This window comes from Scardinius erythrophthalmus, assembly GCF_964197995.2.
Source record: "Scardinius erythrophthalmus genome assembly, chromosome: 24".
NCBI classification, from domain to species: Eukaryota; Metazoa; Chordata; class Actinopteri; order Cypriniformes; family Leuciscidae; genus Scardinius; species Scardinius erythrophthalmus.
In genome coordinates, this window is record NC_138244.1 from 13,970,741 (window position 1) to 14,042,829 (window position 72,089).

General features: G+C 38.3%; 1 protein-coding gene across 1 annotated transcript; it reads right to left on the reverse strand.

The window, feature by feature from the left end:
- Positions 1–6,965: 6,965 nt before the first annotated feature.
- LOC308684686 (solute carrier family 23 member 2) lies at positions 6,966–36,298 on the reverse strand (the record flags this gene model as incomplete). Its single annotated transcript, XM_081355936.1, has 12 exons — positions 6,966–7,150; positions 7,883–7,978; positions 10,698–10,806; positions 10,933–11,097; positions 12,449–12,702; positions 17,169–17,325; positions 18,844–18,961; positions 20,013–20,194; positions 22,697–22,868; positions 24,467–24,624; positions 28,337–28,492; positions 36,224–36,298. The coding sequence occupies 12 exons, from the start codon at positions 36,296–36,298 to the stop codon at positions 6,966–6,968; spliced, it is 1,827 nt and encodes a 608-aa protein (XP_081212062.1).
- Positions 36,299–72,089: the final 35,791 nt, after the last annotated feature.

The following is a 72,089-nucleotide window of genomic DNA, read 5'->3' on the forward strand; positions in this document are numbered from 1 at the left end:
GATTAAGACCGCATAAGAGTTATTAACTTCCTGGTAAGGCAAAAAAAAAAAAAAAATTTTTTAAAGAAAAGCGAAATTTGTTTTTTTGGGACCTTTTTATATTTTCCGCAATTAAGTTTCTTTTCCTTTTTTAAAAAAATTGGACTATTAGTCAAAAAATTAATAATGACATTTTTTTTTTTTTTAAATTGACATCCCTGATAAAATTGCTGCTTCAAAACAGGATCACTTTTAAGAACAAAAGAGCATGTGACGAAAGTGAGTACACCCCTCACATTTCAGCAAACATTTTAGTATATCTTCTCAAGGGACAATACTATAGAAATAAAACTTGGATATATTTTAGAGTAGTCAATGTGCTGCTTGTATAGCAGTATATACACTCACCTAAAGGATTATTAGGAACACCTGTTCAATTTCTCATTAATGCAATTATCTAATCAACCAATCACATGGCAGTTGCTTCAATGCATTTAGGGGTGTGGTCCTGGTCAAGACAATCTCCTGAACTCCAAACTGAATGTTAGAATGGGAAAGAAAGTTGATTTAAGCAATTTTGAGCGTGGCATGGTTGTTGGTGCCAGACGGGCCGGTCTGAGTATTTCACAATCTGCTCAGTTACTGGGATTTTCACGCACAACCATTTCTAGGGTTTACAAAGAATGGTGTGAAAAGGGAAAAACATCCAGTATGCGGAAGTCCTGTGGGCGAAAATGCCTTGTTGATGCTAGAGGTCAGAGGAGAATGGGCCGACTGATTCAAGCTGATAGAAGAGCAACTTTGACTGAAATAACCACTCGTTACAACCGAGGTATGCAGCAAAGCATTTGTGAAGCCACAACACGCACAACCTTGAGGTGGATGGGCTACAACAGCAGAAGACCCCACCAGGTACCACTCATCTCCACTACAAATAGGAAAAAGAAGCTACAATTTGCACAAGCTCACCAAAATTGGACAGTTGAAGACTGGAAAAATGTTGCCTGGTCTGATGAGTCTCGATTTCTGTTGAGACATTCAGATGGTAGTGTCAGAATTTGGCGTAAACAGAATGAGAACATGGATCCATCATGCCTTGTTACCACTGTGCAGGCTGGTGGTGGTGGTGTAATGGTGTGGGGGATGTTTTCTTGGCACACTTTAGGCCCTTTAATGCCAATTGGGCATCGTTTAAATGCCACGGCCTACCTGAGCATTGTTTCTGACCATGTCCATCCCTTTATGACCACCATGTACCCATCCTCTGATGGCTACTTCCAGCAGGATAATGCACCATGTCACAAAGCTCGAATCATTTCAAATTGGTTTCTTGAACATGACAATGAGTTCACTGTACTAAAATGGCCCCCACAGTCACCAGATCTCAACCCAATAGAGCATCTTTGGGATGTGGTGGAACGGGAACTTCGTGCCCTGGATGTGCATCCCACAAATCTCCATCAACTGCAAGATGCTATCCTATCAATATGGGCCAACATTTCTAAAGAATGCTTTCAGCACCGTGTTGAATCAATGCCACGTAGAATTTAGGCAGTTCTGAAGGCGAAAGGGGGTCAAACACAGTATTAGTATGGTGTTCCTAATAATCCTTTAGGTGAGTGTATTTACTGTCCTCTGAAAATAACTCATCACACAGCCATTATTGTCAAAATAGCTGGCAACAAAAGTGAACATGTCAGAACTGTGTCCAAAGTGTCAATATTTTGTGTGAGCACCAGTTTCTGAAGGGAGCGCATCATGTTCTGCTTCAGAATGTCACAGTACATATTGGAATTCATGTTTCCCTCAATGAAGCGCAGCTCCCCAGTACCAGCAGCACTCATGCAGCCCCAGACCATGATGCTACCACCACCATGCTTGACTGTAGGTAAGACACAATCTTCTTGGTAGTCCTTACCAGGGCGTCGCCACACATGCTGGACACCATCTGAACCAAACAAGTTTATCTTAGTCTCATCAGACCACAGGACATGGTTCCAGTAATTCATGCTCTTGGACAGGTTGCTTTCAGCAAACTGTTTGTTGGCTTTCTTGTGAGCCAGCTTCAGAAGAGGCTTCCTTCTGGGACGACAGCCATGCACAAGGACTCAACTTCTGTTCCGAGTGGAACCCGTCTTGGAAAACTTCTGTATGACCCTGGCCAATACTGTAACTCAGTTAAACGGCGTACAGCTATTATCACTTAAGGTGTAATCACTTTTGTTGCGAGCTATTTTGACAATAATGGCTGTATATTGAGTTATTTTCATAGGACAGTAAATATATACTGCTATACAAGCAGCACATTGACTACTCTAAAATATATCCAAGTTTCATTTCTATAGTATTGTCCCTTGAGAAGATATACTAAAATGTTTGCTGAAATGTGAGGGGTGTACTAACTTTCGTGAAATACTGTATATATATAATATATATCACTAATAATCTATATAAGCATTCTATTTTTTTTTTCATTTTACTTAAGAATTCAACTGAATGTGTCAAGTGTTAATAACAGGGTTTGCCAACTCAAAATATTTCCATGTATCACCTGGCTCTTGCTTATATTGCCATTGTTGGGAATCACTGCATAGGTGTTAACATCTTGGAGCTCTACTAGAGTGGGCCAGCTGTAGTGTTCCACCCTAATTGGATATCTTTACTGACGAAATGAGAGCTAAATGTACTGCCCCATTTCAGGGCACAAGTACCAGCTGGTGGCCATTTGGTCTGCTGGTGATAATTCAATATGATGTACCTTTGGGTAAAGCTGGATCAAGGGACTTATTGGAACAGGTACAGAGCAAAAGTCACAACAATGTAGCTCAGTGTTCTCTGCTCTAGGACTGGGACGATAGCTTCAAAAATCACGTATATGAACCCTTATAAGGAAAAGAGCAGGTCACAAACCCTTCAGGCGCATGTGTCAGACAAGACATCATACTCATTATTTTAATTAAAGTGGTTTGGATACTGATGTTTCTCAGGTGTAAGACATTAGACAGATTATAAGTCTGGCACGGTTTGAACAACATGATGCATTATTACACAGTAAGCGGCATAAAAGGGAAATTAGTGAACAAAATATTATTTTGAGTGGAATCTTTTTTTGTTGTTGATGCAGTTCACAATGATTGAGGGATTGGTTCAACTCAATGATCAGTGCAAAAAGACACTGATCATTGCGAATGAGACGTTTTATGGTGTTTTGTGTCTTTTCTGGAGCTTAATAGCTCTAGTCCCCATTCATATTAACAGCATGGAAAAAAGCAACCAGGACATTCTTCACAATTTCTCCTTTCATTTTTCTAAAATGAAAATCATAGAGTTTTGGAATGACTTGAAGATAAGTAAATAGTGGCAGTTTTCAGTTTGGGGGAACTATTCCTCAATGAGTCATATTTGCTCCAGTGAAGAAGAGAAATGGCGTCAACCGCACCTGGATTGGACCTATAAATCTCTTGGCAGGTGGGGACAGACTTTCACTAATACACAATGTTCAAGGCCTATCAGAAGATTTGTTGCTTAGTCAGCCTATACATCTGTTAATGTAATCCAATCCTAGCAATCCAACTCAGACTAGGAGGCCGAGTTGTAATGCTGCTAGATTTACGCCAGTACTTCTGAGTCAAGTTACCACACTGGCTTCACTGTAAGTGTGAACACAACAGTTGTTACCTAATAGTTACTGTAGTTAAACTGCTTCCAAGCCTTGTTGCATTACAACTAGGGCCGTCATTTGAATAAAACATTTTATTGAATTAATAACATTACATGGAGATTAACGACTCAATTAATGAACATCTCAAACATGAAGTCAAAGTGAAGTCAAGAGTAGCTGAACTTTTTCAAAAGCCCTGTCTTTAGAATGATATTTAGAGAGAGAGAGAGAGAGAGAGAGAGAGAGAGAGAGAGAGAGAGAGAGAGAGAGAGAGAGAATGTTTTACATCTCGATCAAACCTCATTCATGACAGGGTTCGTTGTCTACAAATTTGGGAAGGTTTTATTAATAGAAAAGCATTCCATTGCTAATATAATATTTTAATTTAAGCATTTTCTCTGCATCTATTCCAAAATGTCCCATATCTTGATCAAGCCCACGATTGAATAATGCCAAAGATGTCGCCAGTACGTCCAATTGATATCAGCTGACTGAGCTGAGAAGCCACATGAGTGATTGAAATGAAAGAGCAGAAACCAGATGTTTAGTAAAGTCCCATATCATCTGTTTTTATAGGTTGTATGCTTTATTTGTCTGAAGGCGATTCCTCAGAACTTCACTGGATTATGTGTTTACGTGCATGAAAAGGGAAGTTGAATGGCACGCCACACACACACACACACACACACACACACACACACACACACACTCACGTCGATTAGTCGTTGGCTCCGCATGTGATCTGCCTTGCATGTATTGATATTTCAGAGTCTAGAAGGAGTTTCTTGAAAAATATTTTTGGTGAAAGTTATTTCCTCATGACATAATGCCTGTGAAATGAAAGGTTATTCAAAATTGTGTAATAAAGAAACATCAAAAGTGCCGCAAAAAACTGAACTCATTCCATGGAATTCTACAGATGCAAATAAGAGATTTGTGATTGATTGAGGGTGACTTTGAAAATTGGTTACTTGTGTTTTACTCGTTTAGTCAAGCGTGGCCTCAGACAGGACTGCAGTCATCACAGGGATTCCCATAGGCATTAAAAACAAATGTTGTTGCATGAATTTCTCTGAAAGGGAATGAGAACTGGCAGAGCTGTAATTTCATTTGGCACAACTAAAATGTCATGGCAAAGTTGGTCTTTCTATTTACTGATACTTTGACGCAACTGTCCTACGTCAAAGAAAAAAAGGAGGCTCTTAGGTAAGTGAGCTAAATATTGTGGTGCCGAGGAGTCCACATGCTCTAGTGACCAGTGTCTAAACTCTTTTAGGTCACAGTTTGTTTTCAATGTTTTTCCCTACTAGTTCTCATTTCTAGACTTTTCTCCATGCTTAGTGTCTAAAAGGAATAATTCACCCATTTATTTTAAAATTCTATCATTATTTACTCACCCTCATGTCATAAGAAACTTGTGACTTATAGAAGAACATAAAAGAAGATACTTATGGAGAACTTTGGGGCCCAAACAATATTAGACCTCAGTCACTTTTAATGTATGCAACAACAACAAAAAAAGAAGCAATGAAAAGTATTACAGGTTTGGAACAATATGATGCTGAGTAAATAATGACATAATTACCCATGTTGTATTTATTTTTTATTAAATATATATATTATCTATAATAATATGACATATATACGTGTGTATATGTATATATATATATATATATATATATATATATATATAATCATTTCGCTTTATATAAGGCCATGTTGAAGCAAATTAGAAACATTTTCATATTTTCTCAGTGTCTTAGTTTCCAACATAAATACATTTAAACAAATACAAAATAAAATATAATGAATAGGAATACAACTCAACAAGATATTTATTTTAAAGGAAGACGAACACAAATTAGTATATTTATTCACAGACCTGCTTGTCTTTGATCTAAAGATTCAGTTTTCAGCTTGAAAGCACTTATTGCTTTTGTCTATTTTTGTCATTAACATGCACAAGTGTGCAAAACACAGTACTGAAGATAGCATTTGCATTTGAGGACAGCATAATAGTTCTTTTAAAAAATATAAAATTTTCTGTAGAGGTAGCATAATAGAATCTTGCTGAAATTATATTGTCACATGATATTCATACGTGAAAATAGACTGTGTATATATATATATATATATATATATATATATATATATAGGATACAACAATGTCCTAAAGTCTAATATAAAATAAATCTAAGAATAGATTTGAATGGCTATAATTCAAAAGCTACAGTATAAGGCAAAGCGCATTGTGGATTTCGAATATCTGAAGTGCAGTTCTCACAGAACTGACATGACATTTATTCTTTAGTAAAACATTTCTGTATTCAGGTTACAGAATTCAGGTAATGTCACAAAGCAGAACTGAAATGGCACCAGTTCAAGAACAAGAATGATGCAGAGCGGAAGGAAGGCTGGCATGCGATGACAAATGTGTTATACCATGAAAGGAGTGCAATTATTGTCATGACAACGGCAGCGTTTATGGCAACGGTACCTGTGAGCTCCAGGGTACAGCAAATCCACCACAGGCATGAGGTTAAGTTATTTTATCCACTACAAACAGCGAGTGCAACCAGATTCCACTGACGCAAATGGGTTTTATTTGATTTATTATGAGTATTATGAACTTTTTGAAACCTAAATCTTAGTACGTCACAGGAAAATGATTTACAGCCATCATGCTCACAAGCTCAAGAACTCGAAACCGAAGGGTTTTCAATTGTAAATGTGAGTTACTTATTTGAAAATGTAACTTCTATATTAGGATTTAAATGGTACCAATGTGTTATTATACTGTATGTACATATACGTATATCGTTGCTGTCAGGCAGAAACCATTTGATTTTTTTTCTTATTAATCATTACTATTGGTTAACCTTTACTCTACATCTGTCTGTGGGTTTTGCAAATATTTATCCAATGAAAAGTATTAAAAAGAACTTGAACTTGAAACTGTCGGTTAAACTGCATAACTCCTCCCTGCCTCAATGTTGAATGAAGTGGCGTTCACATTTTGAACCATCTCTGCTTGTTTGCAATGTAAGGGTAAATAAAGAACTGTTTTTTTTGTTGTTGTTTTTTACTCAAGAAATACCATATATATTTAAGGAACTTTTGAGGAACTTTCATGTAATTTAAAAATCCAAAAATAGCTGAAAATGTCCAAGGTTGTATGAGTCCCATGAAAAATGGGAGCAATTCTGTGGTAAGGGTGAACTCTTGTTCTAATGAGCTTAACGTTGGAGCCGGGCTTGAATGTTGCTCACCTCTTGCCTGGAATGTGCCATTCATAAACCAAGCCTCACCACAGAAAGCTATGGTGCTACAGATGCGTTCCCAGTTCCTGTGACTCAAGTGATGGGAGAAATGGGAGGTAGTGGAGCAATTTGAACCTCTGAATAAAGTTCGTGCAGAAAGGCAGATTGTAACAGGAATGATCGGTCATGTGTATTGAAGATCCTACATCAACCTTCCTCCAGCTCTTTATTCCTCTTTCTTCTTCTGTTCCTAAGGAAAAAGACATGATTTGTATTAATTATATTAACAACACTTTGACACAACTAGAAGAAAAATCAGATATGTAAATCTTTTCATAATGCAAACATTCATTTAGATTTCAGTCATGTTATATGCCAATTAGATCTGGACTCTTGTTTTTATTGGCATCTGGTTCCGTGAAGAACCTTTAAAGGCCTGTTCACACCAAGGACGATAACTATAAGGTTAACAATAAAGATATAGTTTTAAAAATCATTCTAATGTAAAATAAGAGTCCACACCACAACTATAACGACAATGTCACAGAGGAACAATATTGTTGGATACACAGAGCTTGAGCATTTAAAGTGTGCAAAAGAATGCTATCGGTGTGGACGCTAATATATTTATCATTATAGTTATCGTTCTTGGTGTGAACGGGCTTTAACATCCAGTTCTTTACAGTGGAAAAAGATTCTGTAGATTACTTAAATGTTCTTTACACTAAAAAAAATGGTTCTATTAAGAACTGTGGGGAACCAAAAATGGTTCTCCCATGACATCACTGCAAAAATGACCTTTTGGAGTATTCCTTAGCATTTCCTGTTATGTTCACAGATGTCATTTTTATTGAATAGTGACTTTCATATGGCTTCCGAAGAGTTGAAACAAGCCTGTACAAAGGCGTAACAGGCACGCTAGCTAAACCTTTTGACCCTGCAGATTTACATGCCCAACAGTCATGCTTTTTTTACGACTTACCTGGTATTGTGTTGTCCAATACAAATCCAAAGAATCCACCAATGAACATGTGGGTGGTGAAGAGAATCATAATGAGCTGATCCAACTCTTTTATGCCTGTTGACAGATACAAACCATTCAAGACACAAAGAGCTGGGTGGACAGTGACAGATGCCCAATGCATGTATGCAAGTCAACGGGTAGGCGTAAAAACTCTTGGTATAAGATATCTTGTTATTATGTCTTAATTGGCTAAATATTCTAGGACCAATTAACATCCATCTGACGAGACCAACAAGCGTTGGTCAGGAGTTCAATGTGTCAGCTTAGATCACTAATTCCTGAAAGCCTATCATTAAACTGCTTAAAAGAGGCCCTGATGAAGCACTATGAGACTTATGTTGAACACCCCCACCACCCCTCCCCTCCCCAAATTTTAAGCAGTGTTAACCCAACACGAAGTTTAGGACAAAGTTCATCGAAAGGGTGCACTGGCCCGAATGTCGAAGGGGGAACGCTGGTTTTCACGTGAAAGGTTTGCGCTGAAGTGAAGGGAGGAGATTACAGCAGAGTCAAACGGAGACTTGTAAAGAGGATTGGCAGATAAGTCGCCCTAACCTCAGGAGTCCAGACAATGCTTCTCACCACTGCGGATAAGCTAGTGATGTGCCACTTGCACCGAGTGACCCGCCACATAGCTGTAGTTATGACTCTCAAATGAGATCTCAAAGAAATGAAAGCTTTAGCACAAGTTCTGCCAGGAAGACTCAATCGTAACGTCACTTATTACCTTCACATCTAACCAATCATGTTCTAATACTTGCAGTGTAAATGATTGGTACTTAAACATGTCTGAGTTCGCAGATGCTGACGCAAACAATTAACTCCATGCTCCCCGCCACCACCAGGATGGTGCCTTCCCATAACTCCCGGGGGATCGGCTCGCCCCTGCCTTCGTCTTCAGGCAGGAAATGCAGATTCCGCTACCCTCGGATTGCGCGCTACGGACGGGGTCTACGCCAAATAACTTTATAAATATTTGCTTGCAGGGCTGTTAATAAATATATGCTTTTGTTACATCATTTTATCTCCCGAGTCTTTCTGGTAGAACTACTGTTTCTTGCTCTGTTCAGTTGCTGAAGCAATATTTGAGTCTAATGCGCAGCAAAGGAGTTCAGACTGGAATTGTTCTTTTAATGTATTAGTTATTTTTTTATTAGTTTTATTAACTTTTTAGTTAAGGTCAGATGTGTGTGTCAGACCATGCAATGCTACACAAGAAACTACAAAAAAAAATAGCTACATCTCAGACTGCTCAGTTAACATGTTAAATGTTAAAGTTCATGACAGTACAATAAGAAAAAGACTGAACAAGTATGGCTTGTTTGGAAGGGTTGGCCTCTTCTCTCTAAAAAGAACATGGCAGCATGGCTTAAGTTTGCAAAGCTGCATCTGAACAAACCCCAAGACTTCTGGAACAATGTCCTTTGGACAGACGAGACCAAAGTGGAGATGTTTGGCCATAATGCACAGCGCCACATTTGGCAAAAACCAAACACAGCATATCAGCACAAACACCTCATGTCAACCACAGTGGTGGAGGGGTGATGATTTGGGCTTGTTTTGCAGCCACAGGATCTGGGCACCTTGTAGTCATTGAGTCGACCATAAACTCATTTTTGCTTTATTTTTGTTAAATAAATAATGACATTGATTTGACAATTGATTTTTTGTTATGCCCTGACGCGCAAAACCATATAATGCAAAAGGGTGTACTTTCTTTTTCACATGACTGAATGCATACATAAACACATACATGCTGTAACAGTCATGTTCTTTTAGTTTTGTTTTCATGGAATTTTAGATTGTATTTAGTTCCTGTTTTCCCATGTCTGAGTTTCCCACCGTCAATTACCATGGACAACCCTCTCACCAGCTGTCATTCATCATGTTCGTAAGCTCTGTGTATTTAGTTCCTCGTTGTTCTCTGTTTCCTGTCGGTTCTCGTTAACGCACTAGCTAAGTTTGGTTATGCATGCAGTCTGCTATTAAAGCCTGTTTATTCTTATTTCGTCTTCATCGTGTTCCTGTTGAAGCCACGCTGAGCCAGATCGTGACACATGCATTATATATATATATACATATATATCATTTACAATTAAGTTTATATCTTGGCAAAATGCAGTAGGTATGGCTCAACTATACTCAGTTTCAGAGAAAACTTATTGAACATTTGTCAAAGCCATCAAGATTAAACAAAACAAAATTAAACTTAATTTTGTGAGAATGCTTCTTGAAACCATAACAGAAGTCATCAGGTTATGTGATTACGCTCAAAACGTTATTGACATTTATTGTGTTTTTCATGCTACCAACACACTACACAGAGTACAGTTTCAGGAGTGACAATCCGAGGGTGAATCTGCTAAATTATTGTTTTGTTAAGTCACCCGGAAATTTTAATGATTGACAGATAATTATAGCAATAGACGGATGGAAAAAATTATGATATGTAATGTGTTTTTTTAACTGAATTTTCACTTGGTCTTTTTAAAGGAATGATGGCTTAATTGAAAACATTCGAAGGGTACATTATAATGTTTTAATCCAAATAAATACCATTTAAAATAAAAGCTGTGAATCATAGTGAAAAAGAAGCAGTATTGGGTTTTTGTTGTGGTGAGAGGCCTGACCCTTTGGTTCTGTGACGGGCCCCAATAATTGGTGCTATGCCCCTGAGTAGAAATATTATACTCCTGTCCTGTAAAATATGTTTGCTGATGGGTTAAATGCTGCATACGTTAGGTGATGCTGATGTTAATTTGTTTATATTCACCTGTGTTGATCATGCCTGGATTCGAATGAAACCAGGTTGGGAGCACAAGACCACTGAAGGTCGAGAAGCCAAGAATTAGGAGATTCCTGGAGGAGTTCAAGTCCACATACTGCAAGAAAAGAAATGAAATACAAAAGAAGCAAACTCTTAGTATGTATTTTAGTAGATGAAGTTGCCCTGACATACAATTTTATAACAATGAAATGAAAATGTTTGAGAACTCTATCAAGTATACCTGCAGATTGGAAATACCGACTGCTGCTACCATGCCAAACATGATGAGGAACATTCCACCAATGACCGGGTCTGGAATAGTTATAAAGACCGCACTGAATTTACCAAAGAGTCCCAAGATGATCATAAGAAGCCCAGCGGTTTGAAGTACCAATCTGCTGCCGACCTGGCACACAATGTATCAGCCATCAAAAATATAAATCATCCAAAATACTGTCATGAAACCCAAACCAAACAAACCAAAAAAACATTTATGAACATGCAGGAATGCAAAAGTTGTCATTCCCATGAAACGGAGATACATTATAAAGAAAAATGGCCTGATAACATTTAAACACCACTTGGCAAAAATCTAAATAAAATCTTCAAAATAAGACCTTTTTATATAACACTGCCCTGAAGAAGCTGCACAGCAGATGTTTAAGCATTCCTCCAAAAATGACATTAATCTCATGTCATGTGTTGCCTCCTCGAGCATCAATGATGGCTTGCAGGTGTTGGTGATAGATGTGGATGAGACCCTCAATTGCCCTGAGAGGAGCAGACCTTAAATGTGCAGAGGATGCTCAAAAAACAAAATAATTTACAGGAAGTGCAGGATGTTTGAGAACAGTAGGCACCTTTATTACTCAGAACTCATGCACAGGAACGATCATAAAAGGCCACAAATTGTCATTGATGCTCGGGAAGTCAAAACAACCTGAAATTCTGATCAGGATCATTTCTGTAAATTAGTTCTTGATTTTGTAGGGTTGGGGATTATGTATATCTGTGTACTGCATATTCTTTTATTGAATCAAATTTACTGCTATAACTTCTCTTTAAAAAGTGAAACATTATTATTTTAGTTATTTTATGTTCCGGAAAATGTGTAAATATCAGTAATGACAAGTTTTGAAAAGCTTAATCACCAAAAAAAAAAAAGCATGTGCAGATTGTCCAAGATGTACAGTATGTAAACTTATAAGCAGAAATGTATGTAAATATTTGTTACATATCCAACTTACCCAGCATACCCACGTAAAGCGATATTTACTATACAGCTAGTCTCAACTGCATGGTTGTTTATAGCTGTGCGATAATAGTTTACATTTTGATATGATATAAAGTTTGATCCAAATTTATTCTCATACATACAGTACACTCGCATAAATATAGCATATAGCAAATCTGCTTGATTGTTTATATTTTCACAAAATGTTTATTATAAGTTCACCCAGCTCTAATCTGTTAAATTTGTATATAAAGCATGAAGATATTAAAATCGTATAAACAATAACATAATGATTTACTGCAAAGCTGCTTCGAGGTAATGTGTATTGTGAAAAGCGCAATATAAAATAAAATCGAGTATGGATTACTAATGTGTGACTTCAGGAAGCCTAGTTGAATAGTAATATAAAAGTGTTGAAATATAATGAAGAACTTGCTTTGGTGTTGGTTGCCACAACAATGAAGATAGTTATAGTTATTATTGTTGTTGTTGTTGTTGTTGTCAATAATCAGAGAAATCCTACCCTTGTAATTCCCAGAGCGGCGATATTCTGACTGTAGGAGGTGGTTCCATTACCACTACCCCACAGGGCAGCCAAGATGCAGCCCACGCCTTCCACCGCAATGCCACGGTTAATAGCATGTGTGGGAGGTGGAGGCGCACCAGACAGACGAGCGCACGCATAATAGTCTCCAATGGACTCCATTGTTGAGGCCAGCACTCCAGCCATCATGCCCAGTACAGACGACACGCTCACAGTGGGTAAACCCCACTGTCCTGTAAAAGAATTAATAGATAAGGAAATGCTCGTTACGGACAGTAAGTTCCTTATGATGCAAAAAAAAAAACATAGTATGATTGGAAGCATGATGAGGTTACTAGGAACACCATTTCTTCTAACCGTTTAAGGTGGAGAAGCTTAACAAAAAGAAACCTTTGGGTTGTTGTTTTTTCATTTTGTCTATTGACACAAGGAAGCAAAGTTTGACTAGTTTGTTATGGTGTCATGAAGGTATGTTTGCTTTGACTCCCATTCAAATTTGATTTTCAGCCAAAAAAATACTCAAAATACCAGATTTTAATCAGACTTTCTGAGTAATACTTAAGCATAGTTTTCTCAATTACTCAACTCAATGCATTTAGGCATGCAGACATGGTCTAGACGATCTGCTGAAGTTCATCCTCAAAAAGGGGAGGAAAGGTGATTTAAGTGACTATGAACAACCATCTCTAGGGTTTACAGAGAATGGCCTGAGGTCAGAGGAGAATGGCCAGACAGGTTTGAACAGATAGAAAGGCAACAGTAACTCAAATAACCCCTTGTTATAACCGAGGTGTGCAAACAAACATTTTTAAGCGCACAACACGCTGAACTATGACGCAGATGGGCTACAGCAGTGACACTCCTGACAGTTAAGTACAGGAAACTGAGTTAACAATTTGCACAGGCTCACCAAAATCGGATAATAAAAAAAAAATTGGAAGAACTGTTGAGTCTCGATTTCTGCTGTTACATTCAGATGGTAGGGTCAGAATTTGGTGTAAACACACTTTAGTACCAATCGAGCATTGCTTAAACACCACAGCCTACCCGAGTATTGTTGCTGACCATGTCCATCCCTTTATGACTGCAGTGTACCCATCTGATGGCTACTTCCAGCAGGATAATGCCCCATATCACAAAGCTCTCTCTCTCTCTCTATGTATCTATATCTATATCTATATATATATATATATATATATATATATATATATATATATATATAAATACAGCTATATATAAAGCAATAAGGATAATACACACAGTAGTAGAAAATACACAGAAGAAACACATTATGGTAAAAAATACACACAGTAATATGAGGCCCATGTTCAGTTATTCTTGTACATCAGCCCAGAGCACATACATGTCTCAAGGGATTTAAGTGGGTCAAGCGAAAATGACTTATTGTACTCACTAACATTCAGACACTGATGCAGTCAAACCTGTATAACTATTTGATGTTTAAAATACCACATTCCCGAACATGTAAGCCCCTGGGTGATACAACTAATAGAATTTATCTAAAGAAGTCAAATGGGACGCGGTGAAAAGTACGATGGAAACCTTAAAACTGTTTCAAATACATATATACGTGCTAGCTGACTCTTAGCAGAGGACCGATTGGTGTTGAATGCTTTTCTTAATACAACAGAATGACTGAAAAGACCTGAGTGGGTAGCACGCTGAAACGGGCGAGGGCTCAAAAGCCTGACTGTCATTGTCATAGACAATAATACACCACACCTTTATGAGTGAGAATTGACCCTAGCAAAGACAACTATGGTTCCCGGTGACTGACAGTTCCCAAATGTTCTTCAGGATGAATTAGAGAAGCCCTATTCATGTCAATTTTCACACGTCACATATGTATCTCTCATCTCTGGAATCTGAAAGAAACACTACCATTCAAGATAGCTCTTTCTTTTTTGACAGACATGTCTTAAAAACAGCTTGCAAACAGCACTTGGGAACCAGCTTTGACAGTACTGTTGAAATAGCTAACATTCATGTTCATTCACTATGAAAATCAACTTTCATATATTATTCAGAACCGTCAGATGGTTGACAAAATGTTTGTTTAATGAGTTCCATGGAAACCATGTATCTCTGCATCAAACCATTCATTGACTTTTTGCTATCATGAATTGGTATTTTAATTCATGACAAGATTAATTCATTATTTCTTCTGGAATTTTCACAGTTAAGCAAGAGATAACAAATGTGGGTGTTTTTTTAAACTATGGGTAGCCTATTTTTGGCCCTGTGCACTTTTAGGAAATAAATCCTATTAAAACACAACCTTTTCTGAAATGTAATTTCCACCACATCTCAAATTATGTTTTTGTCTGCAGCATTCTGTGATGGAAATGACATTCTAAACATTTTTGGAAAATTGTACTTGTCCTTGGCATGAAAAAATTCAAAAATTATATTGTGAAAAAAATAATATAAAAAATTGTTTACATAATCAAACTTTTTTTTTAAATGTATAAATATTTTGCATATATATATATATATTATATAATATATATATAATATATATATATATATATATATATATATATATATTATATTATATTATATATTATATAAGGGGTGTAACAATACATGTATTCGTCCTGAACTGTCACGGTCAGATGATGAATACAGTGTCACAGGCAATCCACACTCCAATCCAGAATGGGGTGTGCACAGTAATGCAACACCGTTTGCTGACCACCACAACACGAAAAAGAGCAGAAGACGAGGAGACGATCTATGCACCAACCCAAAACAAGGGCTGTGTTCGAAATTGCCCCAATACACTCATTCACTATTCCCTACATTACTCCACTAATATAGTCCACTTAAAGGAGTGAATGAAAATGAGTGAATTCGGACACTACAAGTGAATTGGGACACTTTTTACTGAGTAAAAAGGAATTTATACCTGTATGATATTACGCTGTACCCGAATTGGACCAGCAGTTTGGAAAATTGGACGGATAGACGGTTCAGCTGTGGGCGCCAACTTCTGGTCAGACGCCCGTATTCATTCAGGTGTAACCGTCAAAATGAGTTATGGGTATTCTCTAGCTCAGTGTTTCCCTACCCTGTTCCTGGAGGCACACCAACACTACACATTTTCCAACTCTTCCTAATCAATCACACCTAAATCAACTCATCAGCTTGTTGGTAGAGACTCCAAGACCAGAAATATATGGGTCAGATAAGGAAGACATCCACAATGTGCACTGTTGGAGTGGCTCCAGGAGCAGGGTTAGGAAACACTGCTCTAGCTGTTCAGCGTACATTGGTTGTACATCGTTATTGCGGTCCACTATGGTTTCGGACACCAGTAAAAATGGCTGTCCCCTTAAATAGTGCCCTATTTAAGGAAATAGGGGGCAATTTCAGACACAGCCAAAAGCATTTCTCAATAACAAGTATGCAAAAGTTCAGACTTGCGTCCTTGGTAGTTCTGGACTCGCCAAGTTCGACTCAGGAGTACAAACTCCCGAGGAAGGGAGGATGCAGATTCAGTTATTCTGCAAATGGTACAACAGTGTTCTTGATAACGTCACTCAACTCGCCTTGGCTACTCTGCTATTTACAATAAAACATACATGTACACCACCCTGCCTCTTTTCATTTTCATTTAAAAATCTTTTAATACTCTTATTAATATCCACACAAATATGGTTCAGGCAATGTGTACATAGATCACCTTCATTGCATGTATAACCAAACGAAATATAAAACAACCCTGCCTTTTGTTGTTTTCATTTTTAAAATATAAAACATTAATATGTTCAGGCAATATGTACATATGTACTCTGATTCTCTTCACTGTATGTACATGTATAATAAAATGAAACTCTTTTTGTTAAAAGTCAGTTTTAATGATCAAAATCGCTTATAAAAGTTTTAGTATGAAGTATAAGAAGCTATACAATAAGAAATAAAGACAAGCAAACAATTCGGTCTAACTACATCAGGGGGACTAAATGCCGCTACTGGAACAAACTGTAAAATAAAATAAAATAAATCAGCATTGTGGATTTGTAGCCTTTTCCTGTTGTACTGAACTCGTATCGAACCGTGACCCAAAAACCGAGGTACGTACCGAACTGTGGCTCGTGATTTCTGTGTACCATTACCGTTCTGTGTACTTTTTTACAAAAGCATCTATTTCAGATAAATGCTATTCTTGTAAAACTTTCTTTTCATCAACGAATCCTGAAAGAAATGTACACAACTGTACTCAACATTGATAATAATAATAAATGTTTCTTAAGCACCAAATCAGCAAATTAGAATGATTTCTAAAGGATCATGTGACACTGAAGACTGGTGTAATGATGCTGAAAATTTTGCTTTACCATCACAGGAATAAATAAGGCAAGGCAAGCCTTGGTGAGCATAAGAGACTTCTTTTAAAAACGTATCCCAAAGTTTTGAACGTTATATATATACTATATATATATATACACTACTATTCAAAAGTTTGGGATCTGTACGATTTTTTAATAAATAAATAAATGATATATATATAATTTATAGTGAAAAAACTGAAAGTCTGGGTCTCTAAAATCTAAATCTTTAAATAAAATGTGTAAAAAATGATGATGACATAATAGCAAAAACATTTTTTTTCAACTGTAGGGTTGCAAATAAAAGTCCATGTTATTTGCTGTATAGCTGTTTGATGGTGGCTCACCTGGATAAGGCACATAAAACCATGCAGCACTTTTTACTGCATTGAGATTGATGTCAGTTCTGGCCATGTATCCGTACTCATTCGGGGATGAGGGCAGGGCATTGAAATATGTCAGCAGGAAGCACACCAGCCAGGCTCCACACATCCCAAATAAAGCCTGTACATTAAATACAACACACATAAACATGACTTTCTACGTCTCCTTGTCATGGACTTCACAATGTACACTTTCTTGTTTTTGAACCTTTAAAGGCTGGAGTTATTAGCTCACTTAGGCTAAGTCAATTAATGTCAGGCTAGTAATGCTAGGAATTTTTTTGTAATCTGTAACGTTATCTGTAGCATGTAAAATGTGACAAGGGTATTAGCCCTGAGGGTATTTCTTGATTTTTGCAAAGAGTAAAGCTTGAAACTATTATTTTTTATTTTAACTCTTCCCACAACTCTTTTCGACAAGATTGTCACAGACTGAGTGGTATTTAAGACGTAGTTACTTCAAAACCACCATATGACAGATTACATCTAATATCTTATCTGTTATCAGTAGTGGCTTTCGCAATGGAGGAACCTTTTCATAGTTCCTAGAACTATTGGCGGAAGAAGTACTTGGATTTAGTCGTGTTCTAGGAACGATTTTAGTTCTAGCAATTCCTTTAGAGGAACTAATTTCCACTAAGACGTTAGTGTACGCTGATTGGCTAAACGCACGCGAAACACCGACATGTCATGGAACATGTAAAACAGTGATAGATGGGCCTTTTAACCTTTACGCTAAGGTTGAAAATACAACGCAACTTTGAGGGGGCCAAGCGAAACATGATTATGTGTTTCGGCTTCACAAAAGTAATCCATCCGGCTCCAGGGGGATAAACGAAGGCCTTCTGAGGGTAATCCGTGCGGTTTTGTCGTAAAAATCTACATATTTACAACTTTATAAATGAAAATAACTGGCTTCCGGCAACGGTCGACGCACATTCACGGGAGATGGATGCCGGCGTATGACGTAGGACGTAGCGTAGGAAGCATCGTGACGTAGAACGAACGCGACAGCGCAGCCACAGAGCAGAGCAAAACAAAACTCCACTCAGGATTTCCACGATTTATAAAACGTGTATTTAAAAGAAAATGTCGGAGGATTTTGATATTAGAGAAGAGGATATTGAATTCTACGTTCTACGTCACGACGCTTCCTACGCTATGTCCTACATCATACGCCGGCATCCATTTTCTGTGAACGCGCGTCGACCGTTGCCGGAACCCAGTTATTTTCATTTATGAAGTTTTAAATATGTATATTTTTACGACAAAACCACACGGATGCATGGACATTTTTGGGACTTGAAGGAGGTGGACCCCATAACTTGACATTATAACCACTGAAAGATCTAAGACATTTTCTAAAATAACTGAAAATGTGTTCGTCTGAAAAATATGCATCTCGAACGGCTTGAGGGTGAGTAAATCATGGGTTTACTATCATTTTTGGCCGAACTATCCCTTTAAGAAATGTAATTTTTCACTCAAATTGTTATGCTATTATACAGTTGTAATGACAATTAAAACAGCAATGCAGAAGTATTTTCTCTAGTGGCTCCAGACCTTCGGATCCCATGGTAGATATACCTACGTAATTACATTATACAGACATAATTATAATTACATAAAATACACTCACAGAAAAGAGTTTGAAGAGAGGGTACTGGAAGACTTTCCACTTCTTGTCCTTATAAGCAATGAGAGGAAGGTTAACTTTGCTCAAATACTGGGAGAAGAGAAAGATCAGGCAAACAGTTCTGTAGAAAGATAACAAGATATCATCGTTAGAAAGATAGTAGCTCATATGCACAGATCTATACGGTTTTTCTATACTTTGTTTCCGTATGAAATAACATCTTATAAAAACCATAATTATTCTAAAAGTATTCTAGTTGTTTTAATCCATTACTTTTATCTGTTTTGTAGGTCCAGAAAAGCAAAATCAAATTCTTTCCAAGTATCTGCCACGTGTAAACCCTGATTGCACTGCTTTAAACATAATCTTCTCTTCAAGAACAAAATGTCAATAATCCATTGTTTTCAACTAAACCATAATTTTAATGTGCATACGATTCAGGTTTTTTATTCAGTTGGTTCACTTTAACAACAAAGGTTGCCATATTGTATATGGTGTAGGTAAGGTTTAAGATTAAGACTAGTGAGGATCAGATTAAGGACTGGACAAGAATGAAGAAGAGGATTATGAATAAGGATTAGATTTAATTTGATACTGAATTGAATATCCTCATAAATAGCATCTGCTTTGATTTTTTTTTTTAAAGTAGCTGACAACGACAAACTTCAAATAAAAGTATATCTGCAAAAACACACAAAAACCAACACGTTATTTCAAACAAACAGGCATCTTTTGTCTTGTACACTAATTAATGCTGCCACAACCTGAATCTTATTTACAGGGCTTAAGATGAGATCTTTACTATGTGACCTATGGGTCACACACACATATGTGCCTTAAACCTTTGTTTACTCTGAGGCACCTGGACAGGGAGGGTCTGAGGGGCGAGTCACTCAAACCGATGGCAGGATTAATGTATTCTCTTAGGGATGCTTGAGGATGAGTAATGAACAGCGTTTTTTTTTTTTTCATCAAAGGATCTGAGCGATGTTTTATCATTTAAATGAAAACACTGAAGAGGGTTGATCTGTACAGATAAACACTGAACCCTGAGGGTGTTTTGTTTTTAAAGGGGCCTTGCAATGTGAGAGCCACACGAAAGCCATACACAATTAGAAATACAGATTACTGACTCGGCTCTCGAAGTTACATGTAATTCTGCAGTAACTCACAGAGCAGCAATTCCCCAGTGAGCTCCTGACTTCTGCCCAGCCTGGATGAAGAGCGACAGTCCGATGAGGTTGATGGTGGGAGCAATGGCCAGAGGCCCGATGAACCTCAGGACTAACCCCACGAGACCCGACAGGCCCAGGACAAGCTGAAGCATTGAGGCCACTAGAATAGCACCCTGGATCTACGGAATGTGAAAAAATGGTCAGAATGTTCTGAGAAAATATATGAAAATTGTAGATATTTATTCATGAAACAAGGTACGTTCATTGAGTTTAGGTTTTCCCTGTCTGTCTGTGTTCCTAGTTAGTTTCTTTGGTTGTTAATTAGCTGTGCACATGTACTGTTTTACCTTGATTTCTCTGTCTTTACTTTAAGTATTTAATTCCTTAGTTGCCTGAGCTCTGTGTTTCGCGTCATGTACGTTTTGTTCTGAATTATTCCCTGGTTATCTCCTTCACGTTCCATTTATTCTATTAAAATATGTTTTGCATTCAAGAAATTCTTACATACATCACAAACTGGTTTCTCTTCCCCTCACAATAAATATGAATAAGCGAGTCTTGAGTGACCAGTACGACATCTCATATATACGACCTGGTCATTTCTATTTTCAAAATAATAACAATAATTAACTCCTTGATTTAGTACTGGGCTCACCTCATATAGGTTGTTATATGCATTCATTCCATTCCATTCCATTCCATTCCATTCCATTCTCCATTTATTGTAAATGTTCAGATTTTACAGATTACCCTATACAACTGAATAACTTTTAAGCCTCCCGATAATTTACAAAGAACATCAATACATTTTTGCAATACTTAAGACTGACCTTAAAGCTTAAAAATGCCTTTGATTGAAAATATCTGGTCATTCAGATGTTAAATATTATAGTTTTTCCTTTTGTAACCTCCTTAAGACAAAAGCTGCTCTTCACACCTGAGACTTTACAAGGTAAAATTATTACAGTAACACATTTTTTTCTAATTTTACAGTCAACACTCATTATTTTAAATGAGCAGACAATAGTTCAACATGATCTCATTAGTATTCATAAGTACAGGTATAAGAGCATTCTTACATTTTTGTACATAATTACAATTTCCATGACAGCTTTTAAATCAAACCTTTTTACATTTGAAAATCTTTAGAGGCGTGCAAATGTTTATCAATACTTTTTATGAATTGTATTGCATTTAATATAAATTAAATCAAACTGGTTTAATGATATTTAATTTAACGCATATACACTCCCCTAAAGGATTATTAGGAACACCTGTTCAATTTCTCATTAATGCAATTATCTAATCAACCAATCTGCTCAGTTACTGGGATTTTCACACACAACCATTTCTAGGGTTTACAAAGAATGGTGTGAAAAGGGAAAAACATCCAGTATGCGGCAGTCCTGTGGGCGAAAATGCCTTGTTGATGCTAGAGGTCAGAGGAGAATGGGCCGACTGATTCAAGCTGATAGAAGAGCAACTTTGACTGAAATAACCACTCGTTACAACCGAGGTATGCAGCAAAGCATTTGTGAAGCCACAACACGCACAACCTTGAGGCGGATGGGCTACAACAGCAGAAGACCCCACCGGGTACCACTCATCTCCACTACAAATAGGAAAAAGAGGCTACAATTTGCACGAGCTCACCAAAATTGGAGAGTTGAAGACTGGAAAAATGTTGCCTGGTCTGATGAGTCTCGATTTCTGTTGAGACACTCAGATGGTAGAGTCAGAATTTGGCGTAAACAGAATGAGAACATGGATCCATCATGCCTTGTTACTACTGTGCAGGCTGGTGGTGGTGGTGTAATGGTGTGGGGGATGTTTTCTTGGCACACTTTAGGCCCCTTAGTGCCAATTGGGCATCGTTTAAATGCCACGGCCTACCTGAGCATTGTTTCTGACCATGTCCATCCCTTTATGACCACCATGTACCCATCCTCTGATGGCTACTTCCAGCAGGATAATGCACCATGTCACAAAGCTCGAATCATTTCAAATTGGTTTCTTGAACATGACAATGAGTTCACTGTACTAAAATGGCCCCCACAGTCACCAGATCTCAACCCAATAGAGCATCTTTGGGATGTGGTGGAACAGGAGCTTCGTGCCCTGGATGTGCATCTCACAAATCTCCATCAACTGCAAGATGCTATCCTATCCTATCAATATGGGCCAACATTTCTAAAGAATGCTTTCAGCACCTTGTTGAATCAATGCCACGTAGAATTAAGGCAGTTCTGAAGGCGAAAGGGGGTCAAACACAGTATTAGTATGGTGTTCCTAAGAATCCTTTAGGTGAGTGTACAACGGTTTTACTCTACTGCGTATGCATCAACAATGTTTTCTTATATTTCATTCTAGTGGAGCTTTTGCCATTTAAAATGTCTTTAAAAGTTCAATGAGAGTATCACTACGAGGATTGAATTCGCTCACAAAGCTTCCAGCGATTTCAGTTTGGATGTAGGTTTCGTAAAGATTTGCGAGTCTCCAAAACTCACTAAAATGTATGTGCTCACTTTCCACATAGTGGAACATTATCGTCAATCTGTCATTATTTCTTTTGCTCTTGCCACACATTTCCTTTTGACACATGACTCGCAGGTAAGAACAGACTCACTTGTTTCAAATGATCCAATTAGGTTCAGGTTTTGAAATAATATTTCCTACAGTACCTCGCGGATGCGGACCTTCCACACCTCGTCGCCATCCACGAGGAGGGCTGCAGAATCTGTGGTGTTTGGTTGAGCGGTGGCACTCATGTCTGGGCATCTCCACTTGGGGAGGGCGAGGATAGCCAAGGTCGGGGTGATGAAGGTGAACGTCCCCCCTTGGAGGATCGGCAACCTGCAAAGTCATAAAGAATGTTTATTTTGCTCTGAGGCTATTTTATTCATTATGTCAGTTAAATCATAAAAACATTGGCAGGAGTCATGCAAAAAAACCATCAATATATTCCTTTCACTGAATTATGGAGTACATAAAAACCATTGAATGCAAAGGTCTCGGCTGAAAAGACGAGAGCCAGACTGATTTTAATGTACTTCTGTAAATTTACTTAATGTACTTAATGTAAATTCTGTCATTATTTATTCACTCTCATGTCATTCCAAACTTCTTTCTTCTATGGAACATAACTACAGATGTTTTTGTCAGTCAGTGTTCAATGTTGTTGATTTGCATTGTATGGACAAAACCAATACTCTTATGTTTTGTACTATTACGACTCTAAACTCTTTATTCTTTCCCTGCCACTGACAGAATTTTCTGGCAATCCATGTTTTCACTGTTATGCATTAGGGGGCCCTATTACACATCTTTTGATATAGTACAGTATCTCTGGATCAGAACACAGGAGAAGAAGCAGAAACAACAAGCGATTGAAGCATTGCTTATGCACATGTAAAATTACGCGGTGTTGATGAATGAGATCTACTGGATCTATGTTTTTGATCATCGTTCTGAATCTAATTCGGATGTAGTCTTTGACAAAAAAACATGATTTTCTCAGCTTTTTGTTCAAAATGACACTTTTGTAAAATGAAACTTACCCACACTCAATTGTTGATAAAAAAGAATGCATGAAGCTAGAACAAAATGCTTTATTCCCCAAGGAACCTTTCAGTGAACATGCTTAAAAGAACCATTATTCTCTTAGTGCAAAGAAGATTGTAATAACTAAAGAAACTTTTTCCACTATAAAGAACCTTTTTGTGCATTTCAAAGATTCCATGGATGTTAAAGGGATTGTAAACCCACAAATGAAAATTTTACTGATGAAATCTGAGAGCTTTCTGTCCCTCTATTGGCAGCTGCGCAACTACCACTTTGATGCTTCAAAAAGTTCATAAAGAGACCGTAAAACTAATCCATAAAAATTGAGCAGTTTTGTTCAAATTTTCTGAAGAGAAACGATTGCTTTATTGGTGGAACAGATTTAATTTAGGCTTTTATTCACATATAAACACTGATCAGCGAACATAAACAGAAGTTCAAACGAACTTGCTTGACGAGCGAGAACAAACCTCTTGCTGAAGCTCAAATGTCCTGCGTAACACACGAGAATGAACCTTATTGGTTCTTGCGGACCTCAAACGTGATGCGTAACACATGAGAATGAATCTCATTGGTTCTTGCGGACCTCAAACGTGATGCGTAACACATGAGAATGAACCTCATTGGTTCTTGCGGACCTCAAACGTGATGCGTAACACATGAGAATGAACCTCATTGGTTCTTGTGGACCTCAAATGTGATGAGTAACACATGAGAATAAACCTCATTGGTTCTTGAGGAAGCTCAAACGTGCTGCGTAACACACAAGAATGAACCTCATTTCTTTATGGAACCTTTAACATCCATGGCATTTTAAGGGTGAAGGCATTTTTTTCAGGCAGTGTATATAACTTCAGATATCACACATTGAGGAATGTCAATCCGCGTACCTGGTCCCGAAGGTGGTCTGTAGCAAGGTGCAAAGGCCCGAAACGAAGAAGATGGTAGAGATGAGTTGACTTTTGGCAGCGTTGTTTTCTTTGATGCACAACGGCTCAGCCAGGATGAGAGGAATTGCCAGGATGCCACCAAATGCCAGTATGTAATGCTGTGTGACGCAAGAAATGGGTATGAAGCGCTACCATGGATGACACCGGGCTTAGGTTCATCGCAAACAGCTTGTTATGTGGGACGAGACCCAATCTAAGACAGATGATCACAAAAAATGTAGCAAATCTTAAATCCGGCCTGACTAAGCCAGGGAGACGTGCGAGAAATGGAAGACAGATGTTGGCCTATCTGTTGTGAATATATAGCACCTCTTTACTCTCACCAGTAAGCTTCATAAATTTGTCAGGCTCAGAAAAAGTTAAACTTGCCTGAATGCTCAGCAGCTTTGATGAGAGATTACGGTGCGGATATGGAGATGGTGCACGGGAGACTATTTATAAAGCAGGAGAGGTATGGAAATAAATGTGTACAGTTTGATGCTTTATGTTATCCACACTTAAATTCCTGTTGTTTTATTGTTTTCCGGCTGTTATAGTTTATGCTTTCACAGCTGCCTTCCCCCAGAAGTCAAGTAAAGCAGAGCGGGTAAAACAGTTTTGAATTGAATTTACAATTTCATAACCCTATAGGGACGTGCATTAGCATAAAAACACCGTTAATGAAAGCAGAAACGGCTGGGGGCTCCAAGGGAGTCTGTGCTGACATGAAATACCAGGTCTCTCCCTGCCTTTTCCTCCCCTCCATGACACCAGAGAGATGAAAGAGAGCATGCTGGAGGAGTGAGATTTCTTCTTTGTACTCCTCTTTACGCTCAGCACATCATCTTACCTCACATGTCAATGTGAGTCCCTTGTGTACCTTGCTGACCTTTCTCCCCCCCCACCCAGTTGCCTTTGATCTCCATGTGTCATCAGGACGTGTAAGTGGAATGCTTTGGCTCATATTCCCCTCACCTTATACATCAGATGTATATAATAAGGAATAACAAGGTCAAGAGTGGCAGTGAATCCTTAAGGCGCTTAGGCTGACGATGAGGATTAGTGGTGTCAAAGCAACCAGAAGTCATTCGTTTTTAATGAGAATTGGTGGTTTGAAATGAAAGAGACCATTTATAAAACGGAAACTGTGAACTCCTGTTCACACCAAGAATGATAACCACAAAAAAAAAAAAAAAAAAATGTTTTAAACTGCAAAATCTAGGTATTTCATTAGGAATCCGCATAGTCTGGAGTTTTGTGTGACGGTGAAAAAGTTCCCCTCGCAGATTTTGCTTGTTGTTAAGTTGATGGCATAAATTCGCTGCTTTGAACAACAAAAGCTGCTTGGTTTTAAACTCATTTCTGTGTGACCTACACTATTGACAATCGATAATGGATAATGTTTTGCTAATGTGACCGTACCTTAAGAAATAAGCGGAGACCATGCCAACAGTATAACGGCAGAGAGGAAAGATATCATTTGAATCACTTTCAGACCGATTTTTTTAAAAGCTATAGACACTATCGTAGTTAGCATTATAGTTGTTGTAATAGTTTTTTGTTCTTGGCTGGAATAAACCTTTAAGCGATAGTTCACACAAAAATTTCAATTCATCATCTGTCATCATTTTCTCAGCTTATGTCATTCCAAACCTGTATGACTTTCATCTGCAGAACATAAAAGAATGTATTTTGAAGAATGTTGGTAAACAACCAGTTTTGGATACCACTGACATTTGAATAACTATCCCTTTAAGCTATGTAAGCAAAATGCAAAGGGTCACTGAAATATACCCCAAAAGATTCATATTAAAATCAAATCAAATCCATCGAATTAAGAGCTTGTGAACTGCAAAACTGGATCATAAAATATATATCTATCTAGACTGGTACCATGCTATCCGTCATAAATAGTATTCGAAATTAAAATTAGTATGTCCCAAATTAAATTAAAGTGAGTATTTGTCACGTTCTGGGTTTTGTTTCTTGTTCCTGGTTCTCGTCTTGTCATGTGATTCCCTGTTTGTCATGTGATCCTGCCATGTGTCTTGTCATTGGTTAATTGTCTGATTATTATTCACAGGTGTCCCTTGTCTTGTCGTTAGTCTTGTGTATTTAAGCCCTCATGTTTGCCCCGTGTTTTTTATGTCACGTTCTGGGTTTTGTTTCCTGTTCCTGGTTCTCGTCTTGTCATGCAATATGTCACGTTCTGGGTTTTGTTTCTTGTTCCTGGTTCTCGTCTTGTCATGCAATACTAGACAAAGACACAGGGCAAACATGAGGGCTTAAATACACAAGACTAACGACAAGACAAGGGACACCTGTGAATAATAAACAGACGATTAACCAATGACAAGACACATGGCAGGATCACATGACAAGACGAGAACCAGGAACAAGAAACAAAACCCAGAACGTGACAGTGTTCCAGAGATACCCAAATGGTCAATTACTTTCGGTTATAACCGGTTAGTGAAGATCCATGCACACTCAATAGCCAATATAGCCCATTCACTTGGATTCATTGCACTAATCAGGTTTAGCAGAGATAACTTGGTATGTTTAGTTTCATAAGGAAGGGGAGGGGGCTAATTCAAAAACCTGCCTGGTCACGTGAAAAGACCCGTGTCTAACGTGTGTCCAAGGGGCTCTACACCTGGCGGGACGAGCACAGGCCTCGGCAGCAGACGGTATTGAGAATTAACAGAGGTTTAGATGTTGATGAATTATTCTTCCATCATGGTGACAAGTGTTGGCTTTAGTTGGGCTCTTGCCCTTGACATTTGAACATTAGTTTTTCTCTGGCTGTGTGTTAAAAGGCACAATTGTTATAGCAAAAAAGCCAAGAGTAACGTGATCCAGTGACTATGACTGCATATTGATGTTGTCATCAATAAAGATTATAAGTCAGTAGCATCTCATTTCATCTAGACTTTAATCCCTTATTGTATGGGTCTTTCCACATGATTGTTATGAAAGTCCTGTGATTTTTACAGCAGGAAATCCAACAGAATTGTTGAACAATTGTAAAAGCATTACGCAGAATTTTTTTTTTTTTAAATGCCATGTTATTTTATCACACATAGACATCAACAATCAGCATATGAATCTCAACAATGGTGACACTCAAATGAAAAGCTTAATGTTGCAATGCATGCTGGGTACCTAATAGTACACCTATACTCAAAACACTTTTAGAATGTGAACTAATGATTTTCAGTAAAGACTACTGATGTAAACTTGATTTGTCTACTGCACCCACTTAAGATTATTTGTTAATACAACTCAACAGGTTTAGTTGCAGCTTGTGTAAAAACTAAAGTGGTATAGGGTAACGGGTTTTCACGCGATTTGTGAGTAAAGTCAACTAATTCGGGTTAAGAGAGGCTTAGATAAAGGGGTTTGAATGATTAAAAATCAGTATCTAACCTGAAAAAAAAAAAGTTTATTCAATGTTATCCGCATTATATTTCATCTGCAAAAACATGATACGTAAAAAAAGCGGATCTGTGAAATATCAGAAGAGACCAAGCTTCAGTGCAACATTCCTTTGTATTAAGGAGTTAACCTTATCTTTAGTCACTCTGCTCATGCCCTTCAAGGCAGCTCTACCATCCAGATGTTTACTCACCTTTTTCTTGGCATGCAATGAGGAGAACTCTACCCTCCAGCTCAGTTTAACCAAGAAACCAATTAAAGGTCAGTTGTTTAAGTCAGGAAATACCTGTTCGCTTGAGAAGAGATGTGCGCAGAGATGTCTTTACGTGTGGCTGGCGTTAAGCTGCCTTTCTTCAAAGGCTAACTAGAGATTTGTTTCATGTTGTGTCTCACCTGGAAACCCAGAAGAATGCAGAGGTACCAGGGTGGGCGATCATTGATGGAGTAGATAAGGTTGCCATCGGGCCTTGGGTCCAGGCCCTCTTCCAAACTGTCAGCACGGGGTTCAGTGATAACATTCTTCTCAGGGTCATTGCTGCCATCTGAAATCTGAAGGTAGTGGGGATTATTCCAGCATCTAAGGAGAGTCAGCATTGAGGTTAATTAAGAGAGCAAAGGGATAACCACTGAATCCTTCCGAGAAACAAGATATGGAGACCTTTAATGTTCAGAGAAAAGCTCTGTTCCAGAACCTAGGCAGCTGCTTTATTCTCTGCAGCATCTTAACAGTAATGGAACCTCATAAGCGACCATTTTGGCAAACTATAAGGCAGCATTTCAGTATAGATGACATGAGGGAAATGACACACTGAACCCTGGATAAACTGGATATATACATGGATATAGTCAAATATGTATATTTTTCTCAAGAGAAACCACGCCGGATAATGGGATAATGGGATGGCAGCTGTATTGCGCCATCAGCCCATTTCGTGACACGGAGGATATGTAAAAGCTGACAAAAGGCCTTGATATTATAGGTACTGCTCTAACAAAAGCCACATTTTTAGCAAATATTATCTCTAATAATTCATGTGCATCCATGTTGTAATTTTCTTCATAGAAGATGGCAGCGACGCACAATGGAAATGTGAATAGTTGAGAATATGAGAATAGTTTGAGAATACTTACTTGTGCGCTCTCGAAAGACTGTATATTTTTTATTTTTGCAAAGGTCCCTTTAGGGCACCTTACTATTGAAGCATAAATATACTTTTGTAAATTATGGATAAGACTGGCCATCTTTATTTTCTTATTTAATTCTAATTTATATAATTCAATCAAATTAAATTCCTAAAATATTTTCAGTATTGAAAGAAAAAATATCTTGCTCTGCCCAGCATCACAGTGTTGCCAAGTCTGCGGTTTTCCTGTGGAATTGGGCTGCTTTCACAATGTTGCATCAGGTTTTTTTTTTTTTTTTGTGTGTGTGGATGTGAACATGATAGGTCAACATTATCCTGCTAACATTATAATCAGCCAATGACAGTGACGAGGAGGCACTGCCTCCTCTCATGTGACCTTTCTCTATTTTTTTTTTTTTGCAATAACCCCCTCAACTGAGGCAAAAGAGATACTACATCCCTCTGAAACTTTATCCACTTTTATTTTAGAAAATTCTTCTTCTTCTTAAATGATGTCATGCTAATTCTTTTCAGGAGGCTCTGTCTTCTGTGCCTCCAAGAAGAAAACACACTACCAGACATTAATGCATTCCTGTCTCATCTTCATAACTCTCCTTCTAAATACTAACTTTCTCGAGTGACTCATTCAAGTCAATGAGTTTCCCAATCACCCCTTTTCCTTTCGCTTCATGCTCATTGAGAAGTTCATGCATGCAGCCAAATAATGGGCCTTTTAAACAGTGTTTGTTCTGTGGTAGATCTGCAGTTAAGAAAAATAGGCCAGAGCATCTCACGGGGGATAGGCTATACGATACAGCAAACAAGAGACTTGATTTAACGCGATTCGGTCCAGCGCATATGCATGTATGAATGATTTTAAGGAGTTTGCTCTGTTCTTTTCATAAGCTACATATCCTCAGGTCAATTTCAATACATAGCATCTCTTTAAAATTATGATTCATCCGTGCGTGAACGAAAAAGTCATTATGAGGTAGTGAGATTGATGATGTCTTAAAGGAAGAGTTCACCAAAAATGAAACTTCTGTCATCATTTACTTAGCTCATGTCGTTCCAAACCTGTCCAGGAACACAAAAGAACATTTTTAGCAGACTGACAGTGTCAGTCACCATCTATGTTACTGAATGGGGAAATAAAGATGCAACAACAGTAAATGGTGACTGATGATGTCTAAATAACTATCTTTTTGTGGAAGACATATGGATTTAAAACAACAAAAGATGACATTGATTTTCAGCTTTGAGTGAACTAACAGACAGATAGATAGATAAAGTGACAGACAGACAGATAATATAGACAGACAGACAGACAGATAGATAGATAGATAGATAGATAGATAGATAGATAGATAGATAGATAGATAGATAGATAGATAGATAGATAGATTGAAAGATAGACTGACAGACAGACAGATGGGGGGGCGTGGTTAGCTGGTACCACAACTTCCAATAGGAAAATTCAACTGCAGTAGCCACCGTTCAACCTGAAGAGGGCAGCACTCAGACGTTTTTACACAATATAGAATTAAAACACTTTAAACCCAAATGTCAAAAAAAAAAAATGACTTGAATCAATGAAAAGCATTAATAAAGCCCCAGTCTTACAGATCATTAACTAAAAAAAGTTGGTTTAGGGTTTAGTTACCCTTTAATAGTTACTTTTTAAAAGATTTTTTAATAGCTAACTGAATGTCATACGCATGTCAGAATGATTTTACAGGAATGTATCAGTATGTAATTTATGCAAACATTCTAAAGTTACATGTAACAACAGTTCTTGGAAAGCAGAGCTGCCAACTCTCGCGCAATAGCTTTTCACACGCTCTTACGCCACACATCCATTTTCTCATGCAGAGAAAATTTGCGAACCAAAGAGGACACCGACAGACAAGAGTCAAGACAGAGCAGGTTACTTTTGATATGAGATAAATTTTCAGCTCTCAGATTCTGTCAATTTTATTACGAAATTCAAACAATGAGTATAGGCTACCGTTTTGGCGCTTTTAAATTTAAAGGGATACTTCAGGATTTAGCATTAAGCTTTGTATTAGTAGAAAACCTGTAGTATTTTCGAATTACCATGCTTTCCACCCTCATATCCCCCTGAGACAAGAGATTTATCTATTTTTTGTCTGGAAAAAGTCCTCCGATGACGCAAAAATCGTCATTTTGCGTCATCGGAGGATTTTCTGGCCAGAGGCTAAAGAGATGGCGTTGTTCCACGTTTTCAGCCCGCCCATAGGGGGTGGGATCTCACTCACAGAATGTACACAGTATCAGCCGTCTTTCTTTGGAAGCTAAGCTAGCAGGCTCTTGTTCTGTGGAGAAAGCTGAGTAAATAGGGGTTACCATCCTCCTTTTCCCGGACTTGTCCGGCCGTCGAGATCGTCCAAAATGTACGGGATTCAGCTTTTGCGTTCTGCGGTCGCCATTCATTGTTTACATGCACACCTTTTGTTTCAATCTAACTGAATTCATTCCGATTGGTGAATCTGAATGTAGTGTTTACATGAACGCTAAACAAGTGATCGGTTGATGTGCGTTTTACCATTGCTAAGAAAATTCCCGCTCCTCCGTGAGAGATGCGAGACCCGGCGCGTCTCAGTAATGACGCCACTGGCCTCGCGCCGTTCTCCCGCGGCCGTCAGCCTCGTCCTGCTCGCCACAGTAAACATGATGAATGAATGGCGACTGTAGAACGCAAAAGCCGAATCCCGGACATTTTGGGCGATCTCTAAATCCCTGGCAAACTCATCACGTAGGCTAGCCTTGTTGTTTGTTTTCAACTGCGCTCCCTTACCGGTAGGCGTGGCCTCCTAAGGCAGCGAAGCAAGTGCATTCTGGGAGTTGTTGTCTTTCATCCACATAAGCCAAAAATACATTTTCTGGGTTTTCTCAGTCTAGAAAGCTCCAAATTAAAAAAATTCTTCACATTTCTTCTACTTAAATGACCTATTTTAAATACACATTCATCTTCCCAGAGGTGAAGTATCCCTTTAACAGATCGCTGTTGCGCCTCAGTTCAAGCGGCACGTGAACTGATCATCTCTCTTTACTAGCCTACTAATATTACATAAACACGAATTATCAATAGGTATGTTGAAAGATACAGCACAACTTATCGAAATGTATTCCTCATACATAATATCAAGCAATCAGTGTTTTTCAACAGTGGAAAGAGTTCAATAAAATAGCTGGAGTAGGCTACATCACATAATGTTATACATTTACCTCAGGGAAGCCATTTAACGACGATAGCACTTAAGTTGGCTAGAAAAATTTGCATTTTATAATATATTTAGCATTAATGAGTATTTTGCTAAATATGTGCATTAGCCTATATTACATATTTATTATATTTTTTACTTATAGGCTATCATTCAAATATTAGTTGTTGTTGTAATAAAAACCGCATTAGGCTTTTATTTAATTTGAGTTGTTATTTTTAACCTTTAATTATACCAGCTGACAGGGCTCTATAGCCTATGTTTAGGCTACAGCATTAGGTGAGATTTTCTTTCTTGAGGAAAAATTAACACTACTGTACCTAATACGAATCCAAATTGAATCAAGGTCGGAATAAAATCACAAGAATTTGTATCAAGCAATAATAACAGCAGTAGCCTAAACCGAGGTTTTTCTGAATGGAATATAATCATATCGACACCGTGGGTGTTGAAAGCAAATCACTAATAAAACCCTCAGTCTGCTTTCCCAACAGGATTATCATTTTTGCGTAGGCTACTGTAGCCTATGTGTGGCATTTAAATCCACTTAGTTCTTGTTTCGTACGCAACCATGCTTCTGTTTCAAGCTCTGATGTTGTTTGTACCACCATCCAGTCACGTCTAACACACCAAATCCGCCATTAAGGATATGAATGCAAATGAAAACACTATGCATTCACGCTTCGCTGCCGCCTCGCAGTGGTAGTTGGTGGGAATTTCATTCACATTATTAGGCCTCGGGTCTAGCACCGCTGTCTCCGTCAAGTACACACATTATGCCTTCACGTGCTATCGGAAACTTCCTACTTCCCACTTCTGAAGTCGTGATTACGAGTTCATTGCATTCAATTTTGAGTTGAGACGGCGTTCATGTCCAATTTTTTTAACTAGGCGTTTTTTACGATAATTCCAATACCACGTGAAGGCAGAATTAGTAGTCTGGACAAATTGTAAGTTATATTTTTTATTAAATATAGGCTACTAATGTAAGTATAAGTCACAGAATTCACAGTGCCTCCCAACCAGGCTGTGTTGTTATGCACTGTTTTTGACTAATGCTTTGTTTAGGTTTGCAGTTTATTGTTGTATTGTGAACGTTTAATCAATGATGTAGTTGCTCATGACATGAAATTCCACATGGTGACTGATCCTCAGTGGCGGATTTAGCAAATCGGGGGCCCAAGGCGAAGGTAGGCTATGGGCCCCTACCCATCCAATCTTTAAAAGAGAACGAGAAAAAATATGTACCGACTGAATGGTGGATAGGCAGGTAAAGCTAATCTACGGGGAAGTAAAGGTTAGAGAGGAGAAAAAAACGTCCCCTTTAAACCCTGCATAGGCTACACTTCTTTACTCCTAAACAGAAACATGTTACAATGTTTACATGGTACAATTTCTGGTAAGCTATGTTTTTTTTGCTTGGCAAATTTCACCATTTCGATTAAATTCTTGTGATTTGATTCAATATTGACTCATTTGGATAAATATTAGGCTAGGTAACGTTTCACAAGACAGGTGTTACTTTTTCTCAAAAAAAAAAAAAGCCCTCTCATCTGGTATAATTTAAGGTTAAAATAAGTAATATAGTACACATATTTAGCCAAATACTCTCTATAGCTCTTTTTTTCTAGCCAATTAAATGGATTTCCTGAGGTAAATGTTATGTGACGATTGTTCTCCAGCTGTTTTACCTCTTTCCGCGGTTGAAAAACACTTATTGATCGATATTATGAATGAGGAATATACATCTCGGTAAGTTATACCTATATCTTTCAACATTGTTAATTTGTGTTTATTTACTATTAGATAGAGATGATCAGTTCACGTGCCGTTATAGGAATCTGTCATGTCACATTACAGTAAAACGGCAAAACGGTATTGTTTGAATTTCGTAATAGAATTGACAGAATCTGAGAGCTGAGATTTTTTTAAATATCATGATTCATAAACTGCTCAGTTTTTTCTGTCGATCTCCGTGTCCTCTTTGCTTCACGATTTTTCTGTACATTGGACGTTGTTGTTCCTGATCTGTATCCCCAACAGTAGCCATAAAAAGTTTGTCATCTTTGGCAGCATTCCCAAATACTTATCAGCGTCTTTTCACTTTTTTTCTTTTATTTGAGCCGCTTGGGTAACTTCGAAACTTTATATTTTCGCGTTTAGACTCGTCTTGCTCAGGGCATCGATTGCTCTATTTTGTTACTGCGTGTTGTTTATCTTTTGCGCCGCGCACTTTTTCGGACTTTTTGCACAGCCTTGTCACTTTCGCAGATGTGCAGTAAAAAAAAGTGAGATAATGGAATAGTCCAATGTAGTGAGGCGGGGGGGCTCCTGTCTGCGACACTAATGATTGATGCCATTTTTCTCAAATTGAGTTTTAGAAATATATAAAAAATAAATAAATAAAAAACTTAAGCATAATAGGGCATTTTGGGGGCCCCTAGGTTGCTCGGGGCCCAAGGCAATTGCCGACCTTTGCCTAATGGTAAAGTCCGCCCCTGCTGATCCTTCATAAAACCCAGTTGGCCTGTATCTGCAAAATATTAAAAGCTGGTTGAGGGAGGAGTGTTGGTTATTGTTGGACAATAGTGTCTATTTTTTGCACTTAAGGAAGTAAGTAGTGTGTTTATCTAACAACAAGATGGTGTCCCACTGTTTCCCCCAAAGCCATTTGACCTTTCTAAATCTGTTTTCAGTCTGTAATTAAATTACTCTGGTCTTTATCAGCCTTTCCCTCCACAACATATGAAACAAATTGACAAGAGCTAAACTTATTCATATCTGTTATGCTATATTTTGTAATAATGCTCTCTTTTATGGACAAACCCCCCCAAAACGTAGGCTATTACATACATGTTGTAACCCATATAGCCTATATATCTGTAATGAATGAATGATAAACGTAATTATTAAAGACGCATTATCAGAGAATGATTAAATAAATAAATGATATATGTTTATGCTTTACAATGTGATTTTATTTCAACAACTGTAGGATATTCTGCAATATAAATGTAGTGTCGTAAATAATTTTTCTAGTGTGTTCATTAATTATACTTGCAAATATATTTCTTACATCATATTGGAATCAGATTTAATTATTTAAAACTGAACTTCATATGCAGTTTCATTGCATATGACATTTTTCTGATTTTGCGGTGATGTGTGTTACTGGCCCTGTAAAGCATATTAATAATACATAATGTGGTGGCAACAAGAATTTCTCTAAACCATTGGCTTAATATTACCTCAACAAGCCCAGCATTCATGGTCTGTCAAGACCACAAATGATTTGTTATTAACTTCTCAGATTACTCATGTTAGTGCTGCAGAATTCCACTATGACAAGATGGTTATGATGATTTGAAAATGATCCTAAGAAATTTGGAATCCAGTTTGAACAGTTGCATTCTGTCACATATCACAGAACTCTGTTAACCCATAATCCATCACATGGCTCCAGAAAACAATATACACTAGTATTGTTTCACATTCGTTAACATTAACAAAGATTAATAAATGCAGTAGAAGTGCAGTTCATTATTAGTAAATGTTAATTTCAACATTTACTAATACATTATTAAAATCAAAGTTGTATTTGTTAACAATGCACTAACATGAACAAATAATGATCAGCTGTATGTTTATTAACCAGAGTTATCATGGATTAATAAATAATGTATTGCTCATTAATAAGTAAATAGTTCAAGTTAAGTTAGTTAATACATTAACTAATGTTAACAAATGAAAACTTACTGTAAAGTGAAACCCATGTATTGACTTGCTCGTAGCTAAAACTGACAAAACAAGGCTTTCTATAAAATCACATGTGATGAAGAGAAACAAGCAGCAATTGATAAAACTTGTTTTCCTCAGAATTGAGCGGTTTAGAGCATTTTTTTGGCACTTACTTCAAAAGTTGAGTCTGTTGCTCCCTGGTTTCTTAACACAATGTCAAGCTTTTGGTCCTGTTGAGTGAGATGCATAGCTGACCTGTAGGTTTTGGAGAGAGAGACGGCGGCCACACTTCTGATAGTTTCAGAGAGAGAGAGAGAGAGAGAGAGAGACACTGGCCTTTGCGGTCTGCTGGTCGTCAAGGAAACCAGAGCTGTGTTTTACATGCGCCTTGAACTTTTGAAGCATTTATGTAATCGGCAGCTTGACCAAGGGTTTTGGAGTCATGTGCCAGCCTGAGAACTATATATGGCCACTGATAGTGCCCAAGACCACACGATCGAGTGCTTCCAGTGTTTGTGTTGATTTTAGGCAGATCAAACCAACCCTGACTGAGCACGAGGAGGACCAGGGGGTGTTCTTTTGCGTCGAGTGGAACAGGATACACGCTGACTAGAGCGGTGCAAATCAAAATCTATGCTCCAGTCTGGGAAAGACACTTTGTAAAGCAGAAACAGAAGGAATCAACCCAGTGCTTATCAAGAACCGAACAGATATCTCCTTATGATGTTAAAGTGTCAACTTAAACTTCTTTAATCTGTTTTGTAGTAAAATGGAACACAGGATGACTTAAAGTTAATCAAAATAGACTGTAAAATTACATTTAGGCCCGGTTTCACAGACAGGGTTTAGATTAAGCCAGGATTAGGCCTTAGTTCAATTAAGACATTCAAGTAGCTTTTATAAATGTGCCTTAGAAAAAACATTACTGATGTACATCTTGAGAGAAAACAATGGCACTGACATATAAGATATGTCAGTGCAAGTTGCTTTCAGTTAAAACAGCTCAAACATGCATTTTAGTCTGAAACCGGGGTACGTGTTTGTTTTATATATTTAATGTTTGACCATATATGGTAAAGAAACAGCAGTTTTTATATGCTTTCTCATTCTCCCATCAAAATTATTTTAAATACAATTAATAATAATAAAATTTGTCTTTAGTAACATTATAGTACATTGACAGTAAAAATATAATAAAAACTGAGAATTCTCAAATCAATTACCAATATAATATATAATAATAACCCTGGATGTGACCCTGGACCACAAAACGAGTCACATGGGTACATTTTTTGAAAATTGAGATTTATACATCACCTAAAAGCTGAATAAATAAACTTTTCATTGATGTACGGTAGAGATACAACCATACAACTATGAAAATCTGGAAAGTTTAAAGTTTATGTACGGGATTGTGCTGCATTCACTCACAAAAATAAATGTTTTATATATTTACGGTACGAAATTTAGAAAATATCTTCCATGAAACATGATCTTTACTTAATATCCTAATAATTTTTGGCATAAAAGGAAAATTCGATATGTTTGACCCATACAATGTATTGTTGGCTTTTGCCACAAATATACCAGTGTGATTTGTGACTGGTTTTGTGATCCACGGTCACATATATGGTAAGGAAAGGGCATTTTCAAATGATTTTCCTATCAAATTATTATATTTAGACCAGTATATCTAGTCAATCGCATTTATGAGGCATGGAGTGCTGGTGTACGTTTGTAGCCATCATGCTTTTTGATTAACTTAACCAGCAAAACTTCATGGGTTAAAGGAATAGTTCACTAAAAAATTCTGGCATCATTTACTCACCCTCAAGTTGTTTCAAACCTGTATGAATGTCTTTCTTCTGCTGAACACAAAGGAAGATATTAATATTTTGAAGAATGTCAGTTGATGGACCCCATTGACTTCCATAGTATGGAAGTTAAAATACTATGGAAGTCAATGGGGTCCCTTAACTGACTTTCTTCAAAATACATATTTTTTGTGTTCAGCAGAAGCAAGAAATCCATACAGGTTTGAAACAACTAATCATTTTTAAGTGAACTATTCCCATCAAGATTTGCTTGTGAGGAACATGGCAGTGCTGGTCTGGACTATAGCACTAAACCAGCACGAATCAGCCTAGACCAGCATGGAAATTGATGGCAGTTCTGTGGAATCATCATTACATGAACTGCCATTTTGATGATGTCAGCTCTGACCCGATTTGCTCTAAATGCCTTCTCACTGTCACAATTATAATTGATTAGTAGTGTGTCAGAGCAGCTCCCTTTTAAACGGTCTTGTCATTATGGCTTTGCATTCGTCTGTTGGACTGATAAATAAAAGAATCAATTGATCTCTGTGACCTCTTTTTTCATCCTGCCCCCCTCATCAGCCAACAACCAAATAAAATACTTTCAATCAATAGATATTCAAAGAGCCCTTATAAACTCATCACAATCTGGGTGAAAGGTGACAGCTTGGCTGACGGGGTCAGAATCATATAAAAGATGCTGAGATGTGACTTGTATAACTTTTCACCTGGAATTTTTCTGTTTGTGTCTTTTGCTTTTTCAAACATGGTCACCAACCCCCTGTGACGAACAGCTGGACAAACGTCTAAATATACAGATTTTTTTTTTTTTTTTGAGGCCTTATAAGTTCTTACAAGTGGTGACTCTCATGCCTTTGTTAATTATTGCAAATGCTTTCTTTTTTACTTTCCCTTGTCCAGATTTCCCATTTTAAATTATATTAGGCCTATATTATATTATATTATATTATATTATATTATATTATATTATATTATATTATATTATACTTTATTGTAAGATTTTTTTATGTTTTCGAAACAAGGCTACATTTATTTGATTAAAAATACAGTAAAAAAGTCATATTTTGAAATATTATTACAATTTAAAATTTGATTATTTGCTGCTCAAGAAACATTTCTTATTTTAACATTTCTTTTTTATTTCTGTTTACATCATTATCAATGTGCTGCTTAATATATTCGTGGAAACCGTGATACATTTTGTTCAGGATTCTTTGATGATTTGAAATAGAAATGTAACATTATATATGTCTTTACTGTCACTTTTGATCAATTTAATAATACATCCTTGCTGAATAAAAGTACTCATTTAAAGGAGAACTCCGATCAATTTTAACATTGAGCTCATTTTTTTGTAAATTTGCTGTCATATTACATATTGAGTGCTGTCAATACAGAGAACAACGACAAAAATCGGTGTTGCCTACACCATGTTATCCTCTTTTTAAAATTTGCACCCTGTTGACTTCAATGGGGCAAGTTTTAAACCTGCTTTTAGCCTCTTAACATCCTTGATGTGTCATTACAAGTGCACAACTAATGTGAGTGATTCCTTCAGAATGAACACGAGTGAATCTGACTGCAGTAAATGTGAAAGATATGAATAAAAATGATGTTATTTCAGCCGGCGCACATACCTGTATTTACATCCTGTTTTCGGTCGAAGTCCATAGTAATCGATTGTCGAGTTCACACGCATAGGTTTAGTCATAGATATCATATATAAACGCTAGATGTCTCGTGCGCGCTGTTGGCCAATGGAGGTAGACGTCAGCACATGGCGGCCATCTTGCCACAGGCAGCTCGCTCACTCGTTTAACCCTCAGACGGTCTTCGTTTCGGAGTCACATCCTGGGCCTTCCCGGTCAGAAGTGACCGGAGGCCTAAAAATGAAACTTCCTCCATCCCAGTAAAACCAATGCAATTTATTTTTGTTCCATAATATTTATTCTTTTTAATTTTGTATTTTGAGATCATTTTATTGAATTTATTAATATTTATGCAATATTTATGGTCTATTTTTGCCATTGAAATTAATAAAAAAAATTATATAAATATATGTATTTTTTTATTTTTTATTTATGCAGTATTTTAGTTTAATATAGAGTCTAGGCCTTCAAAAAAAAAATGTTTGAAGCAAATTAGCACCATCTGGTGAGAGTTTGGAGAGAAAGCGTAGGAGCATGGTGTAACCACTAGATGGCATCTACAGTTCTCTATAGAGAGGCATGTGAATTCCCCAGCTGTTTATGGACACATTTACTTTTTTTTGTACAGAAGTTGTAACAAAAAAATGCAAATCATTCAATTATAACACTTTTTGTAAAATAATATTACATTTTTTATTTCTTTTTATTTTTTTTTCAATTTCCCATTCATTTCTATGGGGGTCATTTTTGACCGAAGACCACAAGTGTGACTATTTTTTTTACGACCACTTAGCATGCTCGAACCATGACCTCAATTTTTTTGTGTGTGCACATACCTAATGCCATACAAGTCACCAAGTTTCGTAACATTCCAATGAAGCTGTGATTTTTAAAAATTCAAATTTTTTTTGTAATCAAAATTTATTGGTGTTTATGTGTATAAAAGTGTGTGTGTATGTGTGTGTGTGGGGGTGGGTGTGTCTTTTTTGTACTCTTGATGTTGTAGAGTGTCACCCCTTTACAGCGGTGTACTTTTTTTTAGGATTGAGGCCGATTTGTAGATTGTACACACAAAAATTCTGAGATTTATTTTTTTTTTTTGTCAATTTCCCATTCATTTCCTATGGGTCGGTCATTTCTGACCGAAGACCAAAATCGTCACTATTTTTTTTACGACCACTTAGCATGCTCGGATCATGACCTCAATTTTTTTTTGTATTCACATACCTAATGCCATAAAAGTCACCAAGTTTCATAACATTCCGATGAAGCTAGGATTTTTAGAAATTCAAAACAGAAAATTTATCGGTCAGAAATGACCGAGGACCGTCTGAGGGTGCATGTACTTTTAAATAACCATAACTTGCTCAATTTTCTACCGAATTTCAAACGGTTAGGTTTGTTATAAACGTCAGAGATGTGGTTATGACACTGCATACATACACTGCATACATATGAATAATTATAACATACATGTTCAAGCATTCGGAATTATAGCCACGTTAATAACGTTTGTAAGAAACCAAACCGTTTGTAAATCCGTCAAGATTTCAGCGAGATAAGAGGATTTGTGTGCGTGCTGATCACTCACCTTACATTAAGCCTGCCTGTGACAAGATGGCCGAACGGTGATGCCGGAAGTGACTGGGTCATAAGACATCTAGCGTTTATATATGATATCTATGGGTTTAGTTACCTATGATCACGCACGTGAACTCGACAATCGATTACTATGGACTTCGACCGAAAACAGGAAGAAAATACAAGTATGTGCGCTGGCTGAAATAACATCATTTTTATTCATATCTTTCACATCTACTGCAGTCAGATTCACCCGTGATCACTCTGAAGGAATCACTCACATTAGCTGTGCACTTGTAATGACACATCAAGGATGTTAACAGGCTAAAAGCAGGTTTAAAACTTGCCCCTATTGAAGTCAACGGGGTGCAAATTTTAAAAAGAGGATAACACGGTGTAGGCAACACCGATTTTTGTCGTTGTTCTCTGTATTGACAGCACTCCAAATTTACAAAAAAAAATTTCTTTGTTCTCCTTTAAATCGTCTTAAATTCAAACACAGTCTTGGGACATAGTGTAAAAAAATGACAAAAATAAAAACTGCCCACCATAACCTTCTCTAATCTAGTGATATGGTCTCGTGAGGGGATCGTATGAGCAAAACAGAGCAGGCTTATGGAATATTGAGTAGACCACATGCATGGGTCCAGACCCTGAAAGAGGGAGTTAAATCAATTTACTCAGATGTGGCAGAAACACAGCCTATACCACACAAACACTCTTTCATTTAAGCATGTCATCTGTAATCCTGCCTTATCGATGCACTGTTCATGCACAGAAAATGCGAATTAGATGTAGATTGACTCACATGAACCTCACATGGTTTTACTGACTGACTATATATATATATATATATATATATATATATATATATATATATATATATATATATGTAAATGAATGAATGAAATACTAAGAAAAAAATGGTTGCGTAACTGGTATATTTTTTTAAATATTTTGGTGATATAATGCTACATATAACGGGTGATTTGGGATACATACTCAATAGCTGGGATATTTTGGGGATATTTTGGCATTCTATAATACTAAATAACTGGGCTGTTTTGGAATATAACTAGGCTACTCTATAATTGGGATATTTGGGGGCTAAATAATAAACTATAACAGGGATATATCTATAACTGGCTGGGATATTTTGGAGATATATAATATTAGATGGGATATTGTGGGGATATATGGTACTTTATAACTAGGATATTTGGGGATATAAAATACTCTAGATCAGGGTTTCTCAAACTTAGTCCTGGAGGGCCACTGTCCTGCACAGTTTAGCTCCAACCCTGATCAAACACACCTGTGAGTTTCTAGTGATCCTGAAGACATTGATTAGCTTGCTCAGGTGTGTTTGATCAGGGTTGGAGCTAAACTGTGCAGGACAGTGGCCCTCCAGGACCGAGTTTGAGAAACCCTGTTTTATCAGTTCACAGAGGAAATTCCTCAAAGAAACACAGTGGAGATAAATGTGATTTAAGAAGAACTTTAACATCAAATAAGACCAAACATATTTCTCCTGTTTCATTTCCCCTTAAGGTTTCTCAAACTCGGTCCTGGAGGCCCACTGTCCTGCACAGTTTAGTTCCAACCCTGATCAAACACACCTGAGCAAGCTAATGAGATCTTAGCTAAAATTAAAAACGGTTTTGTGTTCTCATAGAACTGGCCAAGAATGGAGTTTCCATATGGACAAGCTGTGATGTTATTTAGAGGGCCCCAAGCAAAAGGGGGTATGGGGGATTTCTATGAAGAAAAGGAAACTAGAGAATACTTCTAATACTAACCCCACCACAAACATAATATGATTTGCAGTTGATTTATGTCCTGTTTGCGGTGGAGTTGTTTGCATGTGGTGACATGGATATGCAGGCCACAGTATCCTAACTTTTGTACAGTTCCATAGAACATCAATTTTGAGCATTTATTGCATGCTCATATTGCAACAGGACAGGGATTACATGAGTACATTGCATGATGCTTCTCAGTTAACATAGTGGTTAAATTCAGAATTAACATAATACAGCAGTATAATACATTAGAATATTTTATGAACATCTGGGCTGCTATTTAGCTTTGAGCATGATTTAGAAAAAAACAAGACTTGAGTACAGTGACTTATTTGTAATGCCTCTCACATTCCCTTTTAAACTAAAATAACTTTTATGCACCCATACATTTTCTTAACTTGTTTAGTAGATGCCTTTTTCCAAAATGACAAAAAAAATATGAAACACAAAAACACATTTTGGTCAAGGCCTCTAATGATCTACATGATCAAAACTTCTAAAAACGTCCACCTTCAGGTCGTTGTTCGCGTGTCTGTTTGTTATGAAATCTTTAATGATTTTTATAAAGTAAACATATTGTTAGTAATATTTTAAGATGGATGCTTACTGGACTGAATCAACTTAAGTTTACTTGATTATCACTCATAATTTATTAGAAAATGTTAATTAGATATATCATGATAAAATATCATTGTGAGTATCAAATATGATCAGACTTTTAAAGAACATGTATTATTTGTACATTTCTCAATCATTATTTTATTGCATTGCATTATACGTTTTGCACCCACAGTAAAAACTATAGAGCTTTTATCATAAAACTAAGCATTTAATAAAACTAATGTAAGGGACATGTAGAGTGACATCTGATATTTCTATGCATTTTTGTTTAAGTCTGTTATTGTCACAGTGTCTGGTTTGTGTTCCCTGGGTAAACACTAGAGGTCCCCTTCCTTCACGGTGTCACTCGCTCATGAACTGCAATTCCCACAATCCTGTCTGTACTCATCACTGTTCATTGCACTCAGCTGTTCCCCATTATCATTGTTAGTTTTTGTGTGCATAAAAACCCTGTCTGTGCTAGTGTTTGTTACGGAGTCCTTGTTATGTATCACACCACTTTGGATGTCTGTTCTCGCCTGTTTCTTGTGTTGGTTTGCCTTTTGGATTTTGACCTTTGCTTGGACTGGATTTATGAGTAACAGATTTCCCTTATTAAACTTACTGCAATTGGATCTACTTTTCCTCTGTTCTTGTGTGGATCGTGATAGAAGGACTCCGTCACCAAAGATCCAGCGGTATGTTTTCTGGTGTTTCTTCCCCAGCCATCGAGCGGGAGAGAAAGATTTGTTTTGAGGGAACCCGCCTAGTCATTTTCCGTGGGACCCGGGGAGGTTGCAGAGGAGTGAGTGGTCGTGAGGAAATCAAACATCACTCTCCACCATGGCCCCCCTTCGACCCTGGGCTCGTGAGGGACGGATCGGAGCCGCCGTCTCGCCATCGCGGATGGAGAAGGGGGAGGAGGCACACGTCTGTCGATCCAGAGACTGTTCACGTCACGTCAGCCGAGCCTGTGTCTTCGGACAAGATGGCTGCTGAAACGTTATTGGATTATTTTTCTATGCTATCCAAGATCCTAGAGATTTCCAGGAGTGTTCATGTCACGTCTGCCGATCCAGAGACTGTTCACGTCACGTCTGTCAATCCAGAGACTGTTCACGTCACGTCCAGGGCCGTTTGAAGGAATCTGGGGCCCCAAGCAAAATGGACATGGAGGCCCCCCCAATAAAAAACATATTATAATATGTAACCATATTCCGTCCGTTCGAAAAAAGTTGCACTAACTGTTTGTTACAAGCAGCATTTGCCGTCAGGCAGGTAGCTAACATAAACATATTTTTTCTAGGCTACCTGCTGCAAAATTACACCATTTGTACAAGACAAGTGGAGCTATTTTATCCAGTGTAATTTATCACTTACCACTAGGGGTGTAACAAAATTCACGGTTCGGTTCAATACGATACACGTGTTACGGTTTGGTATGTTTTCGATACAGCGAAAAGAAAGAAATGCCAATTTCCTTGATTTATTTATTTTTCTTTTTTTAATTAAAACTAGCACCATAAAATATTATTTATTTTTACTTTGAGCAATTCTGGAGCTATAATTGACTCTTCTTAGGAGCATATAAAACAAAACAGCTCCTTGGAAAAATTTTAATTTAATATTTTAGTTAAGATTAACATTTGAGGGCATTGTATTCATAATGTCAAAATAAAACCGACGTAATGTTTCTTGAAGGCATTATAGCCTACTATTCCTGCCAAACAATGTGAATGTTTCTCACTAGATCTCGCATGTTATTACTTCTGTGGCGAATTCAAATGCTTTCTTTACTGGATCTCTTATTAGCGATGTGTAGTAACAGTGTCGCATGATCACGATCGGCTCGCGCTGCACTGGTCCAAACTGATAAACAACGGTCCGTCAACCACACAATAACGAGTAGCTAAGTTTCGTTCCGCTTACATTACACTTGCCATTTGATGTTGGGCAATGTTGTAGTCGCGCCGGCGTCTCTACATTATGAGCGCGCTTGCCACGCGCGACCCGCCTACATTTGAAATAGCGAAATTTTGGTCGGCAGGAAAAATGATCCAACGAACCGTTCGGTTTGAAAATGCGTACCGAACACCGAACCGAAAGCCTCGTACCGAACGGTTCAATACGAATACGTGTATCGTTACACCCCTACTTACCACTATCTTGTTTTTTTCTTATCCTTCTCTTCATTTCTCTTCATTCTTTTCTGGCTTCCTGAAGCATAATTCCGCTTAATGATGACTGCCGAGGAGGTTTTGTATTTTGCCGGCAGCAGAGATCACGCAGTTGGCTGGCTGCTGTCGACTACTGAGGGGGGCCCCCTTGAGGGGGATCCCGATAACAGTGTCATTGCACTTTACTGCATTGACCATCAAAGGGGCGCTCACACAGTTTGTCATTGCCTTTTATTCTTACCCAGTCGTTGTCTTGGGGCCCCAGGACAGCTCGGGGCCCCAAGCAATTGCTTGGTTTGCCTGCCTTGTCGCGACGGGCCTGGTCACGTCTACCGATCCAGGGACTGTTCACGTCACGTCTGTCGATCCAGTGACCGTTCACGTCACGTCTGCCGATCCAGAGAACATTCACGTCACGTCTGCCGATCCAGAGACTGTTCACGTCACGTATGCCGAGCCTGTGTCTTCGGACAAGATGGCCGCAGCCGAGCCTGTTCACGTCACGTCTACCGAGCCTGTGTCTTCGGACAAGATGGCCGCCGCCGAGCCTGTGTCTTTGGACAAGATGGCCGCTGCCGAGACGGATCCAGTGTCTGCGGACAAGAGGGTCGCCGCCGAGCCTGTTCACGTCATGTCTGCCGAGCCTGTGTCTTCGGACAAGATGGCCGCTGCTGAGCCTGTGTCTTCGGACAAGATGGCCGCCGCCGAGCCGGTGGTGTCTGTTCCGGAGCCGGTGGTGTCTGTTCCGGAGCCGATGGTGTCTGTTCCAGTTCCTGAGCCGGTGGTGTCTGTTCCAGTTCCTGAGCCAGTGGTGTCTGTTCCAGTTCCTGAGCCAGTGTCTGTTCCTGTGCCGTGGCCGCCCGAGGGGTCGTCTCCGCCGTGGCCGCCCGAGGGGTCGTCTCCGCCGTGGCCGCCCGGGTGGTCGTCTCCGCCGTGGCCGCCCGATGGACTGTCTTCTCCGCCATGGGTGCCTGAGGGAAAGTCTCCGCCCGAGAGAAAGTCTCCACCCTGGCTGCCCGATGGACTGACGTCTCCACTCTGGCCGACTGAGGGGAGGTCTCCGCCCTGGCCGACTGAGGGGAGGTCTCCGCCCTGGCCGCCTGAGGGAGACTCTCCGCCCTGGCCGCCCGATGGACTGACGTTTCTGCCCTGGCCGTCTGCACAACCTGCTCCGCCCTGGCCGCCCGAGGATAAGTCTCCACCTTGGCCGCTCGAGGATAAGTCTCCACCCTGGCTGCCCGATGGACTGTCATCTCCACCCTGGCCGCCCGATGGACTGTCATCTCCGCCCTGGCCACCTGTTGGGCCGTCTGCTTCGCCTTGGCCACCCAATGGACTGTCTGCTTCACCCTGGCCGCCGGCTAAGCTGTCACCCCCTGTTCCTGTTCCCCTTCATGGACCTGGCCCCCCATCCCTCCCCCTGATCCTCCACTGTTCCACCTCCCTCCTGGACTCTTGTTTTGTTTTGTAGTGTTGTCTTGGAGCATCTGGTAGCCGCTCCGTAGAGGGGGGGTTATGTCACAGTGTCTGGTTTGTGTTCCCTGGGTAAACACTAGAGGTCCCCTTCCTTCACGGTGTCACTCGCTCATGAACTGCAATTCCCACAATCCTGTCTGTACTCATCACTGTTCATTGCACTCAGCTGTTCCCCATTATCATTGTTAGTTTTTGTGTGCATAAAAACCCTGTCTGTGCTAGTGTTTGTTCCGGAGTCCTTGTTATATATCACACCACTTCGGATGTCTGTTCTTGCCTGTTTCTTGTTTTGTTTCTTGTGTTGGATTGCCTTTTGGATTTTGACCTTTGCTTGGACTGGATTTATGAGTAATGGATTTCCCTTATTAAACTTACTGCAATTGGATCTACTTTTCCTCTGTTCTTGTGTGGATCGTGACAGTTATACTCTTAAAGATTATTTACGTTTCAAGCTATTCGATTTTAATCTTACTTTTTGGTCATATATACAGTAAATAACAGCAACTACAACAAATTGCATATAGCGCTACATATTCTCACTGTATCATTATGTATCAAATATGATACTCAACAAAAAACACATTTTTTTTTATAAATATTTGTCTAAATGTTTGTCTATTTGTCAATAAACTGTTCCATTTAAATAACAATAATAATTGTTTTCTGTCTATATTCCACATGCCAGGCTTTACAGGGTTAACTTTTAGGCTATTCTTTTTAAATTTTTACTGTTTTCACAGTTTTACATGCTGTTTTTAATGGCTTTTAAAAGTGATACTGTTTTGAGTGAGCAAATTTACCCCTCAAATTCTCACATTTGAAGTCACAAATATATAAAGTAATTCTTAAATTAAAGCATTTAAATCTAAAAATGGGTAAAACAATATATAGCAATAGCTGACAATGAACTTTATCATGGTGAATTGAATATGTAAAAGGTACTGTAAGAAAAAGGTAATGTAAAATTACATTAACATTTTTTTAGAAACTAGATTAGATTTAAAGGATGAAATTATTTAAATACATTTTAAATAATAATCAAGTTTGCTTATAGCCCCTTTAAAGAAACACTTAACACTTTACATCCTTCCTCTTCTTACTCTTCAATTGTTGTATAACTGATCTCAATGTTCTCCAACTGTTAAAGGGGTGGTATAATGCCCTTTTCACAAGAAGTAAAATAAGTCTTTGATGTCCCCAGAGTGTGTATGTGAAGTTTTAGCTCAAAATACCCCACAGATATTTTTATATATAGCATGTTAAAGTTGTCACTTTTTGTGGGTGAACAAAAACGCACCGTTTTTGTGTCTGTTCCTTTAAATGCAAATGAGCTGATGCTCCCGGCACAGGGGGCGGAGCTACAACAACTTTTACCTCACACAGACATGCACTGGAAATTTCAAAAACTTTTAGCCTTTTTTGTTCAAACCGGAGTCAGACAAAGATGGAGAGACTCAAGAAGAAGTGACAACATAGACAACATTTCTGAATGGTTAGTTGATAAATTTATGTAGCTTATGTGTAGTGATCTTCTAGTCATTGATTAGCATATTCTGTCTTGATAATCTATAAATCGCGTTTCGGGGGCGGGGTCTGTGTAAATTTTAGGGTTAGTGATGTCACTAAGCCTGGAAGAATGTTGTGTAGTCCCTACCAGCCATTAGTTGTAGTCCTTAAAAAGCAATTTCTTTAAAAGAAAATATCTCCCTTTGCTTTGAACTTTGAGCGTCGTAACTTTGCAGATGTTGTTTATGCTCAAACAAGTTAGAAAAGTGAAATCATATTCAACCACCCCTTTAAATGACCCTTTTTTGAATCCTATACTGCAGTCTGTCCAGCAGATGGCAGCATGTATCAACTTATGCACCACAGCAAACTCCTGACATCATCAACCTTGGGGCAGAAATATCCATGGTAACCCATGAATGAATTCTCACAGCTTACTGTAATGAATAAAATGAACCCAAAGAAGAAATACGGCTCCCGTCACATGAGCGCTTAAACATTAGGATTTGCACTTGATCACACCTGGTGAATATTTAACATCATGTTTAGGGCTCAAGATTTGGCTGGTTCATGGTCCAGTTTAGCCTCTGATGGAAAGTGCTGAAACTACACCATTCTGTCTTTCTCCAGGTCACCACAATGGCATCTGTTCTTAATCTCTAGAACAGTTACATGTCCAACAGGAAGGGACTGATAACATGTCTGTTCAACCGAATCAGGCCAGTTAGCTTCCTGTGAACACAGAGCGGACAGTCAATAGTGACACGGAAGGGTCACTAGCCACTGGCTTTTAATGACATGCTGAGAGGACGCAGGATTAGCGAGGGATGATGTCATCCCTGCCACCAGCAACTGTGCCCTAAATGACATTTCTATTACTCTGTGTCGTCTTATAAAGGAACTCATGCCATTTTAATGTCAAAGAGACACAGAGAAAGAAGGTTTGTGGGTGACAAAAAACGAGGTGTACCGATATCCTTTCCTCTGATTTATTTATTTGCTTGTTATGAATCATAGCCTACAGTGCATGGCTGAATTTATATTGCTTCATGCAGCAAGAATGCCTGATTTGTTCAAGTCTCAGTACGACTTCTCAAAGACACAATAGATTCCAGTACATCTGTGTTACATTACATCCAAGTTAGATCACTTTATGACTCGCCTTTTTTGGAAATCTGCGTACTTGGTGATGGGGGAATAGAGTCTTTTTTATATATCTAGGTTTTTGTTGTTGTTGAGTGAACAGTCTCAGTTGTTTCTGTACAGCTAGAGTTTTTAACCTAGGTTTAGAGAACATATTTACGTATCAGAAGAGCAAGATTGCTGTTGTTTTGAATATCATATCATTCAGCCGTAGCCATGACACAGTATTGACAGTTCGGGAGCATGTCTATGTTCCCACAGCCCTATGTTCCCACAGCCCTAAACCTAACATACCTAAACCTACCTCTCACAGGAGGGAGACTTGTCTGGGATGTTATTGGGCTATCCCTGTACCAGTACAAGCACTAAAACCTACCCTTCGTGGGGGAATTAGGCTTGATTGTTTGACATACCTAAAACCTACCCCTCACAGTAGGGAGACTTGTCTGGGATGTAATTGGGCTATCCCTGTACCAGCACAAGCACTAAAACCTACCCTTCATAGGGGACATAGTTAAATGAGAGAACATAGGGCTGTGGGAACATAGGGCTGTGGGAGCATATGGTTGTGGGAACATAGGGCTGTGGGAACATAGGGCCTGTTCACACCAAGGACTAAAACTAATGCGATAATGCTTTAAAAATCTTTCTAGTTCTATGAGAACAGCGGAGTTCACACCACCACAACTATAACGATAACATCACAGAGAAGCTTATGTAGTTGGAATCACTTTCAGAACGTTTTTGTCCAGCTAATGAACAATAAAATCATTAGCAGCCAATCAGAATGCTCAAGCATTTAAAGTGGCAGATGACAAAACTGCAGCGCACAATTAAAATAAACAGAACGGCTGCATGTTCTTTTAAGGTACTTATTTTGAATAAGTATATTGCGACCACTAAAAAACGTATGTTCTATATTGTATGAATCTGTATAATGTTATTATATAATCCAGACATCAGCCATAGTTACTGTCACGAGACCTCCCAGAGTCAGTTGTGTCACTTCACTGCCATTCACAAATCCTCTCCTGTGGCCTCATGGGATATATTGCTTATTATTTTATGAGTACTGTGAATTTGGACATACTACTTTTGTCACATACTGTTTTGCACCTACTAGCCGATTAGTTAGTAGGGAAGTATACAGTTTCCGATGCAGCCAACATTATCATATGTTGGTGTGGACACTAGTTCACTAGTACTATCACTATATCGTTCTTGATGTGAACAGGCCTTAACAATAATGATAACAATAAAGTTTTTAAAATATCACTGGAATCCCTTTCAGAACAATGTTTTACTGCTGTTGAACAATAAAAACATTAATAGCCAATCATAATCTACCCGACTTTAAAAGCTTTGAGCATATAAAGCAGCAGACCACATGCAGCATGCACTTATGATTAAAAGAACATTATCATCCATTGGTGTGGACTTTAATATAGTTATCGTTATAGTTATCATTGTGAATGGCCCTTTATGGCCTTTTTATACTCCATCAATGGATAGTTTCAGTCAATGCCATTGTGTGTCTCAGAGCAACACAGTAGTGGTGTTTTGTTCCTGAATGAATCAGTGTTTTTGAACAAATCAGTTGAGTGAATGATTCAATAACTCACTCAAAGGCAGTTCAATGAAAGAATCAGTGTTTTGGACTCATTGGTTCAGTGAATATCTAAATGAATCCGTCCATAAAGACCGTTTGCTTGTTTCTTTTCTGAAATTAATTAGCGTGGTTGAACGAATCGTTGACTAAATGACTCACTTATAAAAAAAGCCACTTGTCGCTGCTTACTGGCATAATAATGTAAATGTGCAAAATCCCCACCACTAATGCACAGCGATCAGCCAATCAAATTTGAGAATCGTTTAAATGTAAAATGCTCATTATGATGGTCTTCTTTTTATAAATGGTAGTCTTGATGGTTGATTCATTCAGGATTTGAACTCAAAATTCTCTGTCATTTGTTTCACCCATTCGTTTTCTTTTGCTTCTCTGCCTACTTTCATTATTCAAAAGCTTTCATTCATCCCTTGTTCCTTTGATTCGTCTGCCACACTCAATGCTAATATCTGTTGAATCCATTAGGTATTATTTTTAGCTCTGCTTTACAAAGGAAGAAAATGTGGTCTAAATCTAGATGCATTCTCTTTACACAGACTCTCTCTTTTCCATTCTTCTCTCCTCTCTCTCTCTCTCTCTCTCTCTCTCTCTCTCTCTCTCTCTCTCTCTCGCTCTCTCCAGGGTTGAGTAAAATCCAGAACCTAAGAATTAGCTTCCCTTCATGAATTAGTTGGAAATTGAATTTGCACCTCACACAGGAATGAACTCATTTTAATAATTTTGTTATTAAAATAAAATTGTGTGATACACTACCATTTACAAGTTTCGGGTAAGTATGATTGGGAAAAAAAGAGAGAAATTAATACTTCTATTAAGCAAGGACACATTAAACTGAAATAAGTGGCAGTAATTGCATTTATAAAGTATGAACGATTTCTGGTTCAAATAAATGCTGTTTGAAACTTTTGAAATGCTGAAAAATGTGTCACGTTTCTACAAAAATATTAAACAGCAGAACTGTTTTCTACATAGATGTTCACAATATTACTGTTTTACAGTATCTGACTGATCAAAATAAAGCAGTCTTGGAGAGTATAAGAAGCTACTTTCAAAAACATTTAAAAAAAATCATAATTATAAAAACTTGTGTATATTTATATATATATATATATATATATATACATATACATGCACTATAATTTATATATTTTATAGACTTTGTAGATTCATTTATGCATCATGTTTGCTACTTCAATTTAAATTTGACTTGTGAATGGCGCACAACCTTTCCATTCACAATGCGACTCTCACACGCATGCTGCGGTATATGAACCTCCCCTTCCCCCCCTCCCGCTGACTTTTTCCTGAATGGATGCTGAAGCTCAGGGACCGGCAGCTTCCACGCTGCGGCTGTGGCTCAGGGAGGGAGGGATGCTGGAGGTATTAGTGGCTTCTGTCGCCATTACATGTGCAAGCTTGAAACATCCAGCCTGCCATTCGATGTAGAGGAAGGGGGGTAAGGGAACTCTGTCATCCACACTCACACTGCCTGAGGATTACAGCCCATAATCTGCACAGCAACAGCCCTGCTCTCTCTCTCTCTCTCACTGAGATGATGGAAGGAGAGAGGGGGGGGGGAAGAGATAGAAAGAAGAGATGAGATTAAGAATGGCTGCTGATTCATTCATATAATTTCTTCTCTATTCACATTCCCGGCCTGCACTGGGGTGTGGGGGGGAGGGGGTGTATAGCGAAAAATGGGCATCACTAAGATGAAGGAGGGCGAGTGAGGACGAGCACAGCTTCATCCATCCACACCCCCATCTTCATCAGCGGTGAGGAAGAGGAGGGAGCTAATGACGTCATTGCAAAGGCACCGCAGTACAAAAGCAAAGTTGCAATGAAATACAGACGTGCACTCGTTCTGCCCAAAATCCCACGAATTATGGGAAAACGCTGGTGTGCAAAAATGGATTTGAAGCACAATTCAGAGTCTGAAGATGTGGGTTTATATTGACTGAAAACGGTTTAAACCATTGGTAGGATAGTACTGGGAAAAATGTGCAAAGTCTTTCCATACGCAAGCTTTTTTATTAGGACAGGTCGTTTTGGGAAAAGGGGGGCAGAGCACATGCCAGTGCAGTGGTTCGGGCTTGACGTAGGCACGATGATGTCATTGATTCAGGAGCACAGAGAACTAGTGCAGTCTGATTTTTATTTTTTTTAGCGCTGTATTGTCAGGAAAGACAAAGAAGTGTACAAACTCCAAGAGACAAAATATAGCATGATTTTACGTGACATTGCACTAAAAATCTACTTTATGCTGTGCCATTGAGGTAGAGACGATTGCAAGAACTCTTTCAATAATGGATCCATTGAGGAGCCATAGATGCATCCATCCAATATAGCATTGATGATGTCATAAAGCAGTCTCTTTCAACTAGCAGGTTGAACATGCTATGTTATATCACAAGTCTTTCTTTATTGTTTGATTATCTTTCATTTACATATTTATTTATTTTGAGAATAGACCTACCACACGAGAACCACTGGAGTCCTACTGTGATGTTTCACCATTTGCTTGGCCTGTAAATGCTTCAATATGATCAGAATCATCAATGGTGCATGAGGACAGATAAACCCTTCCCACTCTTGCTGAACGGGCATTTGACTGGTCTGTCCTCCACTGACCCAGAATAGCATCCCTTTGAAAATGAGGTCAGCACCCCCTCCATCTCATAAAAAAAAAATAATAATAACGGAAGAAGATTTCGAACGGGGGAGTGTGAGGAGAGAGAGACAAAATGAATCATGCCAGGATGACTAATGTCTTGCATAACTGCCTGAGAATCCCTCCTAGTGTTTATCAATGGGCGGTGGGCTGGCTGGATTTCATAACCCTCCCACATTCCCTTCAAAAAGATCAAAACCTGTGAATATTCACAGCCGCCAATCATCACAAGCCACCATAGGTATCCGCACTGCGCCGTCAAAAGCAAACAGATTCTGTTTATAAAAGAGGAACGCTGGCTGAATGTTGCGCTATTGTCGTCTATTGACATAATAATCAGAGGGAACTTATACTCTGACCTCTTGTCAATATATTTCAACTTCCATTTGTCCTCTCTAAGAGTATGCTTATTATTATTAATGAACTCTTTTGTTCGCTTGGAAATAGGACTGACATGGCTTGGAAGGGATTCCTTAAGGATGTCATGTCTGACACAATCAAACTGTGTGTCCCTGTATTTTGTCCTACTTTGTTTGAGATGGAGAATCCAGCTCTCTTCCGCTTTGACGTCATCAGCCATATCTGGCCTGTATTATGTTCGCTCCCTCTCCTCAGGTTTCCCCTCGAGAGTTTGTTATTCCACTGAATCAAAATAAATTGCCTATGAAACCGGATGAATCAGTCAACCCCCTCTTCCCTCCTCCCTATTCCCATTCCATGCTTTTTCACTCAGTATTACGTATTAGAAGGGAGTCTCGATGCGTCTTTCATATCTTTTCTCCTTTCTTCTTTTTTTCAAAGTGGGGCATTTCTTCCAGCACCCACTCTGTTTGCTCTTTTTAGCATCTTGCTGCTTTCCGGTTGTCACGCCTTATTTTGAGTCATGAGTCGTGTTGTTAGCCAAGTTAGAAGGAGTTTGAGGATGATGTGCTGACAGCAGAGGTGTTGAATCATCTGGAATCATCTTGGGAGGCTGGTTGGAAAGGGACTGAATTTTAAGAAGAAAGTAGCCAGAAAAGTGGCATATAAAAACATCAGGAAGCATTTTGGAAGTTGCATAATTGTTCAGTTGCATTAAGTGTACAGAATGTGCTTACTAGATCAAACAAAAGCAAACCAGCTGAGTTCCAATTCAGAGGCTGCATCCTTCGAAGGTTGCATTCGAAGACCGATTGCGTCACAGTGGCTGTGATGAACAGTGATGAAGGCTGTCCCAATTGGAAGGCTCCCTCAAATGTGGCCTTAAAATGCATCCTTTGTTTCCCGGGTAATGAAGGATACAACGTGCTTTTCCCAAATCACTGAAGTGACCTTGACGTCCGGGTTAGCGGTAGCATGAGCCATCAGGCAAGTGTTATTTAAATAAACTCCTGATGTACTTACAAACCTTCCAATGCCTCGTTTTATGAGTACAGAACCTATTTGTACTACTGTAGAAGATTGGTACCATTCTGGGCATTATTAGTGGGGTAATTTACAAGATACATCCTTGGTTCCATTAGCGCCTGCACTAAGCCATTCAGCTGATATCTCTAAATAAGCTCTAACTTTAAAAATGTTCGACCAATGGAAAAAAGCCTTCTTGGGGGGTGTTTGGCTCAAGGTCATGGTGCAAAGGACCCTAGGTTGATTTTATTCATCCCTTTAACAATGCTCTGTCTGACATTCGCAGGCTTAGAAGGCTGGCCTTTAAAGTCTGCATCCTCCGAAGGATGCAGCCTCTGAATTGGGACACAGCTAATGTGGTATCCTCATGTAGAATCCTCTTCACCTCCCTCAGTTCTTGTTAGCGCTATGCAAAGCTAATAGGCTAAGCTATTCACATGCTAACCTAAGGCTAATTTAAATATTTATATATATTTTATATCTGTTTAAGTGCTAGTGCCATACAAGGTAGGCTACTATCTCCCTTTCTTGAAGGCTGATCAAGGGTGTTATTGTGACATCTTGTTCTAATTAATAGAAAGTGCTTTTCATAACCAGTTAGCGCTATAATGAGCAAAATGAAAACTAAGAAAGGAAATGTTTCATTTGACCTTCTACAACTTCTATAACTTTTTATTTCATTTTATTTTGTCTTTTTGTTGTCGACCCACCTCAACAAAAAGATAAATCCCTCCACTCCTCAATGTTTACAACAATCCAGAGGTCCAGTAAATAAGGAATAATGGAGAGGTGTGGGAACAGATGGGCTGAGGGAGAACCGAGGTGTTTGCGGCGCCAGCTGGTCAATAGTGGATTGAAGGAATGCGTTTGATGCACGTTTCACTGGAGAGGTGCAATATTTCCCTCACAGATCCAAAACAAAGACCAGAAGTTGCACTGACGCCACACACTTCATTTTATCTCTATTCATCATTTCCAGAAATGAAAAGAGGGTCATCTGGTCAGATAAAGTTCAGGATTGTTCTTGATTCTGTGATGATGATGGTTGGCATGGTTTCTGTTTCTCTAGCAGAAGTCACACATGAAAGTGAAGTTGTAGGCGTTCATGAGGTGGCTGAGGCCTCAAAAACCTCCAGGCCAGGCAGTGACAGGAACACTGAGCCCAGACTAAGAATAAAACCTCACACTCTCTTTCTAATCTCACGTGTTGCAGAATGTGGGAATGTGAGTCATCTGAAAGTGTAAGGAACAAACAGTAACACAAAACTTACACCTGAGTTTGTTGTGTTAGAAGCTAATGTATAAGACTGCTGTGATCTCCTTAACCACACAGAACACCCCAGCAACATAGAAATAGTTTGTCCAATCTATCTAGTACAAATCTAGACAACTAACAGGGTTCTGCATAATTGCCTGTTTTATTTTATTGTAGTAAAAAAAGAAAGGGTAAATTTGTGGTTAGTGTGTTTTTACAACAAATAGCCTAGACTCTGGTTACTGTAGTAAAAGCATAGTTAATTTCCAATGGTGTTTTATTGAATTTTCCTGTTAGTAAACTAGCTAGTGAAATGTCATTTCTGTGCCACTAGTGAGACCAAACAAAACTACAAAAATCTGTTAAAAAACTGTTGTAACTGTTAAAAAAACACTTTGATCTGCTGCCATTGGTCAAATAACTTGATAGCCCCACCCCAGATCCATGCCATTGGTTGAGCCAATGTTGTTGTCTGACAAACAGATAACTACAAAAATGCACATTTGTAAAAAAGGTGACATCATTCGTATTATGTGTTCAGTCTATAGGCGCAGTGACATCGCCAACAACTATGGAAGGCCAAAAGGGCCAAAACGTGTGTAAACTGTCTTTAAAAATGAACAATGAGCATAAATAGCACAACTAATTAATAAACACTGGCATGTGTGTTTTTTGTCATTTTGACAACGTTGTTGTATACGCGAAAAATGCAGTTTTTAGTACATCACTGTCTATGTTTTTCTCGTGAACCACTTAGTTTGGTTAGTCTGAGAAGAAAGAGCTGGCGTGGAAGCATGCAATGACATGATGTTTTAAAATGCAAAAAATGTTTTACATTATTAATGTGCATTTGGTAAGTGGTGGGAGCTTAGTGTGCATTATCCAGTATGATTTCATGACACGTGTATGGAGATCTCATGAGGGGGCTCATAAAATCTTTCGGTATGAAATCATCTTATCAAAAATGAAACAGATGAGGGGAATAATGGGGGAACGGACTCAAATGCAGTTCCCTTGCCTATGATGTCAGAATTTTCTAAGGATTTAGAGAGAGAGAGATCGAATGAACATAGGTCAACCTGAAGTATTCATTAGAATTTTAATGTGCAATGTGGCTACAACTATATTTTATTCATTCTTAGTGTGTTGTGGTGTTTACTCATTCTTCATGCTGATGTAAACACAAATGAGGTAGTCAAGTATATTTGGCCATTTTGTTCATGCTTTGGCTGAATGACTAAGTCTCTTGTATTCGCTAGCTTATCTTCTTCCTGCTGCCTCAGGATCCGGGAGAAGCCTGTTTAATTAAATGATGATGTGTCCATGCCAACTCCAGTTTAAGTCACAATCAGTGGAAAGCATTTAATGATTCAGGAAGGATGTTTTCTATTTGGTTTTTAGCCCAGTGGTTCCAGCGGCCGAGCGGGTTACACAAGAACGTATTGATCGGCTCTCTGTCCGGGTTCACACAAGTGCTGATTCTGCTGAAAAAGGATTTTTTTACCTGACATACACATAACACATATAAGTAACACACTTTAATATTTGTATATATAAAAAGTTAGGGAACCCGAGACTGCTGGAACAACACGGCTAAGGATGAGCTCATGCAAGTTAAAACTTTAAATAAAATTTTACATGTATTTATAAAATGAAACAATTGTGTTATATAAAGTCAAACTGTGACATAAGCATCGTAATTATGAGGAAAAATGTATGAATGTGATGTAAGTTAATTATGAGAAACAAAGTCATAGTGTGTTATAAAATTGCAATTGTGAGAAACATAATCACAGTTGGGTAATATAAAGTTATAATGCAAGATATAAAATTGCAATTAGGAGAAAACAGCTGCAATTTTGTCACAAATGCACAATATAAAATCTCAGTTATGAAATATACAAGTAATTTTGTGAGATATACAGGCACAATTATGGGGAATAAAGTTACAATTACGAGAAAGCAGTCATTTTGATAAATAATGTCTATATTGTGAGATATATAGATGTGATTATAAGAAATAAAGTTGTGAAAGTGAGATATAAAGGTTACATTTTGAGAAACAAAGTCAGTTAAAGGGACAGTTCACCCAAAATTGAAAAATATGTCATCATTTACTCTCCCTCAAGTTTGTTGGCTTCTATATGAAAAAGAAAAAAAAGAAAAAGGAATATACTGCCCATTAACTGTTTGGTTACCGACATTCTTCAAAATTTCTTATTTTGTGTTCAGCAGAAGAAAGAAATTCATACAGGTTTGGAACAACTTGAGGGTGAGTAAATGATGACAGAATTTTCTTGGGCGAACTATCACTTTTAAGGAATATAGTCACAATATGACAATCAAAGTTGCAATGATGAGAGATTTTTTATTTATTTTTACTCTGGACAAGGGCTTTCATACAATTCTGCTTGGACAATCTGTGATCAACCAGATTCCAAGATCTGAGTTTGTCTGATACTATAAGGAAGGATTCAACTACTTGTTTGGTGTTGTTCCCCGACAGGATGAAAGGTTTCGGCATGCACCTCTCTAGCGATCACTGCTACAAACCCGAAGCTCATCTGCAAGTCTTACCACGGCATATCTCATCTCAGAAGTGCGACATGAGACTGACACGTCACCTCCTGCCCGCTCAGGTGCACCCAATGTTGTTTCACGCCCCGTTGTGTCTTAAAGACGAACAACCATGGATCCTTGAGTCAGTGAAGGCACAAAACATGTCAGCTTCCCCAAATACAGTCACCACAATGGTACTCTTGTTAAAGATTTAAGTGTTTTCATTGTGTACTAGAGCAAAGTTCCAAAAGGAGTAAATAATGCATGGGCTCCTAGAGAAACTCTAAGCATTTGTGCAGAAGTCACACTGATTCTTCTTGCTTTGTTGTTGTTGTTGTTGTTTTTCTATCACACATTACTTAATCAGAGAGTGAGGTAATCATCTTTCCAAATCCCTAATGGTAGCAAATCTGCCGCTTTTATTGAACGAAACACGATAATCCAGTGACTCTTGTGTGAAGGAACAGGATGTTCTGCTCTACGGTGACAAATGTTCTATATCTGCACACAAGATGAACCATTAAACTTTTTGTGGTGTCCTTTTAGAAGTAAACTTCATTGTTATTTCATTTTTTGCCAATGTAGGTGTAGAAGCTGGTGGGTAATAGGAAACATCGCTGGACCAGAGCTGAGGGAGTTTCATTTAGCATAAAAGGGAGTAAACGGCTCCCAGTGGAGCAGTGACTGGCAGTAGCCACATGGTGTCATAAGTTTTGTTATGGTGTCATCTGAGCATGAGTTCCTTCCTCTTTGTCAAACAGTTCAACCCCAGCCCTCCCTTTGTCACCAACAGCCGCAGACCACATCCTGAACTCTGGTTTAGCACTCTTCCTACTGATATGACTGCTAATCCACTGTAGACACACATGTACAATGCGCTGTGACCTTTGCTACATCAAAATCGCATTAGAGGACTATACAACTGCTTTACATGCCAAAAGTAACACATTAACCAAAGAAATTTCAGGGTCATATTTAGCCCATAAATTCGAAAAAATTGAGCACTTAAATTATTATTACTGTAACCGATATATATGCACTTACAGTAATAATAATTGAAGGGGAAATAGGCTCAAATGATCATAAATAAATGTAATAAGCATGCTGGGATGTCTGTTTATAAAGCTAGTTAAGTTTATAATATAAGTGTCCAAATTGAACATTTTAAGTTAAATGTATGAATTAGTGTACGATAACATTTCAAGTTAAGAACAATTAAAATGTATAAGTAGTAAATAAAAATCTGCAAGTTCTGCTTACTTAAACTTTGAATTTCTAAAAATTAAAAAAATTGAGTTTTGCCAACTGATCCAGGTTTACAGTGTGTATGTTTATTTATTATTGCTTATAATGTTTTTATTTAGTCTAGTTTTATGTTATTTTAAACAGATTATTGTTTTTTACGTGTTTTATCCAAAAGCTAAGTGTATCATTTGGTCAATGAGGTATCTGTGATCTGTTTTATCGTGTGCAGGGGGCAGGATGGATGATTTGACACCCTTTGTGCAACACTGAAAGGAAAAGACCTGAACAGTTTACTGAGCACGGCACGGCTGTTTTAAACTCATCAATATTTAAACAGCTCGGCTTACTGCTTCTCTCTCTCTCTCATGGTTGAGTGAAGGTAATTCTTGCATAATTTGACTTTAATGCATTCTTAGCTCAGCAACAGGAAGATAGAAGAGTTAAAGCGCGAAAAAAAAGTATCAACATCCCCTATGTGATGAAAACCTTCAGTTTTGAATGGCTAAGTATGCCACCAATTAGACTGGCACTGACTGAAAGAATGTGCTACTGTCACTCACTACAAACCTCTTTACCTCCTACCCAGATGAAAAGCGACCTGTGTGCCCTGCATCTATTCCTTATCAGGTGTGACGCTTCCCCCTCCTCAGGAGCAACCTTTTGAACTGCGTCTTCAAAACGCCTGTCTTGAGGAGTCTCAGCCATCAAGGTGCAACCAGAACACAGTGGAATTTTTACAACAGGATATGATTATGCTGAGGGAGATGTGTGTGTCCGTCCGTGTTTATGGGAGGAGCCAAAGGTTTGACCCTCGAATGAAGGGTCAAATGACAGTCTGACAGGAAGATTAGATGTGCCATTTGGTTTGTTATTTAGAAGGAAATTGCCTCAGTCGGCGCTGTTGAATTCATTCATTCTGACTCTCTTCATTTGTAACTTGTTGACAAATGACTTAATGTGTAAGATGTTCACAGTAATTCATTAATAATCTCTAAACCAATGAATCACCTCTCACAAAAGATCACCTCACTGTTAAGCATTGATGTAACACAATGAAACCTAAATAGGGGTCATTCAAGACCAAACCCTCTGAGGCAGTAAAAGCCAGTCTGCAGTTGTAAAGTTGGTTCTTCCCTCGCTGTGAAAGCTAATGAATAGCGCCATTTATCGGGTGGTCATGTGGACCTCGACACAAAACATTAGCAGTTATATCTGGCCTCCTCTTTAAATCTCATGATACCATTTGTACAGAGGATGAGGAAGCAGAGAGAGGCGTGAGAGAGAAACATTCTCTAGGAGTATTTTTAGTTCATGTCAAACTGTTTATGCTCTCATTTTGTTGCCTGAAACGATAGCTCTCACAAGGACGGACGAGGAGATGTTGGAAAATGCAGCAGTGCCATGACTGTATGGTTGTGTGTTCTGCAGGCCTTGATACACACACACAAAAAACAAACTGATGGACAGAAATATTTTTTTACATTGGTGTTTTACACTGTGTCCAAACTAGGAGCAATGTGACCAGAAATATATCCGTCAGCAATGAATTCGAAAATGTGGTTTGTGTCATTCGGTTCATTGTGTTAACGGTTTCTTGCATTCTTCCGTTGGTGTGGATGGAACATCGTGCTAAAATACTTTGACTCTAGAGTTTTGTGCAACAACGCTACTGAGTCTAAAGGGCGAAAGAGGCAGTGAGTTTATTGTAGACTGATTCTCAAAGAAAATAACTTGTATCTGGTTCAAAAACATCCAGTGCATGGTGTAATCCACACTGTAAAACAATATTGTTGGTTCAACTTAAAAATGTTAGTAACCTAGTTAGTTACTTTCAAATTTTGAGTTCATTGAAATTGATTGAAGGAGATTGGTTTAATCAACAGAAAATCCAAATATGTTACCTGAACCACATTAATTATCTAAGTTGATTTGACAAAAGTACAGTAACCTTAGAACTAATGACGTCTGTCCTTTTAGTGAAGCAAAAACTAATAGGGCAACCAGTGTAGTCGGTTGAAAATTCTTTTAAGGCAATGAAATTTCCAATTCTTTTTTCTGAATATAATTCTTTCAGGTAGTTACTAAAAGAATTGTTATTAAAACATTTTATTTAAAACACATTGTAAATATAAAAAATAAAGGAAATGCATATTTGTGTAGAAAATCCAGGTGCAATAATTATTTTTAAACACATTTTTTTATATAGTATATATATATAACATGATGTTGAATCAGCATTCCACTTATTCACCCGCAGCAAGTCAAGTCAAGGTTTTTCATAACACACTGCAGGGTTATTTCCACCGTGAAGGAATCCGGCTCATCCCTTTAACTTCACATTGATTAGACCTGAAAAGACCTTCGTCATGTGACCAAACCGTCATTGTTCTGCACCAGGTGTACGGCCTCCTGAGTGCTCAACAAGAGCAAGGTCACCCGGTTCACATCAGGCATGAGCAGAAAAAGACGTGACAGCACCTGTTTGTGAAGGTGTGTCATTGCGTCGCTGGAAAACCTGATTGTTGTGATTGTGGGTTTAGAACCAACACCTACAAGTCCAAACCTGCCACCACTCCCTGTTAAACAAATACCTTATTCAAACATATAATCATTTGATGTTTTCCTTGATTCATTCATGAGCGGATGTATGTAAGTGATCAACTTCATCCTAATATTTAGACAAATAAAACTGAGTCATGGTCATTTCCTAATACAAAAACAGCGTTGTAGCCCAATGATCTAATCTAATTCAAGCAGATCTGGCTTTTAACAACTCCAGGCTCCATCTCAAATGCACTCTGGTGTTAATGTGGAAATTGGATCCCTGTTTTCTTTGTTAATGGGGGTAAGGGCTGTGTGTCCAGGTTATGCAACCGATGGCTGGTTTTCTGTCATCAATCACTCTACAGAAGCCTGCCTGGACTGCCTGTGACCTCCGCCAAAACATCTGAGACTTGTGTTGGGCATAATTGATATGCTCGGGAGCTACTGTTTTCATTTTGGTCAAGTGTGACGTTGCCAACTGGAGTTGATCTGAAGTTCATTTTGTGTTTTTATAAATATAGGTTTTGGTCCAGAAAACAAAAGCTGGCTCAGATCAGACACACGGAAAAAGGCATTTTAAAGTTTATCTTCCCAGTAACATGTTCAAACCTGTTAGCAAACAGTTTGGCCATGCTGACTTTAAACAGATACCTAGCTAAGCTAAACTGAAAGCTATCCTTTAGAGAAAGGACATAGTTCTGGACAAGTTTGGCAAAAGTATTTTTGCTATGTAATTTTTGTAAAATAAATATGAAAAAGTACAACAACAAAAAATCAGCCGTACTACCATGGTACATAAAAAAAACAAAAAAACAAAACAAAAACAAACTATCAAAATCATGGCCAAAACTAGCCCAGTCGCGTTCCGGGCTGGGTAACATTGTAAAAATAGCCCAATTCCGCGGGAAAACTGCAGACTTGGCAACACCAAGGCTCTGAATGAACTATTTTGCTAATCTATTTAACTAGTTCAAAAGAGTGATTCATTCATGAATCAGACATTGCTAAATCTGATTCTAAACAGCTTCAGGGTCACATGATCCTTTCTAATTCAAATGCATGATCATTCGAATATTCTGATTTAGTACTCAAGAAACATTTCTTATTATTATCAATGTTTGCAGCTTAATATTTTTGTTGAAAACGTGATACTTTCATTTCAGGCATCTATGATGAACTGAAAGTTCAAAACATCAGCATTTATTTGAATTCGAAATGCTTTGTAACATAATAAAAGTCTTTACTGTCACTTCTGATCAATTAAATGCATTCTTATTAATTGCAATTATTAATTTCTTATAAATAACGACTACATTTTTATATTTTATTTAATGCAATAAAATTCATTTTAAGTGTGTGTGTGTGTGTGTGTGTGTGTGTGTGTGTGTGTCACTATCAGTAACTCCTTCAGCTTCTGGTCACCTGATCAATAGCTTAAAATTAAAACTGTAGCTAAAGACAGAAACCAAGGCAACCGCACTTCTTCTTTCAATCATACACTCTTTCTAATTATTCACTCTGTCATTGTTCCTGTTTAGCAGGTCTGTTATTGCCACCAGACTGGAAATTGTTGGCTAACAGTTGTTTATTACAGAGGAAACCCGTCCTACTCCCCTCATCTCCGGCGAAAACATTCTTGTATGTCCATTAACTGCCATAAAGACTGTAGTGGTGTTTATGTGGAGGTCTTTGTAGAGGCTCCTGTGGTTTTTGCCTTGTAACAGCTTCACCCAACCCTCCTCTACTTCATTAAACAGCTCCGAGTCCAAGAGGGCCTATACCAGACTAATGCGTCCCCTCTGTCCTTCCTTCCTGCCTTAGATGATTAGCACTGGACACTCGCTTTTATTGACCTCACAGCTAGTAGGCCAGACAACGGCACCTCTCCTTCTCATTAGCGCCCACGTCATATACACATTTTCCACAAGGTCGGACTAAATAAACCCCACAATGCACAAACATACACGCCAGTCAACTTTTAGTTGCCTGTTCTCGTAGTTTTATGATATCCGGAGGAGGTGGCGTGGCTGTATCCTGCCTGGAGTGTCGTAAAAAGCCTCATTTTGCTTCGCATTTGTTCTGTCTCTAAGGTCATGAGGGCTCATACAGGCCCCAATAAATGTAGGTGAACGCCTGTTAATCTGTTAATGTGGTGGCAGTACTGGAATTTGGCTTCGAAGTTGAGCACTTTTTTTACTTTGTGCTGATGGGAAGTTTATAGCAAACTTCTGCTAAGTGTGTGTGTAGTGAGTATTGCCTGTGTATTAGAATTGCGAGACAGCTGGATTTTCTCTTTTAAAGCTGGGAGCTCGTGACTGTGGGCTCACACACACAACATGGAACTGGCTCACAGATGCTGTGGTGACAGCTACAGTGTTGTTGCCACCCACAGTCTTTCCACTTCCTGTACCACCTTTCAGCACTCTGTGCACATTACATTACGAGAAGTGTTTCTGTTCAAAGCCTTTAGTAATGTAGAAAACGTTTTTACGTTTTACTGGATGTATGGTGTCAATTTGACAACTAAAAGTTGTCTAAATATTTTTTTATTGGTTTGGAACAGAATAAGCTTTCCTGTAGCTCAAACAAGCATTGGCTCTTGCAACGCCAAGGTCATGGGTTCGATTCCCAGGGAAAGCAAGAACTGATAAGAATGTAAATGTGCACCTTGAAATGCAATGTAAGTCGCTTTGGATAAAAGCGTCTGCCAAATATGTAAATGTTCAAACATTTGGGGTGGGTAAATTTAATATAAAGTCTCTTAGGCTGCATTTATTTAAAAATGTTAATATTGTGAAATATTTTTACAATAAAAATGTATTTTAAAATGTCATTTATTCATGTGACGCAAAGCTGAATTTCTCCAGTCTTCAGTGTCACATGATCCTTCAGAAATCATTCTGATTTGATGCTCAGTTATCAATGTTGAAAACAGTTGATGTAGGAAACCATGAAACTTTTTTTCAGGATCATTTGATGAATAGAAAGTTCAAATTTGAAATATAAATCTTTTGTATGATTATAAATGTCTTTACTGTTTCAATTTACTTCCTGAATAGAAGTATTACCCTCAGTTTCACAGACAAGGCTTAAGCTAGTCTCAGACTGAAATGCATGTTTAAGCTGTTTTAACTTAAAGCAATCTTTAAATATGTCTGCCATTTTTGTCTCAAGATGCACACCAGTATGTTACTTCTAAGGCACATTTATAAAAGCGACTTAAATAAACTAATTAAACTAAGGCCTGATCCTGGCTTAATCTAAGCCCTGTCTGTGAAACCAGGCCTTATTTCTTTCTCTTTTTTTTTTTTTTTTTTTTTTTTAAGTTCTGACCCCAAACTTATGATGGTAGTGTAAATATTGTTTTATGATTTCAAACCTAACAAACAAACGTCAAAGTAAAAGTGTAGATGTGTGTTTCTTTAAATTAAAGACAACCTCTTGGATTGATATTTTATTTAGTGCAATGATATTCTGATATTTTTCAGATATTTTTCTGGTCACTGTATGTTCAAACAGGAAGTTTCAGCACTGATGCATTGACACATATCTGATGTTACCGGGAATCTGTCTGTATGTCTTTCAAGAAAAACACTTTACAAAATGTTCCAGTCAAATGACCCGGTGACACCAGGTTTGTCAGCGCCGCTCAGAGGGTAGATGAAGGTATGTGTGTGTGTGTGTTCATATCTGCCCTCTGTTTCACTTCTCTCATTCATGCCCCCTTCATGAACCCCAGATAGGAGTGCGATTTGGTGAGCAGCTGGCATACCTTTCAGCAACAGGTTTACAACATGTCTGCCACTTCATTCCACTCCTTTGCACAGAGCAATAAACTCAAAACATACACGTGTACAAACGCAAAGTTAGACTGCACTAAAGGTGTTTAAAAACATTTTTTAACAAAAAATGTTAATTATTACAATTTAGACAAATTTGTCAAGCCAAGGTTAGTTATATTATTTGGAAATTTTATTTTATTTTATTTAATTGTCATTTTCATGGCATCCTAAGGCTTTTGAATATAGAGTTATATATTATTTTGGAATTTTACTTTTTTTGTGTGTGTGTGTGTGTGTTTGTTTGCTTATAAATAAATAAAGTTAGGCCATTTTATGTTATATTAAGGCTTTAGAATATATAGTTATTTTATTTGGGAAATCCATTTCCAAAAAGCATAAATAAGGCCAAATAAATGAAATAAGGCCATTTTTCAGACTTTGAAATATGTTGTTATGTGGGAAATAATAAATCTTTATTTATTTGGAAAATAAATAAATTCAGTCATTCATTCAGGTAAGGAATAAGATATTATTTTACAAATATTTTAAGATCTGTATTGTTCAATTCAGCTTGTTTTAGTATTTTTTTGTATGAAGAATCACTAGAATATTTTTCAAAGATGACTCGAAGTATAAGCATGGATTCTTCTTCCACGGTCACGGTCTCATCAGATCTGTAATGCTGGATGTTCTGCAAGAACGGTTTGCCCTTATCTCTTTGAATCTCTCTTTGGATTTTTTAACTTGAAACTCAAAGGTGACCTTTTGACCCGGCTGTCAACCTCGCTGCCCTCCAATCCCTTCCACCGCTTCTTTGAAAGGGACTTGACAAGAACAACAACTGTGCTCATCACTTAGGAATTCCCAACCCTTGACCTTCCTGCATTCATCACAATAGTCAAGAGTCACACTTTCAAGTCACCATGGCTTTCAGAACGGGCGATTGCGTGTGTAAACATTTATGGATATTCAAGTTCTCAGACTAACTTCCAGTTGCAAACGTGACACACTCGGTGCATTCGGGAACGCTGTCCTGATTCGATGTCTTCGTTCTTTGTTCCGTGTCGCTCTTTCTCTTTTTCATCACTCTCTCCCATCCGCATTATAAGGAACCCCTGAGAGGAGCAAAGGGGGAGAGAAAGAAAGAGAGCAGAGGACTGGAACAAGGGAAATGGATAGAGGGGGGTTATTGTGGAAAAGGGGATTACTGCTCGGCATTGTCCTGCCTTAATCCCACCATTTTACTATCATTTAACACCTTTCAATGGTGGCCCCCACTTCCCATCCTCCTCCGCACACACAATCTGCTCTCAACCTCCCTCCTCAGACGGCGTGAAATTTGTTATTCAGCCTGTGTCGAGCAGGTGGGGGGGCAGGGTGTTGGGTGGGGTGACAAGTATGGTGGTTTTGGGGGGGCGCCCGGCCGTTTTTTGACCCCAACTTCATCTATTTTCCACAGCTTGACTCAGGGGCCCCATAACCCCCTTTGTTGCGATTGATGGCCTGCTGTTGTAAGAGAAACCAACACACTGCTCAAACAAGCCTACATGGACATTATTGGCAGTGAGGCCGACTTGTGACGCCATTCATGGACGTTTCCCAAATGACAGCCTTTCTTGAGAGCAAATGTATTTTACTGCAAAGTTTTCATTGTGTAAATGACAAGACACTATAGTTCAACACTTAATTTTCTGAAAGTAATCAAAATCCCCACTCGAATGTCATTTCTGCCATGTATTGTGTCTAAAGGCAATCTGGAAATGACGGTTGTGGAAATGACATTTTCAACATTTTTGGTAAGAAATAGCTAACTAATTTGTCTTGCTAAAGCTAATTTCAAAGCTAAAATTGTATACATCCGAAATACATACAATTAATAGTTATATTCCGTGCACAAGTGATATTTACCTTAATTTTTTTCACATTACCTTGCGTTTTATTCACTCAATTTTGAAAATAAATTGTTTTGCATCACGGAAATGACATCACAGCTGTCAGATAGTTTCCGCATCTGAAATCGCATACTCTCTTGAGTAGGTTCTTATATTTAAAAAGTAGCCTAATTACTTCACGGCTGTTAAAAAGTATGTCGTAATCATGTGACCTACCAGCGTCTGTTGCGTCACTTCACTAATCACAAATCCACTCCCGTGGCCTCATGGGATGGTAAAGTGTCCATCGTGTGCACTCATCAGAGTCTCGCCTGACGTAGTAGGTCAACTCTTTTATGAGTACTGTGAATTCGGACATCTTTTGTCATACTGTTTTTCGCCAACTATATAGTAGCGATTTTGGATGCATACCGTGTTTATGCATTTTAATAGCTTAAGATTGAAAGTCTGTAGAACTGGGAGGGTAAAACAATGAAATCTGTACATGAAAGACATTTGAAAAGTAGAAAAAATAAATGAACACATAAAAAAGGTTTCCAAGTCAGTTTTAATTTGACCTTCATGTAACAAAAAGGACAAAAGATGTTGAAATCTAAAACTGTTAGTTTTCCTAAAAGTGGTCTTGAATTTCTATCCACAGCACAAAGGGGAGAGAAGTAAAAGCCAAGAGGGGTGAGTACACAACGGGTAACCCTAACGTCTGTGATACCTCTTAAAAAGAATTCATTTTCCACCATCCATCCATCCTTCCTTCCTCTCCACACTGCACTCCTTCTGAGTAAAAGTGCAGCTGTCATTTGTAGTCCTCAGTTTGTCCGCCCCCTGCGAGCGCTCTGAGGGTCGTGGGATGGGGGTGGCCAAGAGTTAGACATTGTTTTAAAGAGGGAGGGAATGTGGGGGGGACTGAACAGGTGCTGCCCCCCCACTCTCTCCAGAGTCCATCTCATCCTGCGTCCCTGAGGAGAGGAAGTCAGGGCTCTGTTAAAGGGATTAGAGGATTGGATCAAACAGAAGAGCGGACGTTCTCTCTCTGTGAGGCAAAACCATGAATTGGTCGACACTTGTGCTGCGTCCGAAATCGCATGCTATAGCCTATAGTTGGTAATACATTTGGTTTGAAACTTACTTCGCGACCGTTAAAAAAGTAGGCTACTATCTATATAGTAGCAACGTGTGTAGTATGAATGAAATACACCCGCCATTTTGTCATTATCACGTAACCTATACGGAGTCAGTGGAGTCAAATCACTTTCATTCAGAAATCCTCTCTCCACGTGTCCATTGAATGCACATTTCAGAATCTCGCCAGAAGTAGTAGGTCATCCGGGTACCTTTCGCCTACTTTTATGAAAACTATGAATTCAGACTACTCGGCTCACATACTTTTCTCATATTTCACAATATTACTGTTTTTAAATGAATGCAGCCTTGGTGAGCATAAGAGACTTCTTTCAAAAACATGAAATAAATCTTACCGACCCCACTTTTGTATATTGTGCATTTGTATATGTTGTGTATACTAGCCTACACTATATATTAATACACTATACTATATACACAACAATAGTGTATGTAGTTAGCCTATATAAAGAACATATTGCCCTCAACAATAGATTCAATGTAGTTAGCTACTTTTTGTTAGTTGCGTAAAGTAGCAAACTACTTTTACAAAAACTTAGCTTGATTGTAGTTGAACTTTAAATAAGGATTAGCTTAGTTTGCCAAGTGACAATTTCAAAGTAACATCCAAAAGTAAATGTTACCACTGATCTAAGCCTATATAATATCTTTTATATAGATCAGTGTTTACATTTTGTTCTCATAAATAGTGTTGGGGGTGTTACTTTGAAAGTGTCACTTTGCGAACTAAGATAATCCTAATTTAAAGTAGTTCAGCAACAATCAAGATAGGTTTTTGGGAATGAACTGATGGGCAGTGGGACAAACCCATCAGAGTATTATGATGGCAATATCCTAATGGCAGCAATAAACCTGAGAGGAAAACAGTGGCGAAGGACGTTAGGCTCGCCTTTGCCCCAAGTGAATTTCGGACTGGTTGAATGAGAGGTCAGAGCAATTTAACACCACTTCGCTCAAAGGGTAAGGTCATGCTTGGGCAGGTGGTGGTCAGTTTAGCACAAGAGTGTCTGCCTTCTCTGTGTGTGTGTTTGTGCAAGACAGGAAGCAGAACTGTTACGCTAGTAAATACCAGCACACAGGCATCTGACACGATGGGAAGCTGGAACGTCGGAGATACGGGCTGGGGGTGCTTTAGTTGAAACAGAAATAGGCCTGCTATAGCCTCAGTGTTTTGGCATGTGGAGGGGAGGAGGTTTGTGCAGTGTTGGGTTTCACAATTGCTGGCGTCCTGAAAGGAGAAAAAAGTGGTGGTTGTTCTCAGCGCTAGCTAGCTTCCTGTTGCGGCTCTGTGTCTCTACATGTGTTTGTTTGAGTTTGTTTATGAGGATGTTACTATGACTAGGATGTGAGTGAGTCATTTAGGGCCAGTGTGAAGTTTCATTCTTAGTTTGTGTTTGTGTGTGTTGCAAAACTAGTTTGTTTGGCGCCATTAAACGAGTTGTCATACTTGAATTTATGTCTGTTGTAACCTCACCTCCGACTGCATGTTTTTATGCCACTGAGGATGTAATTCTTGAATATGGTTTTGCGCATCAAGTCCAATAAGAGTCGTGGGCTACTGTAGATGAAGCCTTAAATTATACAGAAGTGTATCCGTTTTGGTGTTTGCCAAGTCTCCGCTAAAGGTAGAAAGAACAGGGCTAAAAGGAAAATATTGATTGTAATGTGTTTCCTGTTCTTAGCTTTCACTCTGGTGTCAATCTTCAGAGAGAACACAGTGTTCTAACTGACTGTGTATGTATACGACAGGAAGACGAAACACACATCTCTGAACCGAGACTGAATGTCATCACAAAATCAATAGTATTAGCATAAAGAAAATTAGTTTTATATTATATTTATTACATAATTATATTATATAATTAAGGTTTAAAATAAGGTTTAATATTCTTAAAATGTTTAATATTTAATATATTTAGTCATTTATGACATTAGGTTATTTTGTAATCGATATAAAATTCTGTTACAGTTTTTCTCGATTGCTTAAACACATTTCTTGAAACTATGCCTCGTATTCTCAAAACCGTAAAAGTCTGACCCAATTCCCCAAGCATCCTATTTTGAGGTCAAAATGAAGCTCTACACTCAAAACCATTCACTCTTGCTGAAAAAACAAACTTTGCCCTCAGACATCACACACAAGCCCTCACAAACACACATACTAGT